Genomic DNA, 72,089 nt, shown 5'->3' on the forward strand with positions numbered 1-72,089 from the left:
AAACCCAGCAGATTAAAATATTGTGTCAGATTATTCAAACTGACCATAATTTCCATCACAGGGCAGTCTTTATAAGACTGTCGATTTTTCAATTAGTTTCTAACCCAAGACAAAGGTATCCCCCGCACCTTTTCCACTGGCAGTTCATGGCAATATTACCTAATTCAATTCTGGCTGAACAGAGAATTCCATTTCTTATTGAGGATGACTGTATGGATTCCCAACTAATGTGCTAATATGCAGCCTTCCCTGGTCCAGTTTGCATAACTTGGTCATGGTTGTGAGGCAAGGTAAGGTGCTTAGCTTCAGCTTGTTGGGGGACTCCAGCATGACAGCCACGATGTGGTAGTAGTGGGATGCACATCAATAACAAGAAGTCCAATGACATTATCAGCAGTGGGAGAAAAATGGGAAGTGGGATAGTTGTACCAGGCTTGATTATGTGCACTTGAAAAGTAGCGGAATGCTTTTAAAGAAGCAGAATGGCACCCCATCCTACTTCAAGCACTCTTTCTCTGTTTCCCCTCTCTTTATATATTTTGATTTCTCTTATCATAATAATACTACTGCTGCTAGTATAATTAATCAAATGATTTCATGCAAAGTTGAACCTCTTTGTTGACTCCAGCAAACCAAACTGTAAAGTTGCAAAGTTGCAAAAAAAAAAACCATAGCTGGATCCAGAGGCAAGTGGTGCATATTTTTTTCCAAAACTGAATCAAAGCCAAAGGCACTGAGCTTAAACATAACAAATGAGTCACAAAGAAGAAGAAACAAACAGCAAAGGGGGGGGGAGTTGCACAGATTATATTTTACAGTCAAACATATGAAACAAAATGCTAATCTCACAAAAAATGTATTTTAGTTTTCGCCCCTACCTTGTATCAACATCTTAAAAGTTTTCCATATAAATTATTGATTTTAAACCGGAAGTTAACACTTTTTCAACAGCTAGGAAATTATAATTGTACTGGTTTTCAATAGAAAACACATTACTGTACAGTGGTACCTCAGGTTACATACGCTTCAGGTTACAGATGCTTCAGGTTACAGACTCTACTAACCCAGAAATAGTACCTCAGGTTAAGAACTTTGCTTCAGGATGAGAACAGAAATCGTGCTCTGGGGGCTCGGCGGCAGCGGGAGGCCCCATTAGCTAAAGTGGTGCTTCAGGTTAGGAACAGTTTCAGGTTAAGAACGGACCTCTGGAATGAATTAAGTACTTAACCCGAGGTACCACTGTACTGTGTGTGGCAGTGCCTCATAGAAATGTTATTGACAAAAAACTGGAAGCACATTGAACTCTGAATTTCCGAGAGAGCACAGAGTATAGCATGCATTGAGTTGGGATTGAAAAATGAAAAGGGTACTGTGGTGCATGTATAAATAGATGTGGGTGTAGGCATTTGTCATACACACACATTGTGATGTCTGGGACATAGATGCTGGAGGATACAGAAGCAGTTAGGCTTTTAGTGCAATTACTGGAGCTCAGACAATAATTTGTTTCGGAGTACTGCCAATTAGTAAATCTATGCATGAACAGTGGTAAGTACGTAGGCTGTGTGGACAGATTTAATCAAAATATAAGATACAAATCAGAGAATCCCATTTATATCATAGCAAATGCTCGCTTGCCATTGGTGAGAAAGAACTGGACCTATATGAACAGGAAAAGAAGTTTATATAAATTAGATGAAAATGTGCTCATGTTCTCCCTTGACCATCATTGCTATGCAGAGGATTTTTTTATTCTCTTGTGGACTTTTGTAGGTGTCTTTATGGTAGCTGGTTTAAGAAAAAAGTGGGGTATGAATTCTAAAATGCATTGAGAAATCTGTAGGGAATAACATTAGAATGACATTGCTGGATCATACCACAGATCCATCCTGACCAGCCCACTGTCATCTCCAAGTAATATTGCAACAGAACTAGCTATTCCCCAGTGACTGGTAATTGGAAGTGTGCAGACCAGGGCTAACAGACATTGACAAGTAGGAATTGCAACAAAATGTTGCAGTTTTTATTCTCTCTAATTTTTTTATTTTAGTTTTTTTTCTGCATTCCTGCAAACATTGCCCCCACTGAGCCTACTGATACCTTCCTCTTTTGCATGGGTAGTGCTGTTTTGGCCAGATAACAATCCAGAACCTGAAGAATGAATTAGCTTTCTGTGTGTTTTGGTCTCTATAAATCTCTTCCGTGTGCACGTCCTTTTGCGGTCACAGTAACTTTGCTATGTACCTCTTTTGATGTCCAACTGTCATGGGCAAGCATCTCACCGTTTTCTCACGTGCCTCTCCTAACTGGGATGTGCATTTAAGTGGGAAGCGGAGCCCACTGCGAGAATTATTCCTCCTGCTGGTCGTGGCTGCTTGTGTCCCGGTGTGGCCATTTTAGGCGTCTTTATAGCGATTATGTAGAAGCTGGGGACTTGCCTCTCTTTGCTGTCGTGCCCACGGAAAGGGTCCAGTAGGGCTCGGGGCCTCTCTACAGTACTGGGAAGAGGAAACCGCTGCTCAACGACAAATCTGAAACCACAAAAGCGCCCTGAATAACTGACAGCAGCTTTCGTCGAGCCACGGCCTTTCTTATGAGGCGGGGGCTCCAGCCCACCAGAGCTTCCGAAGGCGCCAGCGATCTGTCAAAGTCTTTTCAAGGTGGGGCGCGCGTGCCACAAAGCTCGCTCCCCCCCCTTTTTTTTTTTAACATGTTTGCTTCAGCGCGTAGGAAGGCGGGCGGGCGGGCGGGCAGGGAGGGAGGCTGGGGTTGGGAAGCCCCTCACCGGGGGCGCCTCTCGCGCTCAGCTTTCCTCCTCCTGCCTCTCAGGGAGGCGGGCAATCGCGCGCGGGCGCAGAGAGCGTCGCACGTGGGCGGTTCGCCCGCGGTTCCTCCTTCCTTCTCCCCCCTCGCCCACCCCGCACCAGGCTCGGCCTAAGGGGGCAGGTGGCTCCTTGCGCGCGCCGTCCCCGCTCCCTCCCTCCCTCTGCTCGCTGGGCGGCGTGTGCCTTTAAATTGCTTTCGCGGGAGCTGCCGCCTGCTCAGTCTCATCTGTGATGTAAGAAGAGACTTTTAGGTGTCTGCGCCGATCGCCTGACTTTCTTTTCTTCTTTCCCCCCTTCCCTCCTGCCGCCGGTTCTCCCGCTCGCTCTCCGCGCCGCTGTCCTTGGCCGCCCTGCTGCTGAGGCGGATTTGCAAAGCCGCCGCCGCCGCCGCCGCTGCCGCTGGGTCCAGCCCGCCCGGAGCTGCGCTGTCCTGGGCGCAGAGGGCGCGCGACTGTCCGGCTCCTAGCTCAGCCGCCGCGGGTGCGCAGGCATGGAGGAGCAGCCGGAGTGCAGGGTGCTCTCCATCCAGAGCCATGTCGTGCGCGGCTACGTGGGCAACAAGGCGGCCACTTTCCCCCTGCAGGTAGGTGCGCGGGTGTGCGTGTGCATGTGTGCGTGCGTGTCAGAGAAGAGACAGGGCAAGCCGGAGGGACACAACCGAGCAGGCGGCGGCGGCGGCAGGTGGCTCCTCCTGCCGTCTCCAAGGCTGCCTGAGGCGCGCAGCCCGGGAAAGCAAATACCGGCGAGGTTGTGGCTCCAGCGTCCGCGGAGGGCGCCTAGGACACTCGTCGGGCGGCCTGGCTGGAGGCAGAGACTTGCCTTTCCCAGTCCAGAGGGAGCAGTGGGGCTTAGGCGTGTAGTGATTCTTTCCCGCTCCACCTCGCTCTCTCTAGGCGAGGCTCTGCCAAGGAAGCCCCTCCTGACACAAGCCTCAGCCTGTGCATCAGGAGAGGAGGAGGGAGAGGGCGGAGAAAGCGTCCCTTCTTCGGGGATGGGGTGTTTTGGGGAAGGAAGGGAGATACTGTACTGTGTGTGTGTGTGTGTGTGTGTGTGTGTGTGTGTACACACACACACACACATATATATATATATATATATATATATATATATATATATATATATATATTTAAAGAGCGGCTGCCTTCAGGCAAGTTCCTAACCGCAGCAGCGCCTGCCAAGTAGGGCGAGGGTCAAAGAAATATGCCGAGAGAAAAACAAAACGAAGACGTGTCAGATTCTAAGCTCTGGGGAACGATGGCAAGTGTCAGCGGTGGCGAGGTTGCTTGGCCGTGACACGTCCTTCCCATAAAAAAAAAAAATGTTTTCATTTGGGTATCTTAAAAGGCTTTCCAGGGTCGGTCCTGCAGCTCCCCTGAACGCAATGAGTGATCCTTCAAAGAGCCACTGCTTTAAAAACACAGAATCAAGTATGTTAAAATTCCGAATCTGGCTCTTTTCCTTCAGTTGTTGGTGGCTTGTCTATGTTAACAGGCCCTTTTTTTGGTGTTGCTGATTTTCATGGTATATTCATAAGGTGCTGACCAGTATTACTACATAGCACCAACAGGAATGCAAAGTATGTAGAAACAACAACAACTGTACTGTTAACAGTGGTTGTTTAGGCAATGTTTTAATGGCAGTTAGATTTCGTTGGGGGACACCTTGTTTCCAGGTAGAGCTCTGGATTTTTTGGGACTTACAGTGCTGTCCAGCATGTTTTGGAATGTAGCTTCAAACCATTTTTCAAATGCTGCATAATTACGTTTCCTAAAATAGCTGTGATAAAATGCAGTATTTCTGGCTGTCATGTGATTCCCAAAGAATCAGAAAAGAATGGTCACTTCATAAGAAATGTTGCACACAGCTAATTGATTTTTGCACTGCATCAAGCATATTGCACAGGCAGCAACAGACGTAAATAATGAGTAACCTCACCATGCAGTACTGTAAGATGAGTAACCTGTTCCCAAAAGAATTTGTCCAGCTGAGCACAGGTCAGTAGGTTCATCACACACAGAGAGTTCAAAGCTAAAGCAGATACTAGGGTTGGATTTTTGGATTATATAGCTGCCATTGTCCCAGACTACTTCTGCTAACAAAGGATAAACTTCTTTTTTTGCAGTATCTCCATTTCCCAATATATGAAATTGCCATTTAAATACATTTGCAGTGCAAGTCTGTACATGTTTATTCAGAAGTAAGCCATAGTGTGTTCAATGGGGTATTCTCCCAGATAAATATGGTTAGGATTGTAGCCTTAAAAAACCCAAAGAACTTTTAGATTTTTCACCAAAGGACCTTGAGCATTGCTTGATATAAAATGCTTCTCTGTAAAATTTGATATAGCCAGTTGATGCCATTTATAAGTACAATCACTTGCCGCCATTTGTTTACAGCTACTGCTTCAGCTGTAGCAGACGTACAAAAAGAAACAAGCTACCACTGCAAATTTCAGTGTGAAAAAATATATATCCTAAGAGTTATCCCAAATCACTATCTTTTATCTTGCCTTCAGCATATATACTTGCCATTGTCTCAGTCCACCTGTTGAATTAAGCTTCTGACTATGATAGCACAAAAGCACTAGATTGTCTTTGTGGTGCTTTAAGCACATTCTCTCATTTTATGGCTGCAAACCCATAGAACTGTTCTTTTGGAATTCATCCTAGGCTAGGAACCTGATGAAACATCACCAGCAGAAAGTTGCCATGGTGAAGATTAAGCATTTTATTAGCCACTGTAAGCTTATGAAGGGATTATTTTAAATTTTTAAGTACCCTAGAAATGCTGTGAAATGCAATTCAGTGTGCTGGTGTCTGTCCTCCCAAGTTGTGTCTGTATTAGCTGAACAAAAAAAGAGATCTAAATGTGCATCTGCCTCTTCACTTTTAACAAGGTTTTAAAATGGCTCAGGTGTGGAAGGTAAATATTATGCTGGGGAGGGAACCATAGCTTGATGTATAAAACAGGCACCATACGCAGAAGGTCCCAGATTGAGTCCCTGGGATTTCCACTTGAAAGGCGATTATTTAAAATATGGGGTTTTCAGTTGGTAGGTTGGGACACAATATTGAATCACAGCCTAATCCAAGGTGGATTGTAGCAGCAGCACTAGCAATTTCCATATATCTATATCTATATATATTTCCATAGATAGATAGATAGATAGATAGATAGATAGATAGATGATAGATAGATGGTAAAAGAATTAAGAAGTGGGTCCCCAAATGCATGTTTGGGTTAAAAGTGAGTCACAGGTTTTGGAAAGGTTGAAGATGTAAGGAAGAGTCATTGTCAGAGTAGAGACAACAGTGGGCTAGGTGGACAAATCATCTGACCTACTATAAGGCAGATTTCTATGTTCCTTTGTTACTGGTCATTAGTAAATAATTGCTCTGGCCCTTCTTGCAAGCATAGAGCATAATGTGCTTGCACTTGTGATGGAAGTGCAGGGTTGGAAAGAGGGATTCACATTTTTCCAGAAACAGCAAGTTGTGGTTTGTGACTTCTGGTTTATGCACAAGCTTCACTTTTTGCCTGGTACTCAGCATTGTCAACTCTGATTAGCAGTCAAAAGCAGCACCAACCTACTGGTCAAAATATGTCCAACAACCCCTTTTGCTTTTCTCTGCCAATCACTGTAGTGCTTGAGCATTTGAAAGACCAATGATAATATCTCTTCCCACATTTACTGTAAGGAAATTAGTTTGGGGGAGGTGTAGAAATACAGGCCAACTGAGGCAAATTTCAAATATGCTGCGCACTTACAAGGAAGGAACTGCTATTGAATCCTGTCAGAATGAACCAGAAATACCCCCCTCCCCAGATTATGTGTGCAGAACCTAGCAATGCTATTGCTTGTGTTTCATTGCCAAAGCTAAGAGCTATTTAGGGTTGATCCACACATTGAGAAGCATCTCATTGTACATCCTCCTGGGATTGTATGACTTCAAATGCAGGTGGAGGATTGCATGATGAAATGTTACCCTCAGGCTAAAACCTCATTCTGTAGACAGCTAGCGGCTAGCATGTCAGGAAGAAGGGTTTTGATATTTTCTTATATGCTTTCTCTGCCTGTGATTTCTGAGTATTGCCATTGATATATCACCAAATTAATATCAGCATTTTGTTAGGAATTGTGCTATTATTTGTGAACTAAAGTAAACCAGGATCAGAGAGTCTGTAAAGGAAGTGCTGGGACTCTTAAGAGGCCAGGGAGCTAAGGGAGCAAAGTCTACTTTCTATGTGATGAATTTCTTGCATTGTCACTACAGAGAACGACAGCCATGCTTAAGCAGTTATTTAGAGGATGTTATAAGAATTGTAAGGTCTCAAAGATAGAATAAATATTCATAAATGCACACATATCTAAATATATGAACAATGGGTCTGAAATAGTATGGGAAGGCAATCCTGAAGCCATTTTGACTCTCCCAATGACCTCAAATATTCCTCTGCAGTAAGGGAGGCAAATGGGGAAAGTCTTCCCATTGTCTTTTTGCTTGCAAATCCTGCCTTTAAAGGCATATTTGTGTATGAATAGGGTGAGCCTGTGACCTGGATTCAGGAGCTAAAGTATTAACCATCACAAAAGAATGTCCAGACTGCCCAGGTAATGCAATCAGTGACCATTATCAAGTCTCCTGGTAGACAGGAGTTCTGCTGTAGACCGCCTCCTTCTGTGATGTATTTATGATGTTTTAGGGGGGTGGTATTGGGCTACAGGGTGGGCAGTTTCAAAAGTCTATATAAGGGTTTGTTCAGGGTTCTCCCTCCTGTGTGTGGTGAGTGGGGACCCTGTTGCAACAATTCCTTTAATAAAGATCAGGCTTACTAGCCACTTTGCTTTTCAGTTTACTCTGGTTGGCCTCTGTTATTTTTCCTACCAATAGAGAACCCACTTAAGGTCTCTATAAGTGCTCTTGGATACCCCATAAGGGAAAAGGAGCAGGTTTTCTTAAAACAAGGATACTTAAAACAAGCTGAGACACTGTGAATAGATGGAATGTACCAAAGTATTTGGAAGAAACCCGCATGAACCTGCACATGCAGTCAGATTAATAGCAGAAGCCCTGCAGTGTGTCCCTTGGCAGGAGGGAGCACAAGGCAGGGCTTTTTCAGTTGTAGCAGCGACCCATAGAGTGCCTTTTTGCAGAGGAGTCTGCATAGCTCCTTTACAACTTCACAAGCAGTGAAGACTTGACTTTTTCAATAGGCATTTGGGCTGAGTTAAACTAATTCTGGATTGTTTTGCTCTCTCTATATATATTTTGCTTCCAGCAAGTTGTTGTCTGAGTTCTGTTTTGTGGGGTTGGAGGAGGTTTTGGGGGGGGGGTGACGGCTGCTTTTACTTTCTGATTATATTTTTTGTTGGTGTAGTTAGCCTCCTTGAGGGTCTTTCAGCTGAAAACTGGAGCAGAAATGTTTTAATGAATACATAAAGGGTGAAGTTTGTTGATGTGAAAAAGGCCACAGCTTTTCAGAGCCACTGAAAAGTAACAATAATACATAAAAATGGAGCAGAAATATGAGTGAAATTAAAACACTTTATGAATAAACACATCAACTAAAAGGTGTGACAAAATTTGTCTACCACCAAAAAGACATCATACTGGGGGCAAGGTGAACCACTCCCCTTGGAGGAGAGTGCCATGGTTTGGGTCACCAGAACTGAAAAGATCATCTCTTGGGTCTCCCTCCCATCTGTGTTCTGAAAGTGAGCATGGTCAAAGAAAGGCCTCCAAGGAACATCTTAATGGCTGGATATATTTGTTTGGCTGGATAGGTTCAGGTGGTTGTTAAAGCAGCCTGTTGCTAAGTCATTTGGTACCAGAACTTCTGGTTATACCATGGCATGCATCCTGTGACTGAACTCTCAACCAGTCGCAGAAAATTTGACCTCGGCATAAAAGGTAAAGGGACCCCTGACTGTTAAGTCCAGTCGTGGACGACTCTGGGGTTGCGGCGCTCATCTCGCTTTACTGGCTGAGGGAAGCCAGCGTTTGGCCGCAGACACCTTCCGCGTCATGTGGCCAGCATGACTAAGCCACTGCTGGCGAACCATAGCAGTGCACAGAAACACTGTTTACCTTTCCACCGGAGCAGTACCTATTTATCTACTTGCACTTTGACGAGCTTTCGAACTGCTAGATTGGCAGGAGCAGGGACCGAGCGATGGGGGGGTTACCCCATCGCAGGGATTCAAACCGCCGACCTTGTGATCGGCAAGCCCTAGGCTCTGCAGTTCCCCACTATACTGGAGCAACACATGTATATGGAACAGTATTTTCACATCAGGATATAGTGCAGACCCCTTTATTCCCCTTTGATTCCCTTCTTAGGGGAGAGGCTGTAACCCAGTGAAAGAGCATACACATTACATGCAGAAGGTCCTAGGTCAAATCTCTGACATAATCCAGTTTTAAAAAGGAGAGTCAGAATGGACAGTACTGGGATAGATGAACTAAGGTCTGATCTTGTACAAGACAGCTTTTAACTGGACATAAGATGATGTATTGTATAGTAGCATCATGCTACCTCATTTTTGTTTTACTTTAAGTTTGTTAAAAACTTATAAAGTGACTCTGAATGTACCTTGGGGAAAGAGTTACTAGAATTAATGAATGGGCATTTTATAGGGCACATTACAGAGTGTTTCACATGCAGTGTCTAGTTAATCCTTACAACAGATATGTACAATAAAGCATTGTTATCTATATCTTGCAGATAGGGATATGAAACAGACATAGGTTATTTTGACTACCTAGCAAGTTTGCATGTTGATAAAGGCTTTGCTGATAGAAAGATAAATATGTTTTCTGATAGAGGAAGTTCTATAATATGTTGCTTTCAGCCTTGAATATCTGTGATGCTCAGGCATCTTGCCAGCCCCTGCCATCTGGACCAATTATGAATGGAATGGAGGCAGAACCAGTGATACCTAAATAGTCTGCATATTTCATTAAGAACACGTTTCATTTGCCACTTAACAGAGTTTTGAGGACCATTCTCTTTATTGATCAGAGACCACATGGCTTTAAAATCTGCTCTGGGTAAGTGTCTCCATATTAGGAGAGAGAGAAGATCCCCCCCCCCCTTTCAACCAGAGGATAATCATCATGCAAGTCAGTGCTGGAGCAGACGTCAGCGCATGCCAGTATATGCTCTGATGCAATGTAGAAGCTGTGAAGCTAATCTGTCCTCTCTAGTGGCAGCTGTTTCTGATGGCAGAGGTTAGTGGTCTTTCTGAGCAGTGGAACCTCTGTAGGCTAAATTGCCCTGAATCACAAATGAAATATGTTTCAGCATTCTGAGTCATGCTGACGTTTCACTCCTATTTATAGAAGGCATGAAAGCTGGTTTAAAAATCAAAATGAACAGTAGTAAAGAGGTAAAAAAAAATAAATGAGTGAAACCAGCAGTGGTGATGAGGGACAGCTGCCACTGCTGATGCCACAAGACTCTTTGCCTATGTTTGCAAGCAAAACATATAAAACCACTGGTGTGTGCAAACTATGAGATTATTTATCAAATTACCAGCATGTTTATCTTCTTTATTGCACTGTGGCAAACAAACAAATGTGTCCATTGTAGCAAGACCAACTTTTATTTTAAGCTAAAATATAGCTGTACTTGCTTTTTACATGAGGATACCTGGCTCGGCAGTTGTCAGGGGTTGTTGTTTTTCCCCAGCCGGCACTCGCTGGAATTCAGTTCCGGCACCTCTCAGGTGGGCACCATTGCCATTCTAAGAGAACGAGGGAGGCGTTCATGGTGTGTTATGGCATCTCTTTTTCTAAAAAAATAAAAATAGCACTGGCAGTTGTATATGGGAATCTTTGGACCGCAGGAATTCACAAGCTGAACCATGAATCAGCAAGTGTTGTGTGGCTGCAAAGAAGGGTAGTGAGAGTTTATTTAGGCTGTATTAACAGAACCAAATTTTCCAAGTCATGAGATGCAGTAGTTCCACTTTATTCCACATTGGCTGGATCTTTGGAATATTGTACCCAGTGCTGGGTGCAGCACCTAAGAAAGCTACAGACAAATTAGAACAGATTCAAAGAAAGACAACAAAGATGGTCAAGGGAAAGCAAAAGAATTCTCATGAAGATAGCTTAAAGAAGAAGAAGAGTTTGGATTTGATATCCCGCTTTATCACTACCCAAAGGAGTCTCAAAGCTGCTAACATTCTCCTTTCCCTTCCTCCCCGACACCTCTGTGAGGTGAGTGGGGCTGAGAGACTTCAGAGAAGTATGACTAGCCCAAGATCACCCAGCAGCTGCATGTGGAGGAGCGGAGACGTGAACCCGGTTCACCAGATTACAAGTCTACCGCTCTTAACCACTACACCATACTGGGTACTGGGAACTGGGTATATTTTATCCTGGAGAAAAAACAAAGATAGAGTCATGTTAGCATTCTCAAAGTGCTGAAGGGCTGTCTCGTAGAAGAGAGCAAAGGCTTGTTCTCTGCTGCTCTGGAGGCAAGAGTAGATCTAATGAACTTAATGTTGGTGGATTTGGGCTGAACATTAGGAGAAGCTTCTTAATGGTAATAACAGTTGGACTTTTAGATCTCTCACTTCCTGGGAGCAGAGGCATCAGGGATGCTCTAACTCTATTTCCGCATTGAGTAGAATGGTGTTGGACTAATTTGCCTGCAAGACCACCTCCAGCCCTGAGTCTATGACTCTCCTGGGAACTACAGATTGCATTTATTATGCAGTGGACAGTGTGCATAGTTGGGATTAAATGGGTGTGCAATCTTTGTTGAAATCACCATTCAGCCATGAAACCCTTTGGCTGAACTGTTGCCTCAGCCAGTTCTGTTTCACAGAGTTGATAAAAGGATAAATAAAGGTTAGAAAATGAAAAGCACTTGGGACTCTTCCAGCCATCCTCTTTACTTGCATTCAGGATGATTTGTGCTCATGATGGTATTGGGCTGGTTATTCATGACCTACTTTAAATAACGTTTGTGCCTGTAAAACCTTTGAAACAGACATACTGCTTTGTTTTCAGTTGGCACATGTCATAGAATGGTAGAGTTAGAAGGGATTTCTTGCTGAAATCCTCTAACTTCATGCCACAATGTTATTGAGGGTTGTTGCACTATTAGATCAGTGGTGCCCCTCCAGACAGCAATAATGCAGAAGCATCATAGAACAACTAGTAAACTGGAATGATGTGTGGATAGTTTAGTATAAATCCACTACTAATTGAGTCACTGACAGGTTGCAGAATACACCCACAAAACACACACTCCAGTTTGGAGGGGCCCTATGTAGAAACCAGATCTGTGCACTGGATTTGGTTGAGGCCTAACTGGACCTATTCAGAGGCCTCGTTTGAGTTGGGTTGTAACAGCCCTTGATTGCTGCAGGTTAGGTTGAGTGGCCTAGAGCCACCTGGGACTTTTGTCCAGCAGGAATGCCCAGCAGCAAGTAGACATGAGCAAACATGAGCAAGAAAAAGGGGAAACCACAAAAAGGAGGGACCTACCAGGTGGCTGCCTCTTCAAAGGAGAAGGTTGGGGGGGTGCACTGCCAAATTGCCTCAGGGATGAATATGAGTTGGGTGGCTGCTGTGGCAGCACAGGCCAAAGTGGAGCGATCCAGGGGCCACAAATGAGGGCCACAGGGCAGATAGGGTGTCCGTACAGAGCGCTAGAAGAAACAGCAAAGCCAAACTGACATAACATACAAAGTTCTCTATCTCTACATCAGGGGTTCAAAGTTGCCCTTTATTGTTAGGGCGCTAGAGTTAATTTCACCTGGTTACTTTCTCACTTAAGTGCAAATAAATAGTGAGTTGCACTCGACAAAGTAGTAATCAAATTCTTAAAAATCCAAGTGAAAACTTTGCTTGGAGTGTGACACATTTGTTTTCTCTCAGTTAGAAGCCTGTAGTAACACATTTCTAATTTCAGTTGGAAGAACATCTGCTGTTTTCATAACAGCATCCTTGATCCAAATGAAGGGCTAGGAACATACCCTCAGAAATCAGAAGTGCATGCTGGCTTTGCTCCTTAAACTTTAGCCTCAGGTTTTGCACCTGTCAGCACAGCACAACCATGCTGTGGTCTGCAGTACAGAATATTGTCTTTCTAGGGTTGTGGCCCTTTTTAGGGCTGTGCCCAACTTCCAAATACACATTTCAGGATGTTTTCTGACTATGTGAATGAGATTATCTTTAATGTATATGTTGTTAGAAGAAAAAACTGCTCCCTTTCCCTTATGGGTTATTCCAGAGCCCGTACAGAGTCGTTAAGTGGGTTCCCTATCGGTAGGAGAAAAATAACAGAGGCCTACCAGACTACCATATTTTTCCATGTATAAGACACCTCCTATTTGGGGGGACTCCAAATTAAGAAAACACCCCTCAGCAATACCCGTGTATAAGAGGAGCCCCAATTTTAAACCTATTTTTTGGTTTAAAAACCTAGTCTTATACACGGAAAAGTACAGCATATTGAGAAGCAAAGTGGCTAGTAAGCCTGATCTTTATTAAAGGAAAAGGAAAATAAACTGTTGCAACAGGATCTCCACTCACCACACGGAGGAGGGAGGGAGAACCCAGAGCCCTTATAAAGACACCTAAAATTGCCCACCCTGTAGCCCCCACAAAACATCATACATACATCACAGAAAGAGGCGGTCTACAGAGAAATCCTGTCTGCCAGGATACCTGATAATAGTCCCTGATTGCATTACCTGGGCAGTCTGGCCATTCTTTTGTGATGGTTAATACTTTAGTTCCTGAATCCAGGCCACAGGCTCACCCTATTCATACACAAATATACCCTTAAGACAGGATTTGCAAGCAAAAAGACAATGGGAAGGCTTTCCCCATTTGCCTCCCTTACTGCAGAGGAATATTTGAGGTCATTGGGAGAGTCAAAATGGCTTCAGGATTGCCCTCCCATCCTATTTCAGACCCATGGTTCATATATTTAGATATGTGTGCATTTATGAATATTTATTTTATCTTTGAGACCTTACAATTCTTATAACATGTATATGTATTTTTTCCCTGGGGGGGGGGGGAATCAACAGAATTTGGATTATCACCCTTTTTTCTCCCCCAGAAGAGTCACTGATAAGGGAGGGATCGAAAGTGCTGCACCAGGCTCCATTTCCATGCCCTGAAGCAGAGTGCCAGCAGGTCCTCCTTCACACCTCTGTGGCTTAGCAGCAAGATGAGTCAGTTGGCTCTCATCAGAGGGCTTCCTGATCCCTTTCTCATTGCATGAATTTTGAAGCTGCACGTTTTGGTCTAGGTTCAAATATTTGTTCCTGAAGGTACAAAGGTAGGTCTCTTAGACGTTCTTTGAAAAGGGGGTGCAGGAATTATGCATACTTTCCCTAAGAGTTTCATTAACGTTTGCTAGAATATTGCAGTTGACAGTGCAGCTAAATGATTGACGTCTTGAGCTCCAATGCTAGGGAGCATAAGACTGAGAACTTGGGCCCTTTGTTCTTTGAACTGCAGACACACAGGCTAAGCACAGTTTGTAAAGGTCTCTTCGTTTCAAAAGCAATTTGCCATGAATTTTGTGGGGGTGGGGGAACACACTGTTAAAGAAGAACAAGTCTGAACCCTTCCTTGGGCTCATGGAACTAACTGTACAGTTTGTTGGATACTGGTCATTGACTTTATTGGTCCACATTAAAACAACTACAGATCACTGCAGATGGTGACAGCAGCCACGAAATTAAAAGACGCCTGCTTCTTGGGAGAAAAGCAATGACAAACCTAGACAGCATCTTAAAAAGTAGAGACATCACCTTGTCAACAAAGGTCCGTATAGTTAAAGCTATGGTTTTCCCAGTAGTGATGTATGAAAGTGAAAGCTGGACCATAAAGAAGGCTGATCGCCGAATAATTGATGCTTTTGAATTATGGTGCTGGAGGAGACTCTTGAGAGTCCCATGGACTGCAAGAAGATCAAATCTATCCATTCTTAAGGAAATCAGCCCTGAGTGCTCACTGGAAGGACAGATTGTGAAGCTGAGGCTCCAATACTTTGGCCACCTCATGAGAAGAGAATACTCCCTGGAAAAGACCCTGATGTTGGGAAAGATTGAGGGCACAAGGAGAAGGGGACAACAGAGGACGAGATGGTTGGACAGTGTTCTCAAAGCTACCAGCATGAGTTTGATCAAACTGCGGGAGGCAGTGGAAGACAGGAGTGCCTGGCGTGCTCTGGTCCATGGGGTCACGAAGAGTCGGACACGACTAAACGACTAAACAACAATAACAGTACAACTACAAGACTTTATTTTATGTTTTCATGACAAGCCATAGATTTAGACACAATAGTCATCATTTGCTGCTGGTTTTATAAATTCTCAAAACTACATAAAGTAAAACCGTTGAGAGTTAAATGTAGACTCCTACTTTGGACAATCATGACCTCTTCAGGGTCATAATAGAATACATGAATCAGCATTGTTTCCACTCTTACACCCTGAAATAGCTAGCTCAATGCCTCTTGCCAGCGTGATGCATTATTGTTGCTTTGTTCCTTATCTTTAAGTCAATTGCCTACCCACTGTATTGCATTATTGCCCTGGGAATATATCTCCAAAATCTTAATGAGATTTTGGTACCTCACTGTATTCATTTCTTTCAAATACAGCTAAACTATGTAGTCCCATTATATAAGCTTGATGTGCTGTGCTAAATAATAAGAGAACAAGAGATACAAATTGAGTAGGACCAATTTATGATTGGTTGACCTATGCTAGCCATTATGTTCCACTCTGAGATTACGCTGCATTTTTAAAGCAGCTTTATCTGAGGGGAACTCAGTTTTACAAAACGTAACAGCAGTCATGTTGACATATAGGAAAAATTCATAATATTGGGGTAGTAGCAAGCTTGCTTTTTTTTTTTTTTTTTTTTGAGAATTCAAAAGAGGAGAATAGTAGAGATTCTGAAAGTTTGCACAGTATTTTGTGATATTTTGAATGACCTAAGATAAATAAAGGTAGTTTTCTAACATAGCTTTTGAGTATTGTAAATGTATTTCTTTTAAGCAATATTCTTAATAGTAATTCTCTCCCCCCCTTAGGCTAGAATTTCCCAGAATAGTCATGCCCCCCACAAATATATATATGCTAATTAGAGACCCCTCACAAACTCAATCCCAACTTTCCCCAGAACTTGGCATATGTTTTAATCTACTGCAGGGCCAGCCCAATGTTCATAGAACCCTTGATACCTAAATTCAGTGGTCTAAAGTGGCCACCTCAATCTTTCTTAATAGTAGATAAGCAGATATACAAAGTGTTTTACATTTACACTGCAGCATTTAAATACAGCTTGTGCATCTTCTCTGAATGAGTTTCTCTTTGATGTCACAGCACAAGTATTTGCGAGCCAGATTCTGCCCTCCATTGATTGCACAACCTCCTTGAATTTGACCCAGGTGTCTTTCTTCTTGTGTTCAGTTTATAGTTTTTTCTTGTTTAGAGTGGAGGATCTTCGTAAAACTGCTGTGAAAATCACAATACGTTCTTTTTTTCCTTTTCCTCAATTTCTGTTGGACGTAACACTACTTGACCTGTACCACAATCAACTTGTACTTAAGACTGTTGTAGATTTAAAGGAAGAAAAAAATGACATGTGAGTGTTTATTTTGAATGCAGCAGTGATTAGACTAGTTACAACAATGACAAAAATAACAATTATTTCAGTGACTTCTTTTGGTTAAAATAAAGTCAGCATAGAGAATGAATTAATGGTGTTTTCTTTTTGTTTTGGATTTGAATTCAAAGCGATATGTTTTATCCTTTAGAAAGCACCATGCAAGTTTGATCTAGCCAGGTATGTTCTAGGTCAGGCACAGGCAAACTCGGCCCTCCAGATGTTTTTGGGACTACAACTCCCATCATCCCTAGCTAACAGGACCAGTGGTCAGGGATGATGGGCATTGTAGTCTCAAAACATTTGGAGGGATGAGTTTGCCTATGCCTGTTCTAGGTTCTTCCCCACCTTCTAATTCAAGATTCTTCCATTATTTCTTGCCAGCCATGGGCCTTTAGTGAAAGAAGGTATTTATGGATAGCAAACCCCTCTTGCTGCCTTTGACAGACAGAAGGGAAAAGCTGTTCATATGTGTGTTTTGCTGTCTTAAGGGTGGCACCTGTTCAGAGTGTCCTGACTGGGATTTAATGTTGCTGTTCACATTTTTAAAAAGTTGCTAGCTCTGCTTCAGTGCTGAGGAATAAAGAGTTCTGATTTTCATACTTCTAAAAATGAATTAATGTGCCGATGAGCAATTACAATTTCCATCCCCCTCAAGGTGGCAACCAAAGCTGGGGTGGGGGGTGGGGAGTATACAGAAGAAAAAGTTCTGGCTGAAGATATGAGACTCGGTAATCTCAGAATGCATTATTAATCCTACTTGACAGCTGCTTAATCTGAAGAAGAAAAAAGTTCACATATTGAGATGCGCAACTTAATAAGAAAGAAAGAAATCTCCTGTATCTAAAACCATTGTTGCTTTTAAAGCACAATAACTTTCAAATGGTTTGAGTGATTTACTATAAAATTTTAGGCTTCTAAAGAAAAACCTTGCCTGCAGGACAACACTTGGAACGCCAATGATTTATGTAAAACTGCCTTGCACAAAGCTGTCTAATTGTATTTTGTAGTTTCTGTCTGGAAATTAACAACTAAGCTGCTATCCTGATAAACTGAAGACAGGCATATTTGTTCAGATGCACTCTCTTAAATACTGTTCCTAATTTGGTGACGTGTATTGGAACACTTTGAGAACTTTGGAATGTTCCAGTAGAGGAGCTATGCTGTGCAGTGGCGTAGCGTGGGGGGTGCAGGGGGGGCCGGCCGCACCGGGCGCAACATCTAGGGGGGGTGCGCTCGCACTCGCAGCTCTCTGCCCCTACCTGGCTCACTCACTCTCTCTCACTGCAGTGCTGGCTCTGCGAATCCGATCCGAGCCGCTGGGTCGCCGCCCACTGTGGAGGGGGTGGGTGCCAGGCGTGCGGTGCGGAGAGAGAGCGAGGGACTATCTGGGGGAGGGACAGTGCAGCGGCCGCCCAGCGCAGCGCTGAGCGCGGGAGAGAACCACACCACACCAGACCAGACCAGGCAGCAGCAAGAAGAAGCTGGCAGCGGCGGCAGGTTAGGGGTTAGGGGGCGCAAATTACTTGCCTTGCCCCGGGTGCTGACAACCCACGCTATGCTGCTGATGCTGTGTCACGATCCTGCAATGCAGTTGACATGCAATGAAGTGCCACTCTGCCTTGCATCTTGCCACTTCCATCAGGGGACCGAGGAACTGAGATTAGAGCATGCTGTGGATTAAAACAAACTGTGGCATTACTTTGATTTGGCAAACAGTTTTTGATGTGGCTCTATTTTGTTTTTGTTTTTTTGCGCCATAACTTTTCAGTTGATTCCACAGAATAGTAAGCAGTAAGTGCAGTCTATCAACCTGGGATTTCAGAAGCAGTATCCTCAAAAGTTAATAATAATAAAAAGATTTCGGATGTTGCTAGTGCAGCCCCAAAAGATCAATGCATGGATAACGTACCCATCCAGAACAAACTTAGCTGGTCTCTAAGATGCTACTGGAAGGGTTTTTTAAATTTTGTTCCATCCTTCCAAAGTTTAAGATATTCCTCTTTAACTTTGTTTGGTGAAGAGATGGAAAATTGGGAGCTTGTTTCGGGCATAGACGTGACTAGCTGCATCTAATGATGCTATTAAAGGCTGGTGGTACCTGCCTTGTAGTGTGCATTGTTGCTTGCAGTATTTGAATGCGTTGCAGACATTGCTCATCTTGGCCCTGTGTGGTCTGCAGTCATCAGACTAGGTACTCAGATTAGCACATGTTTACTCATTGCTGGGCAGCGCAGGTGGTGCTGTGGGTTAAACCACAGAGCCTAGGACTTGCCGATCAGAAGGTCGGCGGTTCGAATCCCTGCGACGGGATGAGCTCCCATTGCTCGTTCCCTGCTCCTGCCAACCTAGCAGTTCGAAAGCACGTCAAAGTGCAAGTAGATAAATAGGTACCGCTCCAGCGAGAAGGTAAATGGCGTTTCCGTGCGCTGCTCTGGTTTGCCGGAAGCGGCTTAGTCATGCTGGCCACATGACCCAGAAGCTGTACGCCGGCTCCCTCGGCCAATAAAGCAAGATGAGCGCCGCAACCCCAGAGTCGGTCACGACTGGACCTAATGGTCAGGGGTCCCTTTACCTTTACTCATTGCTGAGATGGATGAACGTTTAAAAGTGGGTACGTAATTTTCTGAACAATTCTGTCAAAAGATATGTGATCTAGTCACGTGAGTCCTGTTGGGAAAACTAAAACCTCCAGCTATCTGAAACAGACCACAATGAACTTATGCTTGGTAGTAAGATAGTGTTATCCAGTTATTACGCAGGGTGGATGTCAGAATAGGTGGCTTGTAACAATAAATTTGAAATGCAGAAAAAAATTACTTTTGCTCAAGGCTCCCCATCAAACGCAGATCTGACTACCTTCCCAGTCTTCAAATCAGCCATTCTCTTCTCCCCTCCATACAAGTTGTGCTGCGGAAAAGCTGTTGCTTAGTAGAATGTTACATGTTTTGCAAGCGAAAGACCCCAGGTTCAATCCCTGACGTCTCCAGATATGGCTGGGAGAAACTCCCGTCTGAGCTAGATGAACTAATGCTTTGACTCTTTATAAGGTAGATCACTTGAGTTCATATATTCAGTTATTGGAATTGGGAATATGAAGGGGGACTAGGCCAAAATGTTTTATTTATTAAATTTCTATACCACCTTTCATCCAAGGATTGCAGGGCACTGATGGCGGCAACTCTTCTCTGCCAGTGACCAATGCAGCAGGGCACATGGCAGCAAAGCAGGGAGTGTAGGCAGTGGCAGCAACAGCAGGTATGGTGGTAGTGGTGGCAGCAGCAGCAGGGTGGCACTTCCGGTTTTGCCTCAGGAGGCGAAATGAGATGCATTACCCCTGTACTCATGAGATGGGTAGTGGAGATGGATCCTGGCTTGTATAGACTTGGGCTTGTGTATAGGCTTTCTCTATAGTTACAAACCTTTTGGATTGCATTCAGACATTGATATACGAGGCAATATAAACCTGCTGTTGTACAACCAGTAAACGCTGTGGCTTACTTGTTTGGCTATCTGTATCTATTAGAAATCGCAGTAATGCATTCTTCTTGTTTCTAATGACTATTTAATCAAAGCAATAATTCACTGCAAAGTAGAGTGGTGTTTTTCCCCACTTTGGTGGTGGCCAGCTTGTCTTTAAGATGGAGTTAGAATTTTAAGGAGCTACTATGGAAATGTTGTATCTTTTAGAGTTCTTTATTATTTTGGCTCTGCAATTATTTCCTCAGCACTTTCAGTTTCTTTGTCTCCGCTGTTCTTAAGTTGAAGAGATAGAGAGACAGACAGACAGACAGACACATATTGGTTGAATTTCAAATGGTCCTTGAAGAAAGAAAGCTTGCATGGAATTATATAAAACACACACATCTTCCTATAGTGTATGGAGCACATAGACTTCAAAAGTGCATAAAGTTTTGAGTGCACGTGTATGTGACGGGTGAAATATTCAGTGCCTGGCTAAAGGGCATTCATCACATCGCAACGGTCTATGAGGCAATCAGTGGTGATTTTGAGGTGGCCTTCACTGCATTTATCAGGCAATAACTATAGCTACTGCTTGCTTTAGTGAACCGTGACAAATGGTTACCAGCTTGAATTCTTTCTTCTTCAATTAAACTGTGTGAAATGACCATATGGATCCAGTTTCATAAGTGCTTGCTTATTCCACTCAGGCTTTCAGCTGACTTACATTATTCTAATTGCTCACAATGAGATTTCACTAGTAAAGGAGCTATACTAATGTTGGTCACACAAGGAGCTTAAAAAATGTTAGCACCAGTAACTTTTAATATTGCATTTTTAAAAACAATCAATTAGGAAAGCTGTACTAACTTGGGCCCTGATCTAGGAAAAGTCCACATATGTCACAATTAATGTTAAGTGTGATTGATTTTATCCTAGATCACAGGTGCCAGCATGCTGCACTCCAGATACTTTTGGGCTGCAGCTCCCCTCGTGTTTATTTGTTTATTAAAACAAATAAACTTTAAAATAAAATAAGATACAATAAACCACAGAGCTCAAAAACAGCCTTTCTCCAAGTGCCGTTTTGTCTCAACCTACCAGTATTTTTTATTAAGTGTTGGACATTAATAAATACTATCTACCTACCTATCTATTTAAAGTTTGTATGGGAATAGGTGGTCCTTCAAATATCCAGGTCCCAAGCTATAACAGTCTCTTAGAGGTTATCAAATCAGCACTTTCATATTGGTCGCAAACACATAGGAAGCCAGTGGAGCTATTTTAACACTGGTGAGATGTTCCCTGTGGCTAGTACCAATTAGCTGCCTTGTTCTATACCAGTGTAGTCTTCAGACGTCAAATGCATTGCAATAGTCTCATTTTGAAGACTGTTGTGGCCAGTACACAAACAGATCTCTTCCAGCTCTATGGTTCTGTGTTTTACTGCAGTAATAACAGTTCACATTAGTTTTCCTTTGCTGGGAAGTATCCAGGGGGCTGGATACGCTACCATAGATGATGTCAGGATATGTGTGCATGGATATCTTGGGCACATAACTGTCAACTTTCAGATTTGAAAATAAGGGATCAGCAGCCTTGAAAATAAGGGATCAGCAGCCTTACCTGTCCCGGGGACAGTCTATGGGATATCCAACAATCTGGGATAGCAGCGGGAAGCAGGGAAAATGGCGCTGGAATAAGGGAATTTCCCGCAAAAAAAGGGAAGGTTGACAGCTATGCTTGGGCAGCCACATTCACACAGCTGCCTTTGTGAGAGCAAATTATTGGAGTGGTATGAGGGCTCTTAATAAACTGTCGTCCCTATATTTTAAAGCTAATGCAGCTGTGGTTGCAAAGAACCAAGAAGCCAGCTTTATTAGTGGTTGCTGCAGATTCATCAAATCTGTACACTTCCCTAGGCCACAGGGGGGAAAAATATTGCAATCTGCAGATATTTTGTGAGTGAATCTGAATATGAGTCTTACTTTAGTATAGCATAGCCTAGTTATGTGGCTTAAATTTACGTGGAGGGGCTACCCTGTCATGTCAAGGAAGACACAATGTCCCCCAGTGTACGGCGTGACTAGCAAAGCTTCAATTAAACTGCCAGCAAATTGCTTGAAAATGGATCATACACGATTTCTGCACTATTACTATTGTCTCCCTATGACTCACTCTGCTGTATATAGTAGCTTTTATTTTGAAGACTATTTTATTCCTACCAAGAGAGGTTTGAGAGCAAATATATTAAATGTCAGATGTTTCCATCATATTTGCAGCCTAAGACTTAAGCAATGGATGGAAATGTAGCATGCCTTGAAATATCAGATAAATATATACGGTATTTACTGTTATCTCTATTGCTACTGCAAAGAGTCATTTACCTCTTTGCGACAACGCCATACACATATCCATCTCACCCGCTCCTCCCTCCCAGGCTTGGCTGTTTTCGGGGAGGGATTTTTTGCATGTTGCATCATAATTCTCTGCAATATCAAATCACTGCAAAGGAATGCTGTTTATTAGATTTTGCACTCTTACAAAATATTAATGTTTGTTGTAAACAACCTTCCCTCATCCTCCAAGAGTTTCCCCTTTTAGGCCCTTGGGATCCTGAGAACTGCACATTCATATTTTCTACCTTTTTTCCTCCCTGTCCTTATTATTGCAGTAATATTGTCTTTACAGGTTTGCCCTGTTTACCTTCTATTTTAGTTTATTCATCAGTATGTTTCAACTGTGTGTGTTGGCAGAAGAAGGGAGACTTCCAGCAGAAGCGTTTTATTGTTTATGGGTTTGATTAATTACCCAGCTTTTAGTAATCAACATACTGTACTTAAATGCATAGTGGGCCACAGAAATATGTTGCTACCCTAGAATAAGGAGGAATTTTGTTTATAAGTATTATTTGGTTTTTTGCAGGTTTTGGGCTTTGAAATAGATACTGTGAACTCTGTCCAGTTTTCAAATCATACAGGTATGTATATACATATATCTATTCTCTTGAGATGCTTTTAGTTTACGGAAAAGGGGATGGATTTTCCCAATGAAGGGATGTAGAAAGTGGGGTCTCCCAAGGATCAGTACTGGGACTTGTGCTTTTTAACTTGATCGACGCTGTGGGTTAAACCACAGAGCCTAGGACTTGCCGATCAGAAGGTCGGCGGTTCAAATCCCCGCAACGGGGTAAGCTCCCGTTGCTCGGTCCCTGCTCCTGCCCACCTAGCAGTTCGAAAGCACGTCAAAGGGCAAGTAGATAAAGGTAAACAGCGTTTCCATGAGCTGTTCTGGTTTGCCAGAAGCGGCTTAGTCATGCTGGCCACATGACCCGGAAGCTGTACACCGGCTCCCTCGGCCAATAAAGCGAGATGAGCGCTGCAACCCCAGAGTCGGCCACGACTGGACCTAATGGTCAGGGGTCCCTTTACCTTTACCTTTAAATGATTTTAGAGTTGGGGATCAGCAGAGAGGTAGCTAAGTTTGCTGATGGTACCAAATTGTTCAGGGTAGTTAAAAGTGATTACAAAGAGCTCCAAAAGGATCTCTCTGAACTGAGTCAGTGGGTGGTAAAATGGCAAATGCAATTCAGTGGTAAGCAAGTGTAAAGAGATACACATTGTTGGGGGGGAGGAATCTTAATTTCAACAAATACACGCATGGAATCTGAATTTGTGGTGACTCACCAGGAATAAGAACTTTGGGTCAAAGTGAATAGCTCAGTGAAGATGTTGACCCAGTGTGGCAGCTGCTAGGAGTCCATGCTAGGGATCATTAGGACAGGGAATGAAAATAAGCCAACATCATACAAATCTATGGTGTGATTGCACTTGGAATACTGTGTACAGTGCTGGTTGCCTCACCTCAAAACACCTATTGTGGAGCAGGGAATGGTGCTTTAAAAGGCAACTAAAATGATTAAGGGGTTGGACTGAAGATTACAGAATTTGGGACTTTTTAGTTTAGAAAAAATATGAATGGGGGGGGAAACATGAGAGAGTTGTATAGGATTAGACATGGTGTGGAGAAAGTGGATAGCAAAAAGGTTTTCTCCATATCTAATAGCTAGAACTAAAAATGTTGGAAGATTCAGGGCAGACGAAAGAAAGTGTTACGGAATTCTCTCTTACAAGAGGTAGTGATGGCCACTAATTTGGATGATTGTAAAGAGGGTTCGACAAATTAATGGAGGAAAAGGCTGTGCTCTGCCTCCACTTCCGGAGGCAGCATGTCTGAATGCCATTGTTGGAAATTGTAGGTGGAGAAAGTGCTGCTGGTCTCAGGGCCTGCTTCCTAGAGGCCAGACAGGGAAACTTTTTACCTGCCAGATGTTGAAAACTGTGACTCCCGTCATCCCTGGCTATTGACCATTCTCGCTGGGGTGTAATTCTGCAACATCTGGAGGACCAAAGGTTCCCCAAACCTGCCGTAGGTACATATGAAATCTACTATGAGAGCATGTTGTTGGATTACATGGGCCTCTGACCCGGTCGAGCAGGTTCCTCTGGCATTCTTATGTATAATCCTAAATAAATGTTAAGAATACAAAACACTCGGGGACCATTCCCAACTCTCCAATGTTGATGACTTGAGGAGGGATTAGATTTGATCTCTTGCTGCTGTGGAGACCTGAACGGATGGGTGGTTACAGCTGGTGTTCATCCCATTAACAGTAGTCAGTGTCAAGCCCCCAAACAGGGCATTTCAGGGATAGAGCTGGACTCGAACAGGAATCCACTGACTCCTATGCTGGTCCATTGTCAGATGGATCTTCTCTGTTGTGCCAGCCTGGAATTGGTGCTGCAAAACAACAACATCATCAACAACAAGGAAACCGCCTCTCACCTTCCACCCAGACCAGCAAGAGCCAACAAGGCTTTGGATGTGGTGGTGGCTCTACTGTTCTGATGGTCCCCTAGGCAAGGTTAGGATTGTGTTACCTCTCTTTATTTGTTGGTATTGAGAGGAGCAAGCTTTTCGATATCAAAGGAGCATAAAGAACAGACTCTTGCATCAGACTTTCATCTGAGTCTGATCATTCCAGCCTTGCAAAGCAGCTTGGGCCTGGTGCTGCTCTGGCCGTGTTGGCAGCAAAGGCTGGGCTGGCGTGCGGTAGGCTCCTTTCACCCTCCGATCCCTGCCCTCCCAGCGTGTGTGTGTGTGCCCCAGGTGCCATTAAAGCACGTTCTGCCGCTACGTCACACAGTGGGTCAAATCTTTCTTCCCCCTTTTCCAGTGGCCATTAAAAAAACACATGTTTTAAAGGGAAACTATCTTGCTTCCAAAAGTTTTGGAAACAGCAGCCCCTTATCTCTCCAATGATGAAGGATTTGACAATCAAATGCTTAGAGTGTTTGTTTGTTTGTTTGTTTGTTTGTTTGTTTGTTTGTTTGTGTATGTATTACATTTCCTTCTGGGTTCTCCTCCAAGAAGCCTGGGCTAGCATCTGTAGAGGTAGCTATTTTTTATCCCCACAAGAATGCTAAGAGGTACTAAGGTTGGTATTAATTTGTCTGAGGCTACCCAGTGGCAAATTGACACTGTCATCTGTCACTATAAGCACCTGCCCATACATAGACTTCATGTTTACTTCAAAGAAATTGACTTCCTGATATTGGCGAGGGAGGGAAGAGAGAGATAAGGAGCATATATTAAAACATCTTCCGATGGACACTTGTTTTTTTCTGAATCACTCTGTTCCTTACATTAAGGAAAAGGAAGATGTTGATATGCTATTTGTGATGCTCAAGAATATCCTTCTTTTAATCCTCCTGATATAGAGAGAGCATTTTAAGCTGGAGCCCTGAGGGAGCTCTGTTGGCTAAGTTGCCTGGCGAGGAGTATTTACTGTATGATTAGAGTGAGTGACTCACCTCCAAACGACATTGTGCTTCACGCTCGAATAAAAGGAGCTTGTCACACAGCCTACGTAGATGCTCTTTTTTTAAAAGAAGAAGAAACGGGGGAAAGGGGGAGACAGTTTCAGTTTGTCACGCTCTCTCTCATGTGTACGAATATAAATGTTTTGGGGGAAGGGGGAGGAAATAGACCCTGATAGGCTTTTGGCCTGCTCTTAACAGTTTGGCAGACTTGTTATTAGCATGCATATAAAGGACTCATTTGGTTTGCTTCCTATGCTTGAAAAGCAAAACAGGTGTGTGTTGTAAACTCAGATGCATTGTTTAATTTCACGTTTGGGGATGCAGTTGGACTGGGATCCAAACAGGATTTCTCACAACAGGAATTCTCACTCCTGAATACGGATGGCTTAAGCACATGCTTCCAGCCAAACATTTCCCACTGAGGCACGCTGCAGAATGCTGATGCTAACTCAGACATTCTCTGTAGCCTCCCGTGGGTTTTGGCTCTGTAGCATTCTGTGTGAGGAACCTTGCAACGGGTCTACCCTAATACCAGGAGGCAGGATGGTTGTATTTATTGGTTAACAACAGATCAGGAGCTCAGCACCCAGGCATCAAGAAGACCATAGAGTAGAGAGGTTTAAAGTCATGTTCAAAGCTATCCTTGATGCCTGTTGTTGCAGAACCAGTTCTGATTTGAACAAGGCTAATAAATTTGCAGAACTGTGTTGGAGAATTAAGGAAAATGCTCCCCCCCCTTTTTTGGGGGGGGGGAGGAACAAGAGTGGAAATTTGAACCTTCGTTTCCAAGGATAACATATTATAGTATGCTGACCCATTTACTGCTTGCCCAGTACCTCCTGCCAGTCACAATGGGACACTGTGTCCTTGAATGCTCTTTGGCTATTTCCCTCCCTCTCAGAGTTTATTCAAAAGTGTTCTTGGCACCACTTCTGTTCATCTTTGAACTTTTGTACCATCAGATACCAAAATGCTATTACGTTTATAAAAGGGGTCAGAGAAAGCAGGTGGGTGAACTCCCTAACCAAAGCTAATGTGGGGAATTATTATAGCCAGATGGTAGATTTCATGCCTCAGGTGGCTTGAGGAACACCCTTTTGTTCTTTCACTTGTGGAATGTGATTGGTTTTCCTCTGATTCTATATTTGGAAAACCCCAGTTACTTTCACAAAATAATAACAGGACTATTAATGTTGATTTATTTCCTTTCGAAAATGCATTTATTGGGTCAGAAATTACGAGATTAATCTTGTTTTAGTGCTCTCACTCATTCCCCTACAAAACCTGCCACAACAATTTCAGTTTTAATGAGAATAAAAAAATCCTTCCAGTAGCACCTTTAAGACCAACTAAGTTAGTTCTTGGTATGAGCTTTCGTGTGCAAGCACACTTCTTCAGATACACACTCAGTTTTAATGAGATTATTGTGCTGGAGATGCTGTGGAGTCAATCATTCCCTCTGTTTCCAGTGTTCAGGCTGTAACTGCCATTGCTTTATTTATTATTTGCATATTCCATTTTTAAACTGCCCTTCATCAGTTAAGATCCCAGGGCAGTTTACAATATATGGAATTAAAACAGTAACATTTAATTTAACAAAACACTATAATACACACCAAACATGAATTCAAAATAAACAATAAACCAATCATCAATAGACAATAAAAATATAACTGACTTGAAACACGTCAGTTTTCCCCAAAGGCCTGGATGTAAATATCTGTCATTAGATGGGGAACCTTTGTCTTGTAGGTCAGATATGACCTATGACCTGATTCCATCTACCCCACAGGGCTTTCTGAACATTGCAGCCTGCTATGGGTCTTTGTGTGAGTAGAGGGACAGTTCCTAGTAGTGTGGACACCATCAGAAAGTGAAGGCAGCACTCTTCCTCCACTCATCACCAGGAATGATTGGGTTGCCAATCACCCACAGTCTATATTACATTCTTTACTTAGTGTGAACATCCTCTGGCCATGAAGGATCCCTCAGGGGAGAGGTCTTGAGCAAATGACCTTTGTAGTGACAGCCTAAAGGTAGCTCTGCAGACCTCAATATGTGTAGTACCAGCTGGGTGTTCATGGGTCTCCGTTCCTCAAGCTGTCAAGTTACCTGCCACCATCTGCTGCACAATTCCCCAAACCTGAGATAATTCCCCAAAGAGACATTACAGCAAGGGTTAGCGCAGTCTAAATGAGAAAAAGGTACAGACCAGTTCCAGAGGAATACACCACTAGGTGTAGTCTTACTTAATCCAGCCAACCTGTAACTTTATTTGGTCTGTTTCTTTGCTCAGGTTATGATCACTGGAAGGGGCAGGTGTTAAATTCAGATGAACTTCATGAACTATATGAAGGACTGAAACTGAACAATGTAAATCATTACGATTATGTACTTACAGGTAAGCTTCTTAATTTTTGCGAGAGTGTTATCATGGCCACTAAAGAACCTGAAATACGTATGCTGAGGGTAAAATGATTCCATAGCTGTTCTTAAGGCAAAGGGGGTCCTAGGTGGCCTTCTCTCAATCTCTTAAACGTGGTTAAGAGATAACTCAGTGTTATGTCTGCATTACCTCTCTAGGAGAAGCATTTTTAAAAGGCCACCTCAGCAGGAAGCTTGTAATATAAAGCTTTGCATCCAGCAAAATACCCTCGCTCACATTTCTGCAGATTATTATTAATAACATAGTTTCACCTCAATGCATACAGTGCATATGTTTTAAATTTCATTTTCTGTATTCCTTACTGCAGTGAATAGGCTTGTTATAAACTTGCTAGATGAAATTGATTGCCATATTGATTTATATAACTTCCTCAAGAAGGGAGGTGGTTTCAAAGCCGGGGATAACGGGGAAATTTAATGATACAGGTCCAGAATTATCGCCCATAAAGGCTACTCTGCCATGAAGGGTATTGCACAGCTGACAGTTTATTTCCCCTTGCTCTGGTTTCCATGGAGTTCTTGGAGGTAAAGGAGATATTTAATAACAAAGTGAATGAGATCGCACTGATGTGGCAATGAATTTTCAGCATAAACAGATTCCATTTGTTTTGAAGACCTTTTTAATTTTCCCCCTGAGGAAAATCTTAATGTGCAAAATGACAGAATAGCTTCACAGAATTGCTTTCTTTTACCAACCACAGCTGGCCATCTAAAATATTTTTCTACCTGCACTATTGCTTATTTTTATTTTATTTCTTATCCTGCTTCTATCTGGGCTCAGGGTTGCTTTTTTCAAAGTATAGTTTGAAATAATTGAGGTAATTCCAAGACTGGAAAGTCTATATCATTTAAAGTTGATTTTTAAGGTATTACTCTGTGTCCATATTAAGAGCTTTTCAGGAAAGCATAAGTTGTGAGGAACTATATTTTCAGGGAGTTGTGTGTAAGTGGGAAAAAGAAGCTTTGATGAAAGAGAGTATGGCACCAGTGAAACAAATAACATTTCAGACATTCATTGGCTAATACATTGTGCTTGCTGGGTATAGAGGTTAAAACTCTCATTTTAATCTTTATTTTTGCTCATTGTCTTGGCCCTGTTTATTGTTTGGGAAGAGAGAACAATAAAAAGTTTCTGAAAATATTGGCTCAGGACGCGGCACCCTACACAGACACATCCCAATGAACCCAATTTGGATTGCTAATCTAATATCTAAGAGCAATAAAATTTATTTATTTATCTATTTAGATTGACAAATACATAAACTATTTAATCATAGAATCTCTAAGCAGCATGCATAAAGCAGCTGTAAACAATATACAAATAAAATAATCAAAATTTAAATGCAGTTATCTGCAACTCTGTTTACATGTTCAGGCAAGCTTGCTAAATAATTTTTTTTAGCAGCTTCTACTGCATGTGGCGACTTTGGTCTCTACTTTCAGTATCACACATTGTGACTAAAGAACTAAAGTCACTGTTATAAGGGATATGGCGTTGCTGCTGTTTTTGTGCTCTTTGCTTTATAACGCCTATTAAAACAGAGGCATGTGATGATATCACACGGGCCTTCTCCTTGCCACCATCTCACATAATTGGCTGGTAGGGGATGAGAATGGGGAGTTTCAGAGTGTGGTGACATCATATTGCATTTTATTTTATTTTTTGTACTATATGTTGTTTGAAAACACACAGAGCAGCAGCTGCTCCTTGTCCCTCACAATACATTTTGTCTCAGGTCTCCCTAGTGTCTCTTGTTATGTCTTGTTTAGACCTAAGACTAAGGTCACTGGCACACCATACATTTACACCACTTTAACAGGCATAGCTCCCCGCAAAGAATTCTGGGAGCTCCGGTATGTTAAGAGTGATGACCTCACAGAGCTACCATTCCCAGCACCCTCAACAAACTACAATTTTCAGGATTCTCCATGAAGTGGTGTAAGAGTGCTTTAAATGTATGGCATGGATATAACCTAGGCCATATTTCTAAACTCTCTGAGGAATGATGACCAGACGTGTAAATTATTCACTAAAGTAATCTCTCTAAACTAATGAATAACTCTTGAGTAAAATGTATAAGGGTCACTCCTATATAGGCAGGGCAAAGTTTGCTCTGAATTTCATCTGAATTACCCTCTAGAACTCAACAGTGTTGAAGAGCAGAGGTGGGGGCTGGGGAGTTCTTGCTTCATTTGGTTTTGCAGAATAGCAAACCATCTATTCTGTTCACGGCCATCTTATACAGTAAATTTATGTATTTATTCAGGGTTTCTAAGATGCCATTCACTTTGCCTCACAACAAGCCCCTTATGGGTGGGTGCTTGATCTGAGTGGCTGCAGCTTGCAGATGGGAGAACTTAGCCAAAACTAACAAAATATATTTCAATAGGAAAAATGTAAGGTTCTGGCTGGAATGTGTGCAAAGGAGGATGACCGAGATAATAAAAGGTCTGGAAGCTAAGCCATATGAGGGACAGTTGAGGGAGTTGGACATGTTTAGCCTGGAGCAGAGAAGACTGAGAGGAGATTTGATAGCCATCTTCAAATATCTGAAGAGCTGTCACATGGAAGATGGAGGAAGCTTGTTTTCTGCTTCTCCAGAGGGTAGAACTCAAACCAATGGATTCATATTACAAGAAAGGAGATTCCAACTAAGCATTAGGAGGAACTTTCTGGCAGTAAAAGCTGTTCAACTGTGGAACAGACTTTCGTGAAAGGTGGTGCACTCTCTTTCCTTGGAGGTTTTGAGCAGAGCTTGAACGGTCATCTGTCAGGGATTTTTTTAGCTGTGATTCCTGCATTGCAGGGGATTGGACTAGATGAACCTTCGGGTCCATTCCAACTTTACATTTCTGTGATTACTTCCTTCAGCTCACTCTGGTTTTTGGAGGGGTTGTGGGGGGAGAAGTTGGGAGGGTTCCATTTGACGTGTGTGTGTTTGCAAAAGTAGGGGTTCTACCCTTGATAAAGAATACATTTATAACATTTACCATCCTCAGTCCTCTGCACTTGAACTGGCAAAGCTGAAAAACTAAATGAAGATCAAAATGTGACCAGTGGCACTTCAATTTGTGATGACTGAGTCACACATGGAAGAAAGTAAAAACCACTACAGCCGATCTGCATCCTGGACAGAAAATTTGGTTGTCTTTCCTTAAAGGAAGAGAATGCTTTTCTTAACAGAAAAACTGCTTGGAAGGTTATAGTGGTTTCTGTGTTTGTGTTTTGCTTTGATCTCTTAGACCTATGAAAAAAGATTGGCTTAAGAGTCCTTCCACATGTCCAGGCAGACAAACTCTAATATAGCAAACTCACCCCAGTTTATAGAAGTGACAACTACAGGCCAGTTCATAGAGCTGCTGCCACTGAACAGAAATTGGGTGTGGAAAATACTTTTCCAACATAATCTTAATTTCCCCTCTTATCCCTTCAAAGGCTACACAAGAGACAAATCATTCCTTGCAATGGTGGTTGATATTGTTCAAGAGCTAAAACAACAGAACTCCAATTTGGTATATGGTAAGTTTCTAATATACAAATTATTCACTTTACATTATGTAGTTAGGGAGATCTCACAGACAGAAGATATTGGTGGCCCTCCTGAACATAACTCTAAAGGCTCAGGGAAGGCAAAAGTGGTTATGGCATTGATAGTATATAAAAAATAGATCATGATATTTATTGTGAGTAAATTAGTTTTGATGTCACCAGCTGGGACATCAGAGAAATCTCTTAGCAGCGCTGTAGTGACAATAAAAGGGCATTAGCAAGTTCACAGCTCATGGGTGTTTTGTCTGGCAACAAGAGACTGATCTCCTCTGATGTTACAGTGGAACTTGCTGCCTTGACTTAGCTGCTCTGATTTCAAAGAGGCAACTGAGTGCTGGAGCATTCGCCAGAGAGAATTCAGATTCAAAGGTCACTGAATAACTTTTGTTACATTAGCTGTTTAAGTCTTGCCTGATATCCTGGAGCTATGAGACAAGACCTTGCTTGCTGGAATCAATATAGGTTAACATCGCTTTCAAACAGTTCTAAGAGGGCCTGTTCAAGTTGCTGCTGTCTGACCATTTGGTCACTCTAGGTATGAGAAGTGTTCTCTTCAAATTACTGGACAGATTCACAGCCTATAATCCTTCTATCCTTTTATGGATCCTGTACAAACAAAGTTTTGTTTGTGTGTGTATTTTTTTTTAGCAAAGATCAATTTCCTAGCATAGGATAATAACAATATATTGTAACTACCATAGAGGTTTTCAATGAGCCTGGCATGGTTATGATCTCTTGGCTCTTCATACTTAAAAGTGCTCTTATACGGTGCCATTATTGCATCTGCATTAACAATTTTAACTTTCTCTTTCAGTATGCGATCCTGTGATGGGTGACAAGTGGAGTGGGGAAGGCTATATGGTTGGTAATCATCTCACTCTTGGCCCATCTTAATGAATAACGTTATACCAAAAGAAACCCTATTTCTTCAGGACATAGATACAGACTGGACCAGTATAACAGGGAATGAAAACTGTCTGCATGTGTGGAGTGTGTGGTGTGCTGGCTGCTTGAAGTGCAACTGCGTGGTGGTTACTCTGTATGGAAAGCCATTTACGGAAAGTAGCTTGTCTATTGGGGACGCGGGTGGCGCTGTGGGTAAAACCTCAGCGCCTAGGGCTTGCCGATCGCATGGTCGGTGGTTCGAATCCTCGCGGCGGGGTGAGCTCCCGTCTTTCGGTCCCAGCTCCTGCCCACCTAGCAGTTCGAAAGCACCCTTAAGTGCAAGTAGATAAATAGGTACCGCTTTATAGCGGGAAGGTAAACGGCGTTTCCGTGTGCTGCGCTGGTGCCGGCTCGCCAGAGCAGCTTCGTCACGCTGGCCACGTGACCCAGAAGTGTCTCCGGACAGCGCTGGCCCCCGGCCTCTTAAGTGAGATGGGTGCACAACCCTAGAGTCGGACATGACTGTCCCGTACGGGCAGGGGTACCTTTACCTTTAGCTTGTCTTAAAAAAATAGGTGATCCCCCCCACGCCACAGCAGCCTTTCTTTCTGCTGCAGCAGAATAGCAGAATTTGCTGGAACTGTGTAGAATTTTTTTACTATTGACCAGGCATAGGCAAACTCAGCCCTCCAGATGTTTTGGGACTACAACTCCCATCATCCCTGACCACTGGTCCTGTTAGCTAGGGGTGATGGGAGTTGTAGTCCCAAAACATCTGGAGGGCCAGGTTTGCCTATGCCTGCTATTGACACTCATGTGCAAATGTTGACAATCACATACACAAACATATACACACACATTGGGGCATTCACAGTATTCCTCTGGGGATTGTCGGTATTTTTATTTAGATGCCAGCATGTAGCAAATTTTGAGCAGTCCCTCATATGAAATCTCCAAGTGCAGTAATAGTTGTGAATCTCTTCCTACCAGTGTGCTTATCAATTTCTGGTTTGAGCTGAGAAGAAGAACTGCTCATTCGTGGATTTGTTTTTGGGAGATTTGAACTTTGTTAGAATAAGCTGTGAATAATGAAGAATCTGCTTAAGCTTTCCAAAGCCAATATCATTTTTCTTATTCTTTACAGTATGTTCCAAAGGATCTTCTTCCAGTTTATAAGGACAAGGTTGTGCCTGTAGCAGACATAATAACACCTAATCAGTTTGAGGCTGAGTAAGTATTGTTTTTCTCATTTTTTTTTTTTTTTTTTTTGCAAGTAAATTTTTATTCAGAATTTATACAGGGAAAAAGAAAAAAGAACTAACAAATACAAAAATAAACAATTTAACATAAATTATTCATCCTATTTTCATACTATACAAAAAGAAAGCATACAGTCATACAAAAAATAATAATATAAACATTAGGCTCTCCTTAGCCTTTGACTTCCCTTCACCCTTTTGGTAAGTATCAAATAAATCCCGGGTTGCGTAATTAGTTTATTAAAGTTTATAATTATTAGCTGATAAAGTTTTTCTAATACCGCCAGTTCCTCCTATATATCCGTTCCAATATATTTCCAAAATTTACTCCAATTTTTTTGAAATTTCTGGTCGTCTTGGTCTCGTATTCTGCCTGTTAATCTATCTAGCTCGGCATAGTTGATCATTTTGACCTGCCAGTCACTTATGTTAGGTATAGTTTCTGTTTTCCAGTTTTGTGCCAGCATAATTCTTGCGGCTGTGGTGGCATAGAGAAATGTTTTTTTATCTTCATTTTTTATTTCCTTACCCATAATTCCCAGCAAAAAGGCCTCAGGTCTCTTGGGAAAAGTATATTTAAAGACTTTTTTAAGTTCATTATAAATTGCTTCCCAAAAAACCTTCACCTTGTTGCATTGCCACCACATATGGTAGAGGTCTCCCTCCACTTCACCACATTTCCAGCATGTCTTATTTTCTGATCTATAGATTTTAGCCAATTTTGCCGGCGTAAGATACCATCTATAGAGCATTTTCCAAACATTTTCTCTCAAACTCGTACAGGCCGTAAATTTAATGTCTCTATTCCACAATTTCAACCACTTTTCAAACTCGATGTTATAGCCGAAGTCAGTTGCCCATTTAATCATTGCCTCTTTGACTTCCTCGTCTTTTGTATGCCATTCCAGTAATATGTCATATAATTTAGACAATATTTTGTTTTTGCCTTCTATTATTTCTATATTGAATTTTGATTTCTTGTCCTCAAAGCCCATTTTTCTTTTATCTTGCTTTAACATATCATTCACCTGATGATATTGTAGCCAACCGGTGAACTGATCCTTTATTTCCTTGTACGGTTTAAGTTTAAGCCCTTGTTCTGATTTTCTTACCAAATCTTTTCTCATATATATTTTTAAAGATGTAGGGATAAATTGTTTTCATTATTATTATTATTATCCTCATTAAAATGATAAGTTGCATTTTGTAATTAATTAAAATTAATATTCAATGCATTCTTGACATTTCTTGCCATATATAAAATCACGTGCTTGCAAATCTAAATTTTGGTAAGTTTGCTAAATTAGTTTGGCTGGGATTGTTTAAACAACATGGAGTACATATGCTGTTTGAGTCTATCATTTTACAGGGTCTGTTAGCTGAGAGGATTAGAAGATGCCAAGGGTTGATGAGCAACATAGATTAACTTCTTGTATTTGTTAGTGTGAAGGCAAACTTATACATTTATCACAGTGAATAACACCTTAGTAAGACAACATTCAGAGCCTTTTGATTAGAAGGCCTTGGCCAAAGATAGTAAGAAGACTTTTAGAAATGTGTTATAAATTTGAATTATTAATTTATGATACCTTCTTGTCTTGAACTCTCCTTCGAGTACCACTGTGTCAGAAAAAGGAGCTAAAATACCTGAAATAAATTAAATGAAATATGATAGCAGTGCAAAAGGGAAGAACTCCATGCAAACAACGTTTCTCTATCTGTTGAACCAAGGCAGCCCATAAATTCACTGAACTGTATAAAACATGTGTGTATCTGAAGAAGTGTGCATGCACACGAAAGCTTATACCAAGAACTAACTTAGTTGGTCTTTAAGGTGCTACAGGAAGGAATTTTTGTATAAAACATGACACAGAAATAGATTAAAGAATGAGAAATAGGTTAAAGAATGAGCCTCAACCACCAGCTGTGAAGAAAGAGGCCAGAATTATACTTAGGGTTTTATAGTAGCTCAGAAGGTTGTTAGAACCTTCCTTAAAAGTTCCCTACTTGATAGACTCTTGAGCTTCCATAATACTATATCCAAGACAAAGGATACAACACAGGGGCTTGTTATACCATGTCTCTTGTTTTAGAGGACCAGTTTGATGGGAAGCTGTTTGAATCTTTGTGCAATGTGGCGTTCATTAGTTTTATCTCATTTAAAGTTGGAGGATGATATTCCCCAGTAAAGTGCACTATAGATTTTATTGCTAAAATTTTAATTAGCAAAAGATGTTTATTTTAAAAGGACACTGGACTGTTATTTCCTGCTTTGTAGGTTACTTACTGGGAGGAAGATACACACTGAAAAAGAGGCTATAGAGGTAGGTGTTCTTGAACTCTTAGATTTCTAACTGCTCCAGTGAGAACATTTTAACGCCTCCATGTAATTGCTTGTGGGTCGAATATGGTGCTGTTGGTAGATTTGTAGAAATCACACAGAGATGTCAAGTGTATGGAGTGGTGCCTCCATGTGACAGTTGTTGTAGCCCTTACCATTGCTGTGTGATTGTGACTGCTCAAAAAAGGGTTGTTGTGACTGCTTGTAGACATTTGTACACTTAGTGCAGTTGGTCTGCTTCCATGCATTTACCACAGGTTAGTAGCACGTAAGAACTTTAAAAACAGAAGTGGACAACTTTTTTGTATTCGGGGTTAATTTGTGGGGTGGCTGCGTGACAAGTGTAGGTGGGACCAGAGCCAAAAGTGGGCAAGACCACCTCTTTTCTCTGCCCCCATTCACAAACCATGTTAAGCAAAGCCATGGCTTAGTGCAAGAAAGCAAATTTGTGCACTCCTGGAGAGCAGATTGGAGCTGCTTTGCTCCTTCCTGGTCATGATGATGATGCACTTTGCTGAGCTAAGCTGTGGTTTGGCTTAGCATGTTGTCTGAATCCAGGCTCGTAGTTTAGCTCTCTCCAAACAAACCACAAGTGGGTAACTGAAGTTTGGCCTATGGATTGCAACTTGTGGTTTGTCCAGGAGAAAAAATCCGCAAGTCCAAGTTCAGATGACACACTAAGCCAGGCTATGGTTTAGCTCAGCAAAAGGCAGCTGCAAAATGACCGAGAAAGAAGCAAACTATGGCACACTATGCCCAAGAATTAACCTCATCACTTGCACATGGTTTTTGAAACTGGGCCCAAGGGTTGCAGGTTGCCCACAACAGTTTTACAAGTATCAACTAGGACTCAACCATACTTAACCATACTTAAAGCCACAGTGTTTAGGATTAACTATGTCATTGTAAAAATGTTAATGATTCAGTGCTTTATTCTGCACATAGAGCAACTTTTTTTTTGGTTTTGAGAAATGAACTGAACACTGGAGAAAACAACACTTGCAATTCAAAATTGACTTTCAGCATGGCTTTACTTTGCAGTACTGCCCCCTGGTGCTTACATGCTGGTGCTGTGACAACAATAGTAGGAAATGAGAATAAGCATATTCCACTTTACCTAGGGCTGCCGTACGTCCGTAATTTCTTGGACATATCTGGGATTTGCCCGTTGAAAATGGCGCCCGGACTGAATTTTCGTAAATTGTCTGGGTTTCCACTTTTTGAAATATGGCAATCCTGACTTTACTGTAAGGTTGATTAAGACACTTCCCAAAGAAGATCTTTTAGTGCAATCATGTCTTTGTTCAAGTCTCCTGATTCCACATCTTAGCTCCTGGCACTACTTTATTTCCAAAACAAATTCATGGCAACCCACAAAGAAGCCCCCTTTACTTTAACCATCAGCCACAAGAAAAATAATAAGCTAAACAGCTTCTATTGCCAGCAAAGCAGGGTCTCATGCGGCATTCAATAAGTGGTATGGAAGGAGCCCTGAGTTCTTGCTCTTGGTAGTTCCCCCCTATTATTAAGAAGAGAAGAGAAGATAGTTTTGTCAGTGTACTATGGATGCATGGCGAGCTGTTCCTTTAGGCTTTGATTCATGATGACAGAAGAAAGAGCCAGGCTGGCATCCAGGCTGGGCAGATTCAGTTAACGGGCACAGAAAACTGTGATGCTAAACTAAAGTGGCAATTGTGGAGTATCTCTGCACATTTAAAAAGTGTGCTGTATAAAAAGATAAATCGGAATAATTGTGTTTTGAGATAGAACTATTGTTAGAGTGTAGTAACTGTTACTGCTGTGATAATTATGTGTTAGATCAAGGGTTGCTATACGGTGGTCTGCAATAAACACATAAGATGTAACCAGCTGTACTTTTGAATAAATAAGGTATACTGTTCATTGTACCAAATGTAGATTTCAACAGAAGTAGCTCATAAAGTTCAACGGAAAAAGCAGAAGACCCAGTGAATCAATTCATTCTGTAATCAGTTCGTGCATCGGTTCATGCATTCAGGACGGCAAAACAAGCCTAATATTCCAGAAATCCTTGTCTTAGACTCTGTGAAAGGATTCTGTGGAACTGTAACAACCTTTCATGTGGATTGTTGAACTTCAAGAACAGACAGGTGGAACAGACACTTTTACAGTGGTACCTCAGGTTAAGTACTTAATTTGTTCCGGAGGTCTGTTCTTAACCTGAAACTGTTCTTAACCTGAAGCACCACTTTAACTAATGGAGCCTCCTGCTGCACCGCCGGAGCACGATTTCTGTTCCTATCCTGAAGCAAAGTTCTTAACCCAAAGTACTATTTCTGGGTTAGCAGAGTCTGTAACCTGAAGCGTATTTAACCTGAAGCGTATGTAACCCGAGGTACCACTGTACACATATGGACCTTATGCATGAACTGATTACAGAATGAACTGATCCACTGGGTCTTCTGCTTTTTCCGTTGAACTTTATGAGCTAATTCTGTTGAAATCTACATTTGATACAATGAATAGTATACCTTATTAATTCAAAAGTACAGCCGGTTATGTCTTGTGTGTTTATTGAATATGTTTCACGTAACCATAGGCTTGTTGTTGTTTTGCAAACTGGTCTGCAGCATATGTGTGGATTTGTGGTTGAAGAAGGCAGGTGGTACATCCCACACAGTAAATATTCATATTGATTTTTAATTGTATTTTTATTGATGCTTTTATTTCTTGTATTGTATTGCAATTTGAAGTCTATGGAATTCACATAACATGCAATATATAAGAAATAAAAGATGCAATAGAGATGTAATAAAAAATCATACAGCATCTGTAGCACAGCACATTACAACTGCTACAAGAAGCAGAAAAAACAACAACCCATAAGTGATCCTCCAAAACCCTTGGCAATTTTCAAGTGGTCTCTGGAGGGGGAAAATGTTTGGGAACAACTGTGTTCCCAAACATCCCAGTTACGGTCACGAATGTGTTTTCATGACACAGTTCTGTACTGATATAGCTATGGAAGTCCTATAGATATAATTTACCACTAGATTGTAGTCTTAAATTTCTGGTAAACACACCTTGTCTTTAAATGGGATAATTGGGTACTGAAGCGTAGATATTCCAGCAATCTACTGAATGCTATTGATTCCTGTAAGTAAAGTCCTCTGATGTTAAGTTTCGCTAATTAGGTTCTGTCTAGACAAATATCCTGATGCCAAGAATAAACAGGCCCCTGATCTTTGCAGTTTTTCTCCCAGCAAAGCCAATTGAATGTCAGCCCACAGATTACATTTTTCCCTGCATCAGAAAGCATCTCCTGACTATTACGGCTATTTTTATCCTTATTCTCCTTTTTTTTTTAATGCTTCTGGAATCACCAGGGAATACCCCTCCTGTCTTTCATTGCTAATTATAATGCTTTGTTTGCCATTTTCAGTCTCATTAATGGAAGCAAGCCCAAGTTAAGTAGTCTCTGGACTGCCTGACAAGTTAATAAGATGCTAACTTTAGGTCTATAGATTTTCTAGTCACATTCCAAAATCTTTACTGAAGAATTTTCTATCAGTCTGTCTGCTTGCTCAGTCCCATTCTGAAAGGGAAAAAATATCTCTTTAAACATAATAAAGTTTCAGCCAGGCATAAAACAATGTGGTTACAATGCCATCTCATTAAAACACAATCCCATCTCAATTATACTGCAACGCTCAAGTTAACACAGGTGGTTTTTTTAAATTATCTGAACACTTGTTTTGGAACAAAGAGCTGGCTGAATCAGGCATTAGAAATATTCTCATAAAGTGAGCCCCAGCTACCCTCAGGGGCACACTGGCATGCAATACATCATGTACAACCTTGGCCTTTGTTTCCACAACCGCAAAGTTATGAGCTGAGAACCACCTATGCAGTAAATCAAAGCCAAGTTTAGACTAGTTTAATTACAGTGGCTTCCCCAAAATAACCCTGGGAATTTTAGTTTTGTGAAGGTTCTGATAAATATTTTGTTTGGTCCCATCTTAGCATGGTAAATATGGCTCTGGGAGGCAGGAGAGCACACCTGATACATGCAGTATACCCACATGTAGTCACTGTGCAACAGCCCTGTGTCTCTTGGCACAAACAGGATACCAAGCCCAGGCCTTCTTGTTTTCCACGCAGATATCCTACTTTGTTATCCTAGAGAAAGAAGACTGCTTTCCTTTCTTTTTGTTAGAAACAAAAATGGACTGTGTGAAGAAGAGTTATTTCCAAGGCAGCAATCTTATACCAACTTAATTGGGAATAAGACTTATTGAAAGCAAGGGGACTTGCTTCTAAGCCAGGGGTTGTCAACCTTTTTATACCTACCGCCCACTAATGCATCTTTCTTGATGGTAAAATTTCTTTACTGCTCTCCAGTGCTTGATGGAAGGAGGATTCAGCTTGTGCTGTAGAACCCCCTACCACCCACCTAGAATCCTGAAATGCCCACTAGTGGGCGTTAGGGACCAGGTTGACAGCCCCTGTTCTAAGCAGACATGTATAGAATTGCCCAAATTGTCAAAAGCAGCGTTACTGGAGCAGCTTGGCTTTTCGTGAGGTGGAGGGTATTAAAAATAGTGGCTCTCACTAATACAAACTTTTTAAATGTTAAATATAACATACTTGTAAGTTTGTATTTTACATTAGTGCCTGCCTTTTAGAGAAATGCTGGGACTTTTAACTATTTGTCATTATTCTTCAATGAGAATTAACTGTTTAATATTTTGGTCCATGGAAAGGTAATGGATATGCTCCACAATATGGGACCCGAGACTGTTGTAATCACCAGCTCAGACCTCCAGGCACCTTCAGGAGATGATTACCTGATAGCATTAGGAAGCCACAGGAAAAGTAAGTTGATTTATTTGTTTAAGTGAGAAAGCCCTGCTTTCTCATATGCATACACATTAAAAATACACACCACAATAAAGGAGAACATTTATTGAAAATTAAGTTTCATATATAAATGCAGATACATGTAAAAATAAATCAAAGTTACCTTTCTTTCGAGATATTACTAATACATTTTGCAGGCACTTGTTATTGTTGTGGTTGTTGTTGTTGTTGTTGGCATCGGCACCCATCCATCTCGAGAGACAATGGAGTGTGCCTCTGGGGATGAAGTCAGCTCACTGCATTAACAGCACTGAAGTGAGCTCCCCGGGCTGCAAGCCTGGGCAGTGTGTATGGAGTACATGGGCTGCTCAGACGACAAGACCCCCCTCTCGGCCTAGCTGGTGTGGTCCAAAGGAAAGGACCACAATTGGCCTTGTCTGCTCAATTTGCAAGAGCCTTCCTTCACATGTAGGGGAAGTCACTTATAGACACTTGTATTTGGCGCATGGTTGCTATGTTGCCCACCTATGAGTTAACCTCAGATTCCTGTTTGATTACATTAAACTGAGAAGAATATAAATATGAGCCTTCCTTGACAGCTTCACAAGATGGGACCACAGTGACACAGAGGATCCGAATGGAGTCTCCTAAAGTAGATGCTGTCTTCGTTGGTACGGGAGACCTGTTTGCTGCCATGCTCTTGGCCTGGACCCACAAGCATCCAGACAATCTAAAAGTATGGACAGACACTTTCCCCAGTTTTCCTTCCTGCCTCAATGACAGAAAAAATATTCTCATTTCTTTACTTTAAATTCTTAGTATGTAAATTTGTAAATGAAGACGACAGGATAAGGAAACGAGGCCATATAAAGCAACAGAGGATGAATGCCCTTGTTCAGATGTATCAGTAAACCATAGGTTAGTGGTATGAGAATGAGCATGTGATAGTGTTGGCTTCATGCACTTCCAGTGTCAAATTATACACCTATCTACTGCATCAGTGCTGGTTATGCTGCTGGGTGCTAGTTCCTAGGTGGAGTAAGGGCTATGGAAACCTGCAAGATCAGCTTGAACAGAGGCTATGAAGTGTCAAAATAAAACAAAAAGGTGCATACAAGTTAAAATACTCTCCACGTTGAAGGTTTTTGGGCAGTAGGGTTGGAAAATACTGGTGCTTGACACTTTGGAAGGTTGCTACAAGTCAGAATAGGCAATACTGAGGTGGGAGTGGTTGTAGATGAACTGATAGGTTGATTTGGTATAAGGCAACAGCATCATATGTTTGCACATACCATGAGCAACTATAGCTTTCTGAGGTATTGTCTCAACATTTCTGAAAAAGCAAGAGAATACCATGTTAAAATATTTTATGTATTAAATGCTGACGCCCAGAATATCTGTATTGTGTTATATACCACTCTGTCTTCAAGCTTTCATTTCGGGGAATAATAGAATATAATGTGCCAAAGGCTTTGTTTAGAAATCAAGCCTGCTACCTACAACTCGGTTTCTCCTGCATATTCCTAGTGAAATTGCATTTAAATTTGATGTTTCTCCCCATGGGCACATATTTCAAAGAAAACAGCTCCAACAAATTGTCTTCAGTGTCAGTAAAGCAGTAGCGCTACTGGCCTGAGTCAATAAAGTGGCAGTGAAACTGAAATATGTTCCTTCTAATTGCAGGTGGCATGTGAAAAGACAGTGTCAGCCATGCAGCATGTTTTGCAGAGAACCATAACGTGTGCAAAAGGTAACCTATTTACACCATGCTTCTGAATTCATTCATTTACCATTACTGGAAAATACATATTAGGGAGGGGGCATAGCGAAGTAGTACAGCCCATATACAATTCAGTTGAGTTTGGTATGAACATGATTTTAAATTGACCATCTATTACTCCTTTAATTTCATGCAGTGGCTCAATGCTTACAAATTAAGGGGCAAATAAGGAGCAATACTTACAAATTCCACTCTGTAAATCTCCCAGGTGAGAGCTGGGAGGGTCCACCCCCTTTTGTGTGAGATAAGGGTTAAAATCTACCCATGACAGAGAGCTCTGTATTTTATTTTCTCTCTCTCTCTCTCTCTCTCCTCTTCTATTTTCTCTTTTTGTTTTTTGTTTTTCTTTCTCGTTTTCTTTCTTTTTTGTTTTCCTTTTCCCTTTCTTCTTTATTTTTATTTAGATTAGTTTGGTGGTGTTTATTGCATTGTACGTTGTAAAGTTTCAATAAAAAATTATATATAAAAACAAATTCTACTCTGTAAAACAATGCTACACAGATCATGCACATCAATTAATATTTTGAATTGTGCTCTATTATAATCAGCTTTAATGCAATTTGTGTTGAATGTAATTGTGTATGACCAAAAGGAAGGGCCTTATTTACACTTCGGGGTTGGGAAAACTATTCTGAGGGCGGGCGGGCATGAAAGATGCTAATAAAATTATGCGTGGTTTAGAGCAGCTGTGGCCAACATAATACCGTCTAGATAGTTTGACTACAACTCCAATCACCCCAAGCCAGCATCACCAAGAGTCAAGGATCATGGGGGGTTGTACGTCTGGAAGGCACCACATTGGCTTAGAGACGGCAAATAGAAACCCTGTATTTTTCCCTCAGGGAGTCATCCAGTGAAATAGTGATGGCCACCAACTCAGATGACTTTAAGAGAGGGTTAGACAAATTCATGGGGGATAAAGCTATCAGTGGCTACTACCCATTATGGTTGTGTTCTACCTCCATTGTTGAAGGCAGCATGCGTCTAAATGCCAGTTGCTGGGAGGCCCAGCAGGGTGTGTTGTTTGTCAGGTCCTGCTTGTGAGCTTCTGGGGAGCCACTGAGAGATTCTAGACTAGATGTGCCAGTGGCCTGATCCAGCAGCTCTCCTGGTGCTCCTGGTCCACGACTCCTAGAATCCTTGATCCTTATCCATTGTGACTGGGGCTGTTGGGAGTTGAAGGCTATCAGCATCTGAAGGGCCACAGGTTCTCCATCCTCAAGATAACAAAAAATTAAGGAGTGTGCTGCCCAAGATGGCTTGGACGGCTTTTAATACCAGCTAAGTTGTACTTTGTGTTCAGAGGCCGTATTCTGTTGGGAAAGAAAGAGTGGGGGCATGTTGTTTTATTGCTTGTGGGCTTCCCAAAGGCATCTGGCCAGTCAATGAGGAGAACAAAGGGCTGCATGAGATGGACCTTTGGTCTGATCTTGCAGTGCTCTTGTTGCATCCTGAATTGCAGTAGAGCTGAGATTCAAGCATATTGATTTGGGGGTCAGCGGGAAGGAGTGAAGGGCTGGGAGGGACAAGTTTTTCTTCTTGGCTGCTTTTGTTAAAATTAAACACCTGTGGCATTTCAGTCTCTTTGTTGCTTTTGTTTTTAAGCCCAAGCTGGAGAAGGAAACAAACCCAATTCAGCCCAGCTGGAACTGCGGATGGTCCAAAGCAAAAAGGACATAGAAAACCCAGAGATAATAATAAAAGCTACTGTGTTATAAAGGTTGTATATCTCCTAACAACGCACAATGTATTGATGTCCTCATTTTCTTTCCTGTAAATTGTAATGTTTGCCTTAGATCTGTGACAGAAACCTGACTTCCATGAAATAGTGCCCAGCATAGATGAGATCCACTACCAAGCACATGTGCTGGCCTTGCTCGAATTAAGAAGAATGAAAAAAGCTAGGTGTATATTGCAACTCCCTCCCAGGTATGAAGATGGCTGTCAGATCAATTCAGTCTTGTTGGGAACCCTGGGTTTGGGAGCACAAGGTTTCTTGCCTTGCCAAAGACTTTCAGAATGCATTTGTTAGTGGAATGATTGTCTGGAGTGTATAAACTGTGGTAAAGCATCTTGTGCCAATTGAGCAGGTTACCTCTCCTCTTAAATGCAGTGGTTTGGCAGCCTGCTTCAATGTTCAGTACCTCAAAAAGTAGAGAGAGATTCAGGCCAGGTGTGGAGAGGGGTCTGCAGATGGTTAGCTTTTAGGTTCTCTGTCTGTACAGCCCTTGGAAGTATAAGAATGTGTTGTTGAGAACAGCTCCCATGTCTGGTCTGTGAAAAATTGCAAGACTCCACTATCCAGAGGTGCTAACCCTTTAATATTAAGCAACCAAAAGTCGTCAGGTTTTTTGTTTGGTTTTGTTTTCTTTCCCCCTTCTTTCTCTCCACAAAAAATACAGATGAGTAAAAGACAATGGTGGTTCTACCTCTGATAGAATACACTTGACACAATTTTATCAAAAGACTCACAAGATGCAGGTTTCCTTAATAAGTACTTCTTATGAAACCTGAATATCCCATTTCATCTTGTAATGGCTAGGAGGGGAGTGAAAATCTTTGTTGTTTGTTGAGACCAATTCACTGTTTTTGATCACTGGTTAGCGTGCTCCTGCTTCTGGAATGGATGATAAAAAAAAGACTGTATAATCAATAGGTTTCTCCAGACATCCACATCCACCAAAGGCACTACACACCAACCACTGCTGTTGTACAACCTCCATGCCTTTCAACGACACTTAGGCAGGAATCTCATGCAAGCCTGATAGAAATGAATATAGGTTGCACCGTAGACGTTTGGGAGGCATTTTACCCATATTATTTATCAATGCAACGCCCAAACCTTCAGGAATTTTACAGGAGTTATTGTTAAATTTTAACTTGAAAAAATAATGACGGTCTGGATGCTCCAGTGAGCATGTCTGAATACCTTGGGAATCAACACAGAGTGCTAGATTCTGTTACATGCAATAATCTCTTAAAGTTATTAAAACAATTTCAGTTCCTCTTAGTTGTTGATAATTTAATAGTGCCAGGACTAAGCATATTAATTCAACTTAGAATTTTAAACCTGTTTTCCTGTTCCTCTTCTCTCTGTCTCTCTGTTCCCCACCCCCAGAAGAATTATGGATAAATTGACATTTGTACTCTTTGTTTTATTTCTTGTTATTTTCTTGAGATAAAACAGGGTATTGAAGCAATCCATGGCACTTTGTAAAACACTTGTTGCAGTGTTACTTCCTCTTTCCTTGCAAATGGCCAGGGTACTTTTCTCCTAATTTTTATTAGAACATCCTTTTCTCTGGATCTCTCTGGAAAACAGGATTTCTGCAAAAGTGCTGCCATTAACAGGAGTGCTGCTTGAGTCTTAAAGCTCCATTGTGCAAACTGTTGTTTGCTGTTGTTAAAAATCAGCTTTTAATTACTTTATTGCATTGTTTTAAATTTCTTAGATGCCTTCTACTAAAAATGGTCTTGAGGTGATCTACAATATAACATACAAACAATATAGAAATATACAAGAACTAAAAACAGGGGTAACAGCAACCAACAAATTATTCAATACAATTCAAAAAGCAACACCAGCCTTGCCCCCACTACCATAGCGCCCCCAAAGAAACATGTTCATAATTGTCACTAAGCAAACCAATTTAAATGTCTAGCTGTTCATAAGAATGTTACATTAAGAGTCATATGCCTAGTGCCAAAACAATGTTTATGTTGGTTCAAGGTAGGCCTTGATGGGGACAACATTCTAAAAATGAGGGGCTGCAATTGAAACATTTCAGCTTTTTCATTCATTTAAAATACCCATTTGTCTAATCATTGTGGTTGTAGATATAAGCTTGTTGATAACTTATTTCCACTGTGGTCCCCAGTGTCACACAAGTTCCCCACCCTTCCCGGTATCAGGGATAGGACAATGTATGGCCTGCCAAGGTCTTTCTCAATAAAAGCTTCTCCCGCCAGCCTCAGATGAGCACGACAGCAACATGGGGGCATAGTCACAGGAAGGTGGTGAAACTCATCAAACCAGCTAAACTATGAGTGGGGAACCTTTGGCTCTCCAGACGTTACTGAACTGCATCTCCCATCAACCCTAGCAGGCATGACCAAAGGTCAGGAATAATGGGAGTTGTAGTTCAGCAACATCTCAGAGGCCAAACATTACGCACACATGAGCTGAAGTTTACAAAAGCTTTACATTGTATACACATTGCCTGCAGACTTCAAAGTATGAATTAAATTAGGAATTGCTATTTTTCAGAACATATATTGACCCAGCATTCCCTACAAATTCCAGCCACAGCCTTCCATCATAGATTCATAGCACCCTAAGTATCCCTAAGAGATCTTTTGGAACTACTGCATCGCATCCTTAGGGTGCTTTCCTAATATATTTTTTCCTGGTCTCTATTAGTTTTTGAAGCTGTGTTTGCTTCTCTTACCACAAAACGGTTATATAGGAAGCTTTGGAATGGCACCATTCATTCATTCATTCACTCACTCACTCACTCACTCATTCATCCAATAACTGAGGGTGCTTCATATATTATACAGAAGTGAGATGAGAAAGAGCATGAGTGGCGGCTCATCTCACCTTGGAAGAGTACCCATTTCAGAAAGCATGAAAAGGCAAAACACAAGAGTTTCCTATACTGTCTTCCCTCTACTTCTGCGCAACATCCAAATATGCCCTGAATGGACTGGCTGCCATGGGAAATAATACCTGGGTTTCTTTAGCAGAACCAACAATGCTTGATGTATGTCTAAGCCTTACATCAAGCTGAGGTTTTGCTTTTTCACAGTGTTTACAGTTAGTTTCAGGGCTCAGTCCCCAACCCTTTTCCTTACTTTTAGCAAATCTGAAGGGAAATTCCATGTAACTAATTACTGGATGTTCCTGTTACTCCTTTTAGTCACCACTGTTGTGAAATTGCCTTTTATAAATTAAAAAAGGGTAGTTTTAATTGCATGAGATTCTTGCCCTTTCTCATGCTGACAGAGCCAAAGTAGGCTCTTAGGTTAACAGCTACAAACCAGTAATCATTTTCCTATTCTTATACAACAATATACACTGTCCTGTATTGATAACGACATTCAAGACAATTTTCAGGTTGGAGGGATATAGTTGTTGAGCAAAACGTAGCTGCGTGGAGAGACAACTTCTAAAGCACAAATACATTTTAACCATTAACCCCATCTGATCACAGAACACTCAAAGGATTAAAGTTTCTTTTTGAGTACAACATTCCATGTTAACATCTCCAGCAGCTTAAGGAAGCTTGCAAATTAACAGTCATGATCAGTCCTGGCCTTCTCTGTACTTGGTGGGTTTGTTACTGGTAAAACATTAAATTTATAGCAATAAAATATTCATACACTTTTTTCATACAAGACATAAAGAATCTTGAAAACTACCCATTGCTATATAGATCTGCTGTAAGTTGAGCCTTCCTGGTATGTGAGTTAATTAAGATTCTACAAAATCCACATAATACTGTCTTTGTCCCTCTTCAATGTATTGGGGCTATTAGATATTCATTAAAATTGCAGCGCTTGATTTCCATAGATAAATGAGGCTAAGTAGTTTCATTAGGTATGCTACTACTGCTACTATTGTTGAGGTGAATTTTGATTTAATGTGGGATTTTCATATATGAAACTTTCCCACATACTTTCCCCATAGAACACTGAACAAGCCAATATGAACTGTGATTTTAGCCAGGAATCCAGAGAAAGGGGAACTCTTTATCCCTCCCAATTTTCAACTTAATTTCTAGCATACGCAGGACAAATTGCACATCAAAAAAGCACAAGTAAAAATACTAATTTTTAGTGAGATTTTTAGAGAAAATATTATTCATATTAGGTCTTGATTCTACTCAGATTAATTTACAGCACTCCCTTATTTTAAGTAAGTCTAATGCTGCAAACATGTTAGAACTTGATTCCAGTATTCTAAGGCTTATCAGGAGAATCACTGGGGGAAAAGCATTTTTAAAAATCCCAACAGGCTATTGCAGGCTATTTTTAATTGCTGCAGTTTTTGGAGACATTTCTCTTTAATATGGTTTGGGCAGCATTTATTTCTTGTCATGTCATCATTTCACAGCCCTTGAAAAAATGTAAGCAATACTCCGCATAAACCTAGCAAAAACCATGTCAGATCAGTTTTCTTTTATTTTTCTTTTCTTTTAGCTGTAACAGACACCCAAGGTTTCCAATGATTTTTTTGGAATTAGATGCAGATGGAACAGCTATTAAATATTCTACTTCACCCTTTTATACTTTGGAACATATATTTAAAGGAGTGAGCATCTCGTAAGGGTCATGTCCTATTTACAGATCCACCCATAGGGAGCCTTACCCTCCAGAAAGAACTGCAGCACATGAACCTATCAGCTGGCGCCCTTACTGATGCCACCTGAGCCTTTCCCTCAATAGGGTGCCAGCCAATACAATCCCTGCAGATGTGAGACCCTATCCTCTGCACCAGTGTATCAGCTTCTGTAGCGGATAAGTTATGTAGAGAGAAAGAGGAAAAACTGATAGTCAGAAATCAGATCCCTTTGGCCATTGTCTTTCTCTAGAGCAATGAGATAGATCTGGAGAGAGGTGAAGTCTTTCGATAGCCATAGGTCAGAGGTGGCCAACATGGTACCCTTCAGATGTTGCACCGCAATTCCCATTACCCTGATCATTGGCCATGCTGGCTGGAGTGGATGGGAGCAAAAGTGCTAAACATCTGGAGAGCGCCAAGTTCACCACCCCTGCCTAGTGAAACTCGAATGAAGCTACCGTATTTTTCGCTCTATAACATGCACCCGACCATAACACGCACGTAGTTTTTAGAGGAGGAAAATCCGTAGGCATGCCACCCGTAGGCATTCCCTCCATAACACGCACAGACATTTCCCCTTACTTTTTAGGAGGAAAAAAGTGAGTGTTATGGTGCAAAAAATACGGTAATTCTCTCTGCCATAACCACTTAAGCTGCTTTTTTTGAGAGGATCTGGAATTCTTCCTTCCACCAACCCCCATATATAGGGTAGACCGGGACTAGCTCGCCCAGAGAATCAGACTGAAAGTAAAGAAGATGAGCTTAAAGCAAATCAGCATGTGTCTCTAATAGTCCCAGAGGCACAAGTTAAGTAAATACTGCAGCTGTTTTTATGATTGTCTTCAACTGGAAAGCTGGTGTTATCATCTACTGTTGCTAATTTGTGTTTAATTCCACTTTTTGTAAAGATTTCTCAATATACCCGTGCAGCTATTTTTCTTATTGTGGTTTCAGTTCTTTGTGAAGCATCGGGGCTAAGAAGATCTTATGTGCAAGTACATGTGATAGAGCTCTGAAGCTTTCTTTTTTTTTCAAAAAAGACAAATGGCTTCGTGAGGCAATGGTTTTGAGCATAAAAATGATGGGCAGGGGAAGGGGTTAAGCACTCCCTCCACTACTTCACTTAAAGCCTCCCTCTTCCAAATCTGTTCTTTAAAATGTACGGCATCAGGAATCTGTTACATGCATTTGCACATAACCTTTAATTAGTCCCTCAGCAGGACCAAAACTCATGTAAAATGAAGCATCTCACAAGCTTAAATCTAGCTTTTATGTACCCATAATACTTTGACTTCCTTGCACCTAACGACATTTAGAAAAGTAAATAGAAACTGTCATTTGTGAAATCTTACTTTTAAATGTGCTTTTAAGAAGCATATGTATTAAAATTTGCTATGTTTTAGATGTTTATTTGCCAAATTGCATTCAATATGCAAGAGATCTGTGATCAGCGCAATATTTAAAAAACGAATTAAGAGGACCAAGATTTCTAGCTAAAGATACTGCCTTGTTAAGAGTAACCTTATACGTATCTTGATTGGATGGTGTTAATTCATTGTCTGTCTGGTACTGTTGCAGTGATTGTACTAGTCTCAATTTACAATATGTGGCAAGAAAGATTGTAATAAAGCTATATATGTTTAATAACACTGTGCATAATTATTGTTAGATTCTGTTTTGGATATGTTTAGCCATTTCATAATTAATCAGAACATGAATAGTTTGATAGTGTTGCTGAATCAGGTGGCCTTTTATTAAGTTTCCATCCCATATTTTAAAATGTGAACCATTGTTGATTCAGGGGCAGGGCCCACAGACAGTATATCCAAGGGGGAAGCAAGGTAAAGCCACTGGAAGCACAGAATGAGAGGGTCCATGCAGATGGCCAAACTACCCTTTAATGAGCACTTTTGCTTCAATGCAGTGTGGTCATCTGTATCATGCATTCAGGTGATGAGGAGGATCTTAATGCACATCTACAGGTAAAATGTCTGGTAGACTACGCAGTGAAATGATCACCAGTATGCATGCCAGAAAGAAACGCTGAGAGGTCTTACTGAAAAACTAGATGTTAACTCTTACTGTCAAATGTAAGATGGGACTTCATAGTTTGCCATACCCCTTAGGTAACAGGATTTGACTCTTCCTCTGCTTGTGAGAGTTAGAGTTACTAATTTGTTGACTGAGAAAAAGATGTCAGGTCCCTTCATCCCAACAGGAGTCCAGAGCTCATAGCTTTTCATGCCTGGATAGGTGACTAATCTGAGCTTGATACTACATCAAATGCCTTTGTTTTGTATTCTGTGCCAGAATAGTTGGTGAGGAAGTGTGTTGATGGTGCTGGACTTAAAGGATTGGGTTGTGTAAATGGATTATTTATTCCATCTTTGGGCTGCTTGTAGAAATATCTCTGCTTGGGAGAGCTAGGACCCTCCAGTGAAGAGAGAGTATTAGAGCCAGCAACAACCACCAATTCAGAGAATCCTGACAGCCGCCCCATTTTCTCAGTAGTCCCCCTGCCCTTTGGGTCTTGGACCTTAAATATGGTAAGGCATGCATATTCTGCTGGCTCTGTACATGGATATATTTTTTCCCTCTCCAAAGAGACCCTAATTACATACTTTATCCCCTGATCCAATCTCTCTTTGAACCATACAGTTCTTCATAAGGCAGTCTGACTTTGAATGTTGAAGAAGCGCATTGCTGAACTAGGTTCTGCACTGCCCCAGTAAACAGATGGTGCAGCTGATAGAGCAGTTGTATGGCATGAGCAGCAGAATTCCAGCCTAATTGGAGTGCTGATGAAGTTCCTCTCTTAAGGATTCTACTTATGCAAGTGCATTTGTGCCTTGGTAACTTCTGAGACATTTAGGAGGCAAAATTAAGTGATCTTGTGAAAACGTAAGAACAGGGTCTTCAAAAATCATGCCTATTGAGGAACTGGTAAGATGCAGAACAGAAGAAACAAATTGTTCACTTGTTTCCTTTGAATTAAAAAGAATCTGCTCAGAAGGGTAGAAAATGTTGGCTTTTTAGTCATCCCACTCCTTCCATGCAGTTTTCCAAAATTCCACTTCCAGAGCCATACAAAACAGCTGCTATCCATGCAACTGAAATATAGTATTCCAAGCTTGCTGGTCTTGGGCATGTACGTTTCTGAGCAAGGATGCATTCTTGAACAGGAGACTTCTGTTAAAAACAGTAGTTTGGTTGCAGAAAAATATAATAAAGGAAGCACACTGAAAGCATTTCTAACCTTAAACAGACTGTGCCATATAAGAAGTGGAAATGACATGCATTATTTACATACTGCCTTTTCATTGCATTGCTACTTAGAATAATAATTGTGTCTAGGAGAATGTGGCATGTGTACTCTGTATCTGTATGTATTGAAGTTCTAGCTACAGCGGGGTAGAAGTAGAATATGAGGGCTGGCAGTGCAGGCCTTCAGAAAGGGAAATAAAATATATATATATTTTTATAGACTGTAATATGATTTCAAGTCTCAGCTGCGCCACATCAGCCTCTTCCAGGAATGTAAATCTGCAAGATTGGCTAGAAGAGGGTGGCTGTAGAAATGAGAAAGGTAGCTCAGTCAATCCCAACAGCCCAAGATGGATTTAATTAATATATAAAGATGCCTTTGAAATATATTTTTAGCTCTAAAATATTAAATGGATAAATATTTACAAGCAAACTTTATATGTATTTGACATTTGTGTAGTGCTTTGTATTGAAGAAACTGATCTGTTATATGTTTATACCTCTTATTAATTGTTCTTGAGATGTAGGGACAAAGAGTAGATAACTTGTTTATATGCCAGAAAAATAATAATAATAATACGTGATGTGTAACTGTGTCTAATGTTAGTGGCCACAATCCCAATGAAAATGTTGTTTGTATACTTTCTGGTTTGCCACATGTGACTTTTATCCATTTTGTAGTAACGTTTACATGCTAAAATATGTAGGAAGATGATAATAAAGTCAATGAACTACCTAAGTGAAGGCCAAGAATTAATTCCTGTTGAGCTAAGAATTATGATTTATGGATTTATTACTCAAAAAAAGTATATCATCCCAGAGCCTGTGTATTGGGAGGTGCATTCTCTGCAGTGTTCTCTGTCAGTTTGTTCAGATTTATGAAGATTGGCAGGGTGGGACATGGAACGTTAGATATCACCCCTTGGCAATAATTCAGACACTTGATAAGAATAATAGAGAAATGGCACAAGTGAAGCTAAACTTAAAGGTTTGCCAGCCTTGTAAACTAAGGAGTCAAGCCAATCAGCATTTGAACTAAATAAGATGGTGGGAACTGCTCCACCGTTTCTTGGATGGAAGTGTTCAGTTTGTAGTTGGGGAAAAGAGCGTGTGGCTAAATGGCTATTGCAAAAAAATAAAAAATAAAATAAAAATCATAGTGGTTTCCCTGGCCACCAAAGGAATCCCTAGCCCGGCATCCTGTTCTCACAATGGCCAACCAGATGCCTGTGGAATCTCTGCAAGGAGAACCTGATTGCAACTGCACTGTCTCCATTTCAGATTCTCAGCAACTGGTATTCAGTCATGCTATGTCGTCCACTTCATATAATTAAGCAAAGGCGTGACTGTTGTTGTGTTTCTTTGTAGCTATATGTAGGTTATTACTGTGGAGCAGCTCTGCATTTTTCAAAAAATAAAATAAAGCAGCGTCCCAACTTCCAGTGCATATTTTATTTATTTAAATGTTTATAAATCACACTTTGATAAGAAATATAACAAGGGGGTATACAACATAGAAACAAGTCTACAATCGCATTCATAAAAACATCAACAGTATGTCAATAAACTGGTTGCTAATAATTCTAAAGGCCTTTCTGAATTAAAGGAATGACTCTTCCAGACTTCCCTTGGCAAGGATTCCACAGGGCAGGGCTTGCTACAGTAAAAGCTCCGTCTCTGGTTAAGGCTGATGGAAGCACAGGGGCTCCATCAGAAGATCACAGGCAGAGCCCAAGGAGTAAGGTGCTTTGGGTCCAAGTTGTTTAGGGATCTGTGAATTAAAGCAAGAACGCTGCCTATTTTACTGGGCTAGTTTCAACCAGTGCAGTTCTCTCAGCAAAGGAGTCACATGTTGCCAGTAACTTGCTTCTGTGAGCAGTCTGGCCACTACGCTAGTTGCATCTTCCAGGCCAGATACAAGGGCAGTGCCACTTGAGGATACTGATGCATGGACTGGAATGGTTGCAGTTGACGTACCTGCTGAACCTGGTAAAAGGTAGTCCAAGCCACAGAAGTCACTACATAGAGCCTCTAGTGACAAAGAACTTGGATCTTTGATGGAATGAGGCAATTTCGTTTCCTCCCAAACCTTTAAAAAGATGGCAATATAAGGCAGCTTTGGGGTAATGCACAAGATCAGTTCATACAATAGGGCTGGAATGATTCATCAGCCTTTACATCTCTGCCTTTTTGCTGCTCGAGAAACGCATGACTTTGCCAAATGGAGGATCTCTCTCATATGAGATCGGGTGAGTTATGAACTATCTAACTGGAAACTGGCTCTCAGCCTCTCCTAAACTAGCAAATAACAACCAGCAGAAAGGGCCCAGCATTGCTTGGGAATCCCAAGGCACAAAAGATCAGTGCTGTTTTGAAAGATTCTTGATTCAAAATGGTTTCCATCTGTATCCAATTAGACCAAAATAAGATTCCTTCTTGTGGAACCATCATGGAAAATTTGGTTATGATATCTTAACTTAAGATGTGTCCAAATACACACAGAATGAAGAAACTAAAAACTTTCCAAGCTATGTAGTAGATAATTGTAAGCATCAGTGAAGCCCAAGAGATGCTTTGATTAACAGTTTACTGTACTGAGATACGGAAATGGTCAAATCTGGTGCAAGATTACTTTTTGCTAAGTTTATTTATGCCACCAGAGGGCACTCTGCCAGGACCATATCCAGCACAAAGTCCACTGACATTAACATGTTCCATTTGTTTCAATTGGCTTTCTGTGGAGAAGATTCTGTGGGCAGTGCTCAGAATCTACTAATAATGCCATACGTTAATAAATGCAACCCCCCCCCCAAACAACAACAACATGGTATGCTTTTTTTGTGAAATCTTTACCATTTCTTATTAGGAATATTTTAATTCTGTAAAATTAAATTCCACCCCCCCACACACACACCACAATAAAAATTATTTCTTTTCCAAGCCTTAGGACTTTGTCTTCCATTCTTAAACAATATTCAAATTGTTAATTAACCTCTGTATGGCTTATCTGAGGGACTATATCTTAAGTGCGCAGTTTAGGCTCAGAATGGCTAAATATATCCATGGGCATAAAATTACGAAAAGAGGCAGCAAACATTGCTGTATAAACCCTGACCTTTGACATATGAGAGATGTATTTTTAGGACTTACCCTGTTCTGATTACAAATTGTTTAAACTTACTTCAATTTTGCATTTTTATATTGTTATCTTCCCCAGGATGGGTAACATGGATGGGTAAGAAATCCAAAAAAAGCACTGGCGGCTGGAGATTGACTAAAACACATCAAAACAAACAGATGAGATGCTAAACCCACAGATAGTGTTGTCACCCGTTTTCCAGCAAAACTACATGAAACAGTCAGCAGATGATCATTGTAATGTATACATTCAAGTATAACTGTGCCTGAATGATACTCAAGCATGAAATTCATGCATCTCCATAAATTGAGTTTGACACCTCTGCTGCAGGCACACCATGAGATTTCCAAAGCTAAAACTGCAAAGGTAAAGGAGTTGGGAGGTATTTTAAGAGGCAGTTTATTAGGATTTTAACAGAGTATAATAAAAGAGATTGTTCCCTTTATACTTGCTAATATAGAGGTTCACTCTATAAAATTAATGAGCAGAGACTTCTAAAATGGATATGGGGAAAACACTTTACACAGCTCAGGCAACCTGAGAATTAATTTACCGAGGGAGTGTTCTGAATCAAAAAGCTGTGAATGGGTTTTTAAGTGCACAGGACAGTTACGAGATCACGGAGGACCAACTTCGGTGATGTAATCTACAAGAAGAGCAATCAAACCTATTTACAGAAACAAAACTGTTTACCACCTCTTTATTCACAGATAGAGTAATGGGGAGCAGGGTTAGAAATGAGAAGAGTTCGCAGGTACAGCACAGGGAGAAGGGGAAGCAGCAGAAAATGATGAAACAAATCACAAGTAGCTGCTGAACTCGCACTCTCCCACCTCCTCTCACACATACTAGATTCAGATGATGCTGTTTCCTCCAAGCAACTTGTGTGGCCACAAATATTTATTTACTTACAATATTTCTTAACCACCCCTCTGCAAAAAAAAAAAAAATCATGACGAAGTACAAAACTGAATAAAATCCATGCACAACACAGAAATAGAATTTGAAACAAAGAATGACAAAATACAACACCCAAAACTAAAACCAATTGTTTTTAAAAAGCTACTGGTTTACACACAGAAGGGTTCAGTCTCTGCAATTTGCTAAAAAGGGTGTGCTGGTCCCGGGGGGGGGGTTACCATGCGGCGTGCTCTGAGTCCGGTCCTAGGTCGAGAGTAAGGAGGCTGTCCATCAGGGGCGAAATGAGGTCCAAAGCGAGGAGTCAGGTGTGGTCAGGAACTCAGGAGAGCAGGTCAGGGTGCCGGCAGGAACAGGTTACCAACGATGTTGCTCCTGCAACCTGGGACAGGGCGGGCTGGCCTTTATCTCCTCTGAGGCATAGGGCGGCCCTGTTCCACAGGTGCCTCGCCTCCCCTGGCCTGGAGGCGAGCACTCCTCCTGTGAGAACTTAGTTCCCTCCGCCTCTTTGCCCTGAGCCTCTGCAGCTCAGGAGAGGCTGGAGGGTTACTGGACCAAGAGGCAGCCTCACCTTCCCCTGACAGGGTTGGGAGAGGAGCACCTGCAGGCAATGGGTCCTCAATCACCTCCGGAGCCAGAGTGGATTCATCTGGTGTCTGCTCCTGAGGATCCGGCACAGGTGTGGGCCCTTCAGATTCAAGGCCCTGCCCCAGCTCAGCCAGCCCTGGAGTCGGGGACTCCTGTGCAGGCTGGGATTCCTCCGGTTCAGCCTCTGAATCAGATTCCCAGGCCATCACAAAGGGTTAAATAATTGGTGATGTGAAAGATCTCGGTCTGAGGTCCTATAAAGTTGCAGCCAGTCAGAGAAGACAATACTAGGCTAAATGAACAAATTGTTTGAGCTGCTTCAAATGCTCCAGATGGAACACAAAGAAGTTCGGTCCTAAGTACATAAAAGGAGTTCCCACTGGATCAGACCATCTGGTTCAGCATCCTGTTCTTATGGCAGCCAACCGGATGCCTAAGGAAGTCTGCAAGCAGGACCTAAGGGAAACAGCACTCTCCCCAAACATGCACCTCAGCAACTGATATTCACATCATGACTAACAGTCATCGATAGCCTTACCCTCCATGAATTTGTCTAATCCAAGTTGGTGGGCATCACTACCGCTTATGGGAGTGAATCCCATAGTTCACATATGTGCGGTGTGAAGACATACTGTACTTCTTTTTGTCGTGAATTTTCCAACATTCAACTTCATTGGATGACCTCAAGTTCTAATACTACATTCCAAGCTCCAGTATTCATGGTTCTTTCACCTCAATATCTGTTTAGGTTTCCCTGACTAAAGCTTCCATATAGGTGCTCAAATGCCTGATAACAGAGTGAGCAAAGCAGAGAAATGGCACCAGATCCGCTGTTTTTTTGAGCTTGTTTTTGTGTGGTGGAAATGCCATCTTACTATGAGAGTTTGTCTTTAGGCAAGAATGATCACAGCAAAATAGACTGAGCTATGCTTTTATATAACCAGGCAGAATTATTATCTCTGAGACAATGGGAAACCCTTCTGCAACAAATTTAATTTCTTTTCAGTTCAGTGGAGTTTAATACAGTGATTGGGTTGCCTCATCTAGGATATGGGACGTTGCTGCCCTGAGATTTCAGAACTCATGGGATTTTGTGAGGGGGAAAATGGGTGCCCATTACAACCTATGAAGCTGCGATGCTCTGGAAAATGAGGTAACCTTCAGAAAGGAAAGGTGAGGTCATGAGGAGAAAACTTTGTAGTAGTCAGAAGACAGAGATAGTATGTGAAACAGAGGAGCCAGGGGAAAGCTCAGGGGGATATAAATAGGTGTTATGCCTCTGAGGTGATCCAATTTCTCAAGTCTCTCTTGTAGTGGCAGCTGTCTGACAGGAGTTTGCGGGAAGGAGTACAGGTGTTTGAGAGAAGTCTACCACAGCAGACAGGATGGAGGAACAGCCTGGCCTAGTCAGAGAGAAGAGCTCGAAAGTGCTTTGGAACGGACAGTTGCACTGACACCCTGGCTGAGGCAACACGTGCTGAGTGGGTGGCTCCATCTTGCTTCTAGTGCAAGTGGGTGGCTAAACCAGTGGCCCTTCAATGGACTACCACTCCCATCATCCCTGACCATTTGCCATGCTTGCTGGAGCTGATGGGAGTTGGAGTTCAGCACTATCTGGAATGTCACAGGGTCCCCATTCCTGATCTAGTGTGCCTGAAAGTCAGTGTGTGCACATGAACATTAAGGCATCATGCAGTGCACAGAACACCATTTCACACATTGCACCTCCTGAGCTACATTTTCAACCCATGCTGCCATCTTGTGGCAATTAGAATGCAGCAAGCATATCCACACCTCATCTGTGAAATGTTGGGAAGTGTAGCGTAAAACAAAGCTCTCTTGAAGGAATTACTACTTTTGAACCACGGGGTGCCTATTTTTACTGAGCTGAAGCAGTTTCCCACACCCACATCATACATTTAAATCACATTTGACACAGATTTAAAGCACACGGCTTCCCCACAAGGAATGCCAGGAGCTTTGGTTTGTTGTGAGTGCTGGGAATTGTAGCTCTGTGGGTGTAAACTAGAGTTCCCAGGATTCTTTGGGAGAAGCCATCTTCTAATTGTGCATTGAATGTGCTTTAAGCATATAATGTGCATGTGATTACATGGACAATCAGCTGTCAAGAGGAAAGAAAGGAGCGCCCTCTGGTGGCAAACAGAAAACTTTTCCACACCAAGTAGTCTGTGTACTAGGAAGCTGTTAAAAAAACCCGTGTATTATTCCACAGAAAATTGTTTTTCCTTTTCCATCCTGAATCATTCAAAGCTTGTCCCTTAAACACCCCACACACACCCCTGGTCACACGCTCCATGATTCTTTATGAAGTGTCCTGCACAGGATTCGTGTTCTTAAAAAATGTGCCTCATTTTCTATTTTTTAAGGGGGAAGTGCAGAATAAAAGATAATAACCACCTGTCTGAAGCGCTTGGGGGCTGTGCCACACAGTACAAAGGCATTTGCACAAGAGATTCTGAATGGAGAAACAGCAAGCAACATGCAACCAGGCAGGATTCTGTTCTTCTGTACGTTTGGAAGGGAATTTTACCACACATCCATACCTTGTTACACAGACACCTTAATAAGCACCATTTAATTAATGCTTGTTTATATTGCTTCCAGAAAGCACTCTTCTTCTTTCTGTCGCTATTAGAATGTCTTAACACATATACAGAAACAGAAAAAGACATTTAATTCAATTTATCTTTACCACAGATGATAAAGTGGCATTCTCTGGGGATGCACCCCCTCCATTAAGAAAACAAATGTTCAAGTGAAATGTGATGTGTCACCATCATCCATGCAAGGGAAAATTAAAAATATATAGATTTAAGCTTCTCTTGTGAATGCAACCTACAGCTGCCCCCAGATGAACACAGCAAATGAACATCTGTTCTGACTGGAACAATGTTTAATGAGGACAGAGATGATGATGCACTACTTGCCCTATTAGGGCCTATCGGCTGGAGACAGCCAAGCACTCACTTATACAAACGAACACACTGATAATAAATCGCAAGACAAGCCTCCATTCGTGCTTTCAGAACCCTAACCTCATGACTCTCCCTACAGATAGAAATGTCAGTTTCTTCTCTTTTAGTCAGGTGGCCTCACAGGAGACGTACTGTTTGAACAAGGCAGACTTTTCAACTCTGTTATTGAACGTATAACAGGAGTGAATAACTTTTTTTTTTTTTTAGTTCAAGGGCCACATTCCCTTCCAGACAATGTCTAGGGGCCACATGGCAGTCCTGGGGATGGGGCCAAAGGCAAAAGACAGACAGAGCAATTAAGGTGAATTTTGCATGTGTAGTGTACAGTAGGCTACCCCACATCCAGGCAAGCAGGAGTCACTATCAGAGCTCGAGGGCTCATTCCAGCCAGGCACAAACACTCCAGGAGGGTGCAAAGCAAGGCTGGTAAAAGGTGTGACCTGGGGAGTCCCAGTGAGATATCTGGAGGGCTGCATTTGGTCTCAGGGCCTGAGGTTCCCAACTCCCTGATTTATATCAATACCAAATACAGTGGTACCTCGGGTTACATACACTTCAGGTTACATACGCTTCAGGTTACACACTCCTCTAACCCAGAAATAGTACCTCAGGTTAAGAACTTTGCTTCAGATGAGAACAGAAATCGTGCTCTGGCAGCGCGGCGGCAGCAGGAAGCCCCATTAGCTAAAGTGGTGCTTCAGGTTAAGAACAGTTTCAGGTTAAGAACGGACCTCCGGAACAAATTAAGTACTTAACCCGAGGTACCACTGTATATGCATTTTTGTTGCCAGGATGTCAAAGGGAACCAGTCATACCCCTCCCCAACAACTACCTCCCCTCTCTGATCATACCATGCAGGAGCCTCCAGATCTTGGCCTTTGTATTCAGAGGCAAGATTCAAGGTCTGAGGACTGTGGTGTTGGGTTTGGAAAGCATGTGGGCAATGTGAAGGGGAGGGCCAATAGCTCAGATGAAGAGCATGTGATTTGTGCGCAGAAGGTCAACCTGTTGAAGAGCAGAGGATTTCAAACAGGAAAACATCTCCCTCAAGGCCACTGACAGTCCATGTAAACAGTACAGAGGATTAGCTAGAGTAATGATCTGACTCAGAGCCAGTTCATGTCAACACCTGGGTTACATGTAATATGCACATAGTGGGAGACACAGCATCCTTTCCCACCTTGCATACAACCTGCAATTCAAACCAGGGCCTATACCATACCCTCCAACATTTCTCTAATGAAAACAGGGACGTCTCATTCCATAATGAAATTTTGACTGTTTATACCCCACACATCTTACTGGGTTGCCCCAGCCACTCTGGGCAGCTTCCAACATATATAATAACATAATAAAACATTAAACATTTAAAAACAACAACCTTCCCTATGCAGAATTGACTTCAGATGGCTCGGGGCTCGGATAACTCCATACCCTCCAGCATTTCTCAAATGAAAATAGGGACATCCTAAAGAAAAGCGGGGCATTCCAAGATCAAAACAGAAACCGGGACATCCCTGGAAAATAGGGACACTTGGAAGGTCTGCTATACACATAAGTAGTCCGAGTCTGTCCAAAGCCCTGCTTGTAACCTACATGTCTGGCCCTTGGTATATAAAAAAAGAGATCTTCCTATCCTAAAGCCTGATGAAATCTCAAAAGCCAGAGGCTGGGCAATATTTCCAGTGATCAGATGTGGGGTTTCAATGCCCTGCATTGCTCATCATCAGACTTAGCAGAACCAAAATAAACCATGCAAATATGCATCATTTACATAATACATATAATTCACAGCAGGTAATTTATCTTGCCATAGAATCTAGGTCACCTTGGAGCAGAATCCTGATTGGTTGATCGATTGCCAGAGTATATACAGCCCTTGCTATATAAACTATGGTGCTGCTTCTGTGGCAAGAGCCTTCAGCTGAGTCACAGCCTGGGATCCTAAGCTTGTACTGCAAATTCACAAGACAGGAGAACATCCTGAATATTTTGCTCACAGCATGCAGCTACTGATGCTAAATACATGTTCGTAGAAGTGATTTTAGCAGCCATCATTCCTGCTTTCTTTCACTTACCTACCCAGCCATAGCCATACCCTTTGTATGGTATTGTAAATCTGATTCCAGGTAGCAGCATTTGAGAAGAACGTAGCAAAGCTCCTTATACTGAGACCACTGCTCTGTCTAGCTTAGAATTGTCTACAATAACTGGCAACAGCAATACCATGGTTTCAGGCAGGGTTCTCTCCCAGCGCTACCTGAAGATGATGGGGATTGAACCTGGGACCTTCTGCATGCAAGGCAGGTGCTCTACCCCTGAGCCATGGCCTAAGGTCTGAGCCATAACAACAAGTGGGCATCATGGGGAGAAAAGAAGCAAGGCTTGCTGGAGAAAGAGGTTTGGAAGAGAGATTCCTACTCTCTACTGCCAGAGTTGAGCACAGTGGTGATTGCTCCAAGCATATCTACCCTTGCCCACCATCAACAAACGTTCCCCACAAAAATACTTAAGCTAGAATAAATCACAGACATTGAGCTTTCAAAATATGGTAAGTGAATATTTTACTCACGAGGTTTCCAGAAGTTACATCAAACAAGTCTCCATCTGCTGGCAATAAAATGAAGATGGAAAAGGTTCCAAATGAAAAAGAACTTGGTTTCCTTACCAAAAGGATCATGCAGTTTTCAGGTTAGCAAAGACGCAGGCTTTCAAATCTCTATTTTGGAGAGATGCAGTTCACTTGGTTTTACTTGCAGCTGAGAGCTATTGGCCACATGGCTTGTTCCAGGAAGCACAAAGAGAAAAGTCTGAGAAGGAGAAGAAAAGGCTGCTGAGTACCTGCTAAGACACCTGCAACCTGAGCTCAGTTTAACCTTTTAAATAATAATAATAATAGTAATAATAATAATAATTTTTATTTATATCCCGCCCTCCCCAGCCAAAGCCGGGCTCAGAGCAGCTAACATCAAACCCACAAAATTGAGTCAGTAAATTACAAAAGGCTTTCTTTGTGAACTTTGTCACTTTGTCACTATATTATAACTTCTTCAGAGTTTTTTGTTGGGCAGTAAACCACTAAGAAGAAACAGCCATGAAACATCTTCTTGAGATGCTTTGTGCACTGGCCTTTTGTAATGCAAGAGAAGGAAGTACTCAAGTTTATCCTAGTAATAATTCAATACGTTGCCCAGTCATAGCTCAATATTTACACAAATCAACAAAGTAGACAAAACATGCTGGAAGCTCTGTTGATCCTTTAATTAAAATCCAAGCAGTGGCATAATACCTTACAAGGAAGCTGTAAAGTAATGAGCTAGCTATTGAGTTTCAAGGAACTTTCCCTCAGGCTGGATGTTACACAAAAACATGGGAGTGAAAAGAAGGCGGGGGAATGTTACTGATACATGACATAATGGAAGCCCATCTGCAAAATACAGCAACTTTGGGCCCCCTCCAGACTGCTATTTTATTGCAGCTGTATTTTGTGACATGTTCATGACACAATAACAGTGCATTAATGATGGATTTCTTCTGCTTCAGTTTGTTCTGCAATGTTTCCCCATTGCTACCACATTATTGCTGCACGGAGGGGCTATAGCACAACAAAAGTGGAACAAAAAGAAAATCAGAACTTTTGTGACATAAAAGGTAACAGGATTTCAGCAGGAAGTTATAGGTGATGTCATGTGCCAATTGGCAGTGAAGCAGTGTGACTCCCCCAAAACCTTTGCAGGTGCAACCTGTATTGAAAGCAGGATGGTTTGTGACTCCCCCCATAACATATTGAGCAGAAATAATCATGACTGCTCAATAAAAAGGATGCCTAGAGGGTCCATTTAAGATGGCAGTTCAGGAAGTTCTTCACAGACTAATAAGGTTCACTCATTTATTTTGGAAGCCGCCCAGAGTGGCTGGGGAAACCCTGCCAGATAGGCGGGGTATAAATAATAAATTATTATTATATTATTATCATTGTGCCAAGTACAAGAAGTCTTATTTTGCAGCAAACTACATTGGGACAGAGGGACGCGGGTGGTGCTGTGGCTTAAACCACAGAGCCTAGGACTTGCCGATCAGAAGGTCAGCAGTTCGAATCCCCACGATGGGGTGAGCTCCCATTGCTCAGTCCCTGCTCCTGCCAACCTAGCAGATCGAAAGCACGTCAAGTGCAGGTAGATAAATAGGTACCGCTCTGGCGGGAAGATAAACGGCATTTCCGTGCGCTGCTCTGGTTCGCCAGAAGCGGCTTAGTCATGCTGGCCACATAACCCGGAAGCTGTACGCCGGCTCCCTTGGCCTATAGAACGAGATGAGCGCCGCAACCCCAGAGTCAGCCACAACTGGACCTAATGGTCAGGGGTTCCTTTACCTTTACCTCGGGACAAATAAACAATGGCCGCTCTCCTTCTGGAAAAAATATATATTGAACCATCCTTGATTTTGATCTGCTTCTTACTGGAACATTAAGCTCCTGTGTAAGGCAGAAAGCAGGGATTTTTTAAAAACCCACATGGTAGTCTTTAAAGTATCAAATCTGGATATTGATTTAAGATGATGCACTAGATACAGAGTCAATAGAAATCAACTATCATCTAGCAGATGGAGGGCATGTTATTTTATTCCCTTGACAATGTAATCCTTTGGTGGTGCAACTGTGGCCTTTTGTGCTTGGCACAAACCAAACTAATTCGGCTGCAAATAGGTTCCTGGGTTACTACGCAGGGACGGTTCTTCCTGTTTAGCCACCTAAAACGAAATGGGAATATGCTGTTTCCTGTCCCCACACTGCCATGCCTCGACCCCACTTCTACCACTGCTGGAACACTCATTCCCTCTCACCGAACTTGATGAGATCTGGGGTGTTCTGCAAGGCATTGCCGCTCCTCTTCTCTGCTCCAGGGGCAAGGAAGATGAGCAGCAATACTGTGCGCCAAAGCTTTGTACCAGGAGGCTGTCCGAGACTTTTTTTCCAAAGATGGCTGGACATTTGATGTTAAAACCTATGCTTTCCACACATATGTTTACAATGCCAGTGTTTCATCCCATGAACCCAGTTTTGCCTCCTATAATGAGAGAAAACAAAGTTAATTGGTCTCTGTCCACCCCCAGTTCGCACATTCAGTTCCCAAAGGAATTCACAGTAATTGGCCTCCTAGGAGTCAATTCATAGGTGATTTTTTATTTTATTTTTTTGAACAGAGGCAATCTTTGGGTGGAAAAAGGGTGCATTGCTCCCATGCCATAAATGCATCACAAAAGCAGAATGGAGAGGCAGAGAGAGAGAGAGAGAAAGAAAGAAGGGCATGCGTTTGTGTCGCCCTGCCCACAGCCCACATTTGGGTCTAGCCCCACCACAACTGGCTTCAAACCTGGGCAGTGTCAGCATCTAGCCCCAAATAGATTGCATCTGAGGTAATAAGGCCCTCAGCAAAAAAGGGGGTTCCCTGGTCCTACTTTATAGCCATGGTTCCCAACCCTGTTAAGAACATCAGCCTCTTAACCATGAGGCTTGGGAGGATAAAGGAGGGGAAACAGCAGTGTCTAATAATACAGCTTGAAGTACCCTCAGATTTTAAAAAGACCTATCTCCTTACATATTGCCTTACATTTTCTGCAATTCAAAGCTGCACTGGAATAAAAATAGCTTCCCGCCGCTTAATAGTCTACAGATGCAATGATAAAAAAACACGGCTTTCTCTATGGAAAGTGGCATGTGCTTTTGTATGGCCCATAAAGGAAAGTCAGTCAACTGATAAACGTTCCTGTACATTCACAGACCACTGAGGGCTGGAGGTCACTATACACAAAGCCATGCAAGCACTTTCCTCATAGCCCTGACGGTCATGTGTACACCCAGAGAGAAATATCTGAGGATGGTACGCTGATGCCTCGCCTTGAGAAATCAACCAGCCCAACTCAGTTCCCCTCCATTATGTAGACACCCCCATGAGGTTTTTGTTAATTGATTTCTTCATTTGTATACTTCCTTTATTATTTCTATCTCCAAAAGTCTCAGGGCAGCAAATATAGTTCTTCACCTGCTCAGTTTATCTTTACAACAATCTTGTGGGGTAGGTTAAGATCAGAGACAGCAGTCACCCATGATCATTCCAGGAGCTTTGTGGGGGATTTGAACTCTTATCTCCATGGTTCTAGTTGAACACCGTAACTACCAAGCCACGCTGGCTATTTTGCATACCATGTTGTTCTTTTTCATCCTTAGCATGTGGTATTTATCTTTATTCAGAGTCCTTTTCTCTTCTTTTGCTGGCCTCAAGCCCTGGGGTTTGCTTTCAAAGTCCTGATAAAAAGTTTCCAGCGGAAACATTTTTGTTCACCTGCCAGGAACCACAAATCACTGCCAAGCTGCTTACAATGGGCTTTATAGAATGTGCTTTCAGCTGCATCTAGATCACCCTTACAGAGCCATGTGCCTCTCTAGGCGATTGTGATAGGACTCACTGGTTGCTGTTGGCCACCTTGGGTTAAACAATAGATCAGACACCTTTTATGACTGATGCGTCCTAATCATACCCAATGCAGCTGACGCACAAACACCTTTGCGGCCATGACTGCTGTGGGGATCATGGTCATGATTATGTGTTCATTGTGCTATAAATAAAACCCCACATCCTTCCCTGCATTAAAAGTATGTGTATTTCTGGTAGACTGGGAGATCTGCAAGTTGAAACAGGCCAAGATAAACAGGGGAATCTATTCAAAGATTCCTGGGCTTTGGATGCAGCTAAGTAAAGTCTGTGATTGGGGGCCATTTCACACATTATCCTTTTATGCTGTGCCTGTTACATATATCAGTGCCATATACACAAATATAAGGGCCAAGGACTTGGAATCTCATCTAGCTAGCCAGAGTCAGTGAGGACAGGGCCGTCTTTACCCGGGGTGCAAGGGGTGCGGTGCACCCAGGCACCGAATTCTGGGGGGCGCCCACCGCTAAAGCCGCCTAAGCTCTTAACTGTGATCCCCAGGTGATTGTGGTCGATGAGTCATTTCCGTTCTCTTTTGTGGAAGAGCTGCAGAATCAACGTATCCGGAGGCGCCCCTAGTGGTGTCTTTCATTTTTGCATGATCGCAAAAACAGAAAGATGGAGTTATCCATCTTTATTTTTTCATGTTAGCGGTTTTCGCTGTTCCCCTCCTTAAAAGCTCAGCAACTTTGAACTGCTCCCCCCCCCAAAAAAAATTGGGGGCGCTAGGAGGATCTTTGCATATGCTAAAGACAACCCTGAGTGAGGGCCAAGTGGGAAGCTGGTATAGACACAAGCAGAGAGTTTGGATGAAAAGAACACCCCACAGTGCTTTTGACAAGTTGATAAATCAACACTAACCAAGTGTTAGTGGGGAGGCAGAACACATTCCTTGCTTGAGACAGGTTGGTACTGACATGTCAGCACCAAACAGGAAGAAGATATAATATAGGTCAAGACATGGTTGTATGTGCTTAACAAAGGTTTCTCTGCTCTATTACACAGGTAGATGAGAGAACAGAGAGTTAGCTGAAGAACTGAGAGAATGTGAACTATAGGAGTCAAAGGCACTCCATGCATGAGTGCATTTGAATGATGAAAAAAGTCCCAGGTGGAAGTATCCTTGCTATGTAGCTTGGATCTAGTTTGGTGGGGGAAATGTCTCTGGTTTCAGTGGGCTGGAACCACACCTATGGGAATGCATTTGGTTGAAAGTGGCATGTAGACACTTTAAGGCAGGGGTGTAGAAATTGCGGACCTTCAAATATTGCTGGGCTATGACTCCCACAATCTCTGTCTGTTGACCATAATGACTGCAGCAGATGGGAGCTGAAGTCCAAACACATCTGGAGGGCCACAGGTTCCCCAACCCAGTTTTAAAGAAATAACTGGCGTTGGGAAAATGAACACCATTTACCATCACTATGAATAGCAATTCTGTCGTCCAGAGGTGTTGCTGCAGCATAAACGACACAGCAGACCAGTGGCATCTGGCGCACACATGAAAGTAGTGATCTTATTCATAATCTAGCAGTGCTGGAAGTACAGTAGAGAGAAACAGTGTTATTTCAAAGTCTCCCACTTCAGAGACAATGAATTAGCTGGGGGTGTGCATGTTGAAATCATTCAGCAATGGCAGAATGTTCTTTTGCCGTCCTATACAGTCCTCACAAAATAGCCTGGTGGTTTCCAGAGCTTTGGCCTTGCTGGCAAATGGCTGCATATCTGATTCTGTAGTTTCTTTCTAAAAATAATCTTGTTTTAATGGATCTGAAGCAAATATTTCAATGGCCCTCTGTGTAACATACCTCATTTCCCCCCCTTTGATTATACACTGTACGGAATACAAGTACCAGAGCCAGTGAGAAGCTGCAAATGGAACCTTATTGATGCTTTCCCATTTCAGTCAGGAGAAATGTGTTAAATGGAACCCCTGCATGTTGAAAGAGAATGACACACCATGAATTTCCTAGAGAAATGCATTTTAAATATTGTGTAAAGCCTTTCAGTGAACCTATCTGAACTTGCTGTTTATTCTTCAGGAAATGCATCCCACGGTAGTTCCTGGAGCCTCTACCAAGGGTATTACTAAGAGCAGATTCAGGCCTTTACTGCAAACCCTCTAACTAATCAAAGGACTTCTCAAAACTGTATTCTGATTACATAGTATATTTTGCTTCTTTTGGATATGTGAATGAATCCTAACATTTACTCAGAACTAAGCCCTGTTTTATTTCAGTGACAGTTTTGCAGTGGCCCTTTGAAAAAACATGCACATGTATTGAGACAGGATCTTTCATTGGCACAAGCTTTCATTTTCTAAGCATTTATTTTAAGGCGCTTTTCTATTTTTGTTACAACTTAGCCTTCTCTGGGATGGATTGCAATCGGATTGATGTCCAAATAAAGCCCTGTTCATGCATTGCTCATGAAAACTGAAGTACAGTGGTACCTCGGGTTAAGTACTTAATTCGTTCCGGAGGTCCGTTCTTAACCTGAAGCACCACTTTAGCTAATGGGGCCTCCTGCTGCCGCTGCGCCACCGGAGCACGATTTCTGTTCTCATCCTGAAGCAAAGTTCTTAACCTGAGGTATTATTTCTGGGTTAGCGGAGTCTGTAACCTGAAGCGTATGTAACCTGAAGCGTATGTAACCCAAGGTACCACTGTAGAATTATTTTTCTGGAGCTATGTCTTTGACATTGCATCCACAGACAATTCCTACTCATTGAGCATGGATGTCTGAAAAGGACCTATCAATATATCCTTCCAGTAATCCCAAAGCTACTATCCTTGCTCTTTCCTTTTTTGTCTGTGTCATTGGATCATTATGGCACCTAGTATAGTACACAGTATTCTTAAGCGGTCGATACGCTTCTGTGAAGTAATCATTTTCATTCAAAATAACTACGTTGTCAGCTGGCTTGGATATGATGTCTTTGTAGTTCTTAAGATTGAACAATGCAGCACTTGCCTCTGGAGTCAAGTTGTGCCATGTATTCCCATCAGGTTTTTTATATTTTGCACTTCACTAATATCTAGGCATTCAAAAACCTGAATTCTGGGGGAGGGGGGGGTTAGAAGAGAGATTAAATGTGGAATTGAGTCTAACTAACACAGATCTGCCCTGGAGATGTAGATCCCACCCCCTCCACTTTTTTAAAAAAGAAAATCTGCAGTTTATGTTCTGTACAGGTAATATCTGTCAAAAGAACACGGTAAAATTGGTCTCAAAACAAATATGTGGAGAAAAACTATAATGGCACCCATCCATCCCACACATCTTTGACACATCTTCAGCACTAGCAGCTGGGGGGGGGGAAGAGGACATGCCATTTTTGCCCTATCAACACTTCCCTCTTCTTGCTGCTGCCAGCCTCCTCTGAAGGAGAGATTCAAGGAGCCAGCTATAAACTATCTAGCTTGGTGAGGAGACCCCACCCACTTTGGGTTATTTATGGAGCATTCACACAACGTTCTAATCCAGGCATAGGCAAACTCGGCCCCCCAAATGTTTTTTGAGACTACAATTCCCATCATCCCTAACCACTGGTCCTGTTAGCTAGGGATGATGGGAGTTGTAGTCCCTAAACATCTGGAGGGTCAAGTTTGCCTATGCCTGTTCTAATCCTTTGGCAATCATCCCATGGCTTTTCAAGCTTTTGTCCATTTTTGGATTTGAGGTTTGAAGATTAATGGCCCTAAATGGTCTATTCTGCTTAATATGTCCCTTGGGGATATTAAACCAAAATACTATTAAACACCTGAATAGAATGTTGACTTTGTAGCTAACATTAAGATTATCAGCATTTGTACCAAACGGAGTATCAAGAAATTGAAATTATTTGATTTTGCAGCATCTCTCTCATGTTACCATAAAGCACCAATGCTGCAGCAAGCAAAGGCTCTAGCAGCTCAGCCAGCTGCTTGTGGCTGGAAAGCCAGACAGGATGTTTGTGACTGTTGCCATGGGAACAAAGGGGCAGTCCATTCTGTACTGAGCACCGGATGTTAGCTCAGTGTGTGTGTGTCATATGACCCGTACTGGATGTACTTGGGAGGAGTTTCTTCTTGCTGTTGTTGAGTGCAGACATGATTCTCTGTACTGATGTAAGAGGCAGAAATAAATGATGTAAATAGTTTTCTGTCTGCTTCTTTCCCCTCCCTGGGGACACCAAAGGGGAGAGAGGAAGAACGGTGTGTTCCTCTCATACATCTGAGAAGAATCGCCGGACCTCGCCTGCTTATCAGCAGAGTGGAGACGCGGGGAGGTCGACAGGAATATCTGCCGGTGCCTACGCTGTGGCACATTCCTCTGACCCAGGCAGAATTCCAACAGTGGTAGCAGAGGATGGTTGCGATTCATCGGACATCTGCATGAGAGGCTGGTGGATTGTCCTCCTCTGCTCCAAGGAGGAAGAAAAGCCAGAGGCTCCACAGACAGCTGGTGGAAAGAAGAGGTGTTTTCCAAGCAACGGAGCTCAAGGTATGCTGCATTTCGGGCTAAAAGTGTGAACGCAGGAAGATTAATTCCCTGGTTCACGGAGCTGCGTTTCAAAGAAAACAAGAGCTCCGGGAGAAGAGGCCTGCAGCTTGAAGGCTGAAGCCTGCATTCCACAAATTTTTGTGGTAGATAAGATGTCTTATTGAAATGCATTGTTGCTAGGTAACGGTCCTGGAAAGTTACTGGCAAAGGGGCTGGACTCTGCGTGTAAGCCTGGGAAAGCGAAACAAAACCAGAGACTGTTTTGGCTACAGGTTTACGAGCTCTTCGAAGGGACTTTTCAATAGCAGCCTGAGTTTAGCTGCCAGGTGCAAAAAGCACAAACAACTTGCAGTTTTGCTGCGTGAGAAAGGAAAAAACAACTGTTGGATTTTACAGTTTGTTTGACATTGTGAGCTGGAGGCTTGGCTTCAAGATGGATGCCAAGAAAGGGGGAGGTTTGCCTTGCCCACCTCCCTTAACCAATGACAATTATTCCTCTTGGTCTGTAAAGATGAAGGCCCTGCTGCAGAATCAGAGGCTTTTTGATGTAATTGAAAACCCCATCCCTGCAGCACCAACCAGAGGTTGGGAGTCACAGAATGTAAGGGCCAGGACTGCTATAATTCTGTGTGTCTCAGATGATCAGTTGGTGCATGTTCAGCATTTAGAAAATGCGAAAGAGGTATGGGACACGCTGCGTACAACGCATCAGAGAGATGCTGGTTCTTCAGCGTTGCTGTATTTTGAGAAATTGACCAATCTGAGACTTGCGCCTGATGGAGATGTTCAAGCGCACCTGACAGAAATGAAGTTTCTGCGTCAACAGATGGTGGAACGCAATTTCCGTCTTCAGGAGGAAGTGTTTTGCTTCATGATGATAAACAGCCTTAGCCGCACCTACAAGGTTGTTGCCAGTCAGCTTGGTTCCCTACCGGCCGCGCAGCT

General features: G+C 42.0%; 1 protein-coding gene across 1 annotated transcript; it reads left to right on the forward strand.

Moving 5' to 3' along the window:
• Window positions 1–3,226: 3,226 nt before the first annotated feature.
• Window positions 3,227–53,266, forward strand: PDXK (pyridoxal kinase). The gene is made up of 11 exons (XM_081003788.1): window positions 3,227–3,408; window positions 22,865–22,919; window positions 28,118–28,222; window positions 31,703–31,786; window positions 32,631–32,677; window positions 33,846–33,931; window positions 36,239–36,284; window positions 41,044–41,155; window positions 41,740–41,876; window positions 42,824–42,890; window positions 44,526–53,266. The coding sequence occupies exons 1-11, from the start codon at window positions 3,316–3,318 to the stop codon at window positions 44,636–44,638; spliced, it is 945 nt and encodes a 314-aa protein (XP_080859914.1). The 5' UTR covers window positions 3,227–3,315; the 3' UTR covers window positions 44,639–53,266.
• Window positions 53,267–72,089: the final 18,823 nt, after the last annotated feature.

This window comes from Podarcis pityusensis (assembly GCF_964106645.2).
Source record: "Podarcis pityusensis genome assembly, chromosome: 4".
NCBI lineage: Eukaryota > Metazoa > Chordata > Lepidosauria > Squamata > Lacertidae > Podarcis > Podarcis pityusensis.

What these genes read in the sequence shown, in the direction of transcription:
- PDXK (XM_081003788.1), top strand. Translation starts at nt 3,316, where the DNA reads ATGGAGGAGCAGCCGGAGTGCAGGGTGCTCTCCATCCAGAGCCATGTC. An exon ending in CCAGTTTTCAAATCATACAG is followed by an intron (nt 22,920 to 28,117) that starts GTATGTATATAC and finishes TTCTTTGCTCAG; the next exon opens with GTTATGATCACTGGAAGGGG. An exon ending in ATTAGGAAGCCACAGGAAAA is followed by an intron (nt 41,156 to 41,739) that starts GTAAGTTGATTT and finishes CTTCCTTGACAG; the next exon opens with CTTCACAAGATGGGACCACA.